A 72,089-nucleotide genomic window follows, 5' to 3' on the forward strand; every position below is an offset into this window, starting at 1 on the left:
CTTTGGTGAGACCACAGCTGGAGAACTGTGTACCTAAGGATGGATATAATTGCCTTAGAGGGAATGTCACAAAGGTACACCAGACTGATTCCTGACATGAGAGGACTGTCCCATGAGGAAAGATCAAGTAGGATGGACCAATTCTCTGAGTGAGTAGTGATCCCATTGATATATATATATATATATATATATATATGAATCTGAGAGGGACTGACAGGGCAAATGTTGAAAGGTCCTTTCCACTGGCTGGACTGCCTGGTTGAGAGGTTAGCCATTAGGACAGAGAATTTTGCTCACCCATTGGTTGTGATTCCTTGCAATTCTCTACCCCAAAGAGCAGTGGATGCTCAGTCACTAAGTATATTCAAGATAGAGATCGAAAGATTTTTGGTCATTAAGGAAATCAAGGGATATAGGAATGGGGAGGGAAAATGGGAGTTCAGAATCGTTACAGCACAGAAGGAGGCTATTCAGCCCATCATATCTGTGCCAGTTCCCCAAATGAGCAATTGACCTCATGCCATTGCCCTATCTTCTCCCTGCAACCCTACACATTCATCCTTTGCGGATAATAATCCAATTACCTCTTGAATGCCTCAAATTGTGTTGAGATCAAAGATCAGCCACGATCTGATTGAATGGTGGAACAGGCCAGAGGGCTTTATGGTATTTTCCTTCCCTTATTTCTTATGTTATGTTACAGAGATAGGCTTTTAGTCTGATTTACACTTGAAACATTTAACTTGCTTTTTCTATTTTTAGATATCTATGAACTTCTTTCCATCATTTTCTGGTGTTTTTTATTCCTTTCAGGACATTTACAGGTATAATGGTTAAGTGTTATGGTACACAATCAGCCAGGAGTCACAATTTCAAATCTCTCAAGTTACAATTGAAGTCAGGTCCGGTTATTTGTGGGCTAGCCCCAGGAGAAATTACCACAAAGGCTACTGGATTGTCATAAACACAATGTAAAATTGCAGTTCCCTCGCCTCAGTACCCAATAACAGGAGTCACCTGGATCTTATGAGCTTCCGCTTTACAGGCGCCGAGTGTCGGGTTATCAATCAGAGTTTCAAGTTGCCACCTCTCATACAAGCCCCAGGTTGTAGCCATGGTCACATTAATCAAAGAATGCAAAACACTCTGACAAAAGGACTGTATTCCCTCTGGTAGGAACCCTGTAAATGTGCTTGATGTTTTTCTTTTAAAAGTTGTTCTCTGCTTTTCAAGTAGTATCCAATTCCCTTTTGAAAGTTAACAACCTGCTGTGTAAAAAAAAATCCTCATTTCCCCCTGGACTTTTCTCAATTAAATTAAATCAATATCTTCTGCTTACCAACTCCCCCACCACCACCCCACCCCCACCCCCACCACTAGTGGAAACAATTGCTCCTCCTTACTCTGTCAAAATCCTAATGTTGAACACTTCTCTGCTAAATGTATACTTAGACGTCACAGGCCCAGGGGAAGAGATCCCTGCTTGTTTAGATTATTATCCAAGGCCTTGACATCCTTCCTAAAGTATGATACCCAGAATTGGAGAAAACACTAACAAAGGCCTAACCAGTGATTTATAAAAGTTTTAACTTAACTTCCTTACTTTTATGCTTCTTCATTATTTATAAAAGCCAAGTATCCCATATGTTGTCCCAATAAGCCCACAGCTTGTTCCAATCATTACTGTACTGTCCTAATGTATCATTGTTAATGGGACAGTTTCAATGATTTTCAACATCCAATCAATCTTATTGTGCAATTTATTTTTTTTCCAAGCAGCTTATCCACATTCCTTCTTTTTTAAAGTTATAATTAATACTCAGATTCAATATGAAAATCATTATATTCATCCATGTTGAAGGTCATTTGTCAATCATCCCTTTAAGTACCATGCTTTATAAAATTCTTCTGAATATAATTACCTCTTCAACTCTATTAGCTCTCCCATACAATTTTGAATTATCTGCAAATTTAGACATCCTACTTGATATTCCTACTCACAGCTTATTAGTGAATGAAATATGGCCCCAGAACCATTCTCCCTATTATTCTACAGCCGCCGGACTCCACTTGAATCACCCCTGTAATAGTCTCTGTTTTTTACTTTCAGGCCCAATTCTCTGTCCAATTTGCTGCATCTCCCACTATACCACCAGTCAGTAATTGGTCTCTTATGGTGGAATATGATCAGTAGCTCTGAACATCTAAATAAACACTGTCATCTGTATTCCCGACATATACGGCAGATGTGATACTCTTGAAATATTTTTTTTAAAAATTCCTTCACATAAGTTGCTTCCATGTTAACCCATAGCTCTAAGTGTTGATTCCATTTTTCACCCAATTTTTTTCCACTGGCTTCTTGATTGAAGCTGGAGTAATGCTCCAGGAAGGAGTAGACAGCTCTCCTGGGCACCTTAGTGACCACTTATCAAGGGTAACATTGACAATGTACTCGACCACATGGATGGTTTACATTGAAGACCTGGCATCTTGCAGTGCTGCTCACCATACCTTGCCAGTAGCTGTCATAACTATGGCCTTGAACTTCTATGCTTCTGGTTCCTTCTAAGGAACCGAGTCCAAGTACAAAGCTCTGGACTTTGGTGGCATCTCAAAAACAGCTGCACACCACTGCGTTTCAATGATCAATGATGCCCTCTTTGCCAGAGCTGGACAGCACATTCATTTGACCATGGTTTTGGCTGCAGAGAGACAGGGCATTTGAATAAAAGACATAGGAGCAGAAGTAGTCCATTCGGCCCGAGTCTGCTCCGCCATTCAATGAGATCATGGCTGATCTGATAATCCTCAACTCCACTTTCCTGTCTATTCCCCATAACCCTTGATACCCTTACTGATTAAAAATCTATCTATCTCAGCCTTGAATGTACTTAATGGCTCAGCTTCTACAGCCCTCTACAGTAAAGAATTCCACAGGGAAGAAATTCCTCCTCATCTCTGTCTTAAATGGGTGACCCCTTACTCTGAGATTATGCCCTCTGGTCCTAGACTCTCCCACAAGGGGAAACAACCTCTCAGCATCTACCCTGTCAAGCCCCCTAAGAATCTTATATGTTTCAATAAGGTTGCCTCTCATTCTTCTAAACACCAATGAGTACAGGCCCAATCTACTCAACCTCCCCTCATAAGAAAACCCCTGCATACTCGAGATCAACCTAGTGAACATTCTTGGGGCTGCCTCCAATACCAGTATATCTTTCCTTAGATAAGGGGACCAAAATTGTTCACAGTCTTCTGGGTGTGGTCTAACTAGTGCCTTGTATAATTCTAGCAAGACTTTCCTATTTTAATACTCCATTCCCTTTGAAATAAGGGCAAACACTCAATTCGCCTTCCCTATAACCTGTTGATCTTGTATGTTAGCTTTTAGGGATTCATGCACAAAGACTCCCAAATCCCTCTGTGCTGCAGCCTTCTTCAGTCTTTATCTATTTAAATAATGTTCGGCTCCTCTATTCTTCCTGCCAAAGTGTATAACCTCACATTTTCCCACATTATACTCCATCTGCCAAGTTTTTGCCCACTCACTTAACTTGCCTTTATCTCTCTGTAGATTCCTTGTCATCCTCACCACTTGCTTTCATCAGGATTCCCTGGGGTTCAGGTATCATTGATTGCCACTAAAGCACTCAAACTGGCAACTGAGATCCCTAGAGCTCCTTAAAGCTTGCATTTAATTAGCAAGAGCTTGTGCTTTCATCCTTGGCAGCTGCCTTGACTCCTTCATCTTCTGCCAGTCCAGGCTGCCACAGAACTTCACCACAAACCCCAAAGTACGAAGTTGGATCCTCGGAGGCTAGAGATATCCCTCAAGAAATGGCTGCTCACACTCCCTCTACAGGAGCCCCAGACAGGGGCACAGAGGCAATAAAACAAATGTCACCTGCTGAGTAGGAGAATCACAGAGCAGGTCATCGGGCTTCTGAAGATGTGATTCCACTGCGTGGTCGGATGGTGCCCTCCAGTACCCTTCTGCCAGAATCACAGTCATTGTGATGGTCTGCTGCACTTGCCCTTGCATGGTCTTTCAGAGTGACGTGGGCCTCAAGGAGAATGAGGCCTTGGAAGGAGACAACTCATCGAGTGAGGTGCAAGAGGAGTTGAGAGAGGAGGAGGCGGAGGGAAATAATGCTGAACGGAGAGGTACCCTTGCTGCATGAGGTGGCCTCGTCCCACCACCCTCTGGAAAGGGGACCTCCCTCCTCCTCCTCCTCCTCCTCACAACCTCAGCATTAGATCCAGATCAGCATCAATGAAGCAAGGGGCTGCTTTGTTCCCAGTACCAGGTCTCTGGCTACCCTGTGATGTCTCACTTCCTGTGGTGCAGTGGAAGGCTTGGGCACAAACCACAGATCTCTCCCTCAAAGGACAAGCAACAACCTCAGTTAGGCCTGGTCTAAATGAGTTCCACACTTCATCAGGCTCACCTCCGTTCCTATCCCCACTGGCTCTAAGTGGCCAGGAAACCCGTCCCCATACCACTGAAAGGCTTCCCCACACAAAAATCTGAACTTTAATCAGTTTCCCCAATGCATTTGATACTTATGCAAGGAAAATGACATAGGTCTCCTCCAACAAAAACAAAAATAGCTAGAAAAACTCAGCAGGTCTGCCAGCATCTATGGAGGGGAAGACTTCCTCTTCCTCTCCACAGATGCTGCCAGACCTGTTGAGTTTTTCCAGCTACTTTTTGTTTTTGTCTCAGGTTTCCAGCATCTGCAGTAGTTTGCTTTTATCTTGGCCTCCTCCAGGCTTCTTTGTCTCAAGAACAGCTGCCATCCACCTTAATGTGGTTCAGATAGTAGCACTTGCACCTAGGAGTTAGAAGGCTATGAGTTCCAAGCCCACTCCAGGAGTTGAGCACAAAAAAAAAGCAAGGCTGACACTCCAGTGCAGCACTGAGGGAGTACTGCCCTATTGGAGGTGCCATCTTTTGGTTAAGACATTTAACCGAGACCCCATTTGCCCTCTCAGCTGGACATAAGAGATACTATTGGCACCATTTTTAAAAGGAGCAGCTGAGTTACCCCGGTTATCCTGGCCAATATTAATCCCTCAATCAATCAACACAAAGCAAAAAGGTTATCTAGTCATTATCATTGTTTTTACGGGAACTTGCTATGCGCAAATTATTAAAAATACAGCAACCAATGACCACGTTTCAAAAGTACATCAGTGGCTATAAAATGCATTGGGATGTCCTGTGGTCAAGAAAGGTGCCATATGAATGCAATTATATAAAAACAAAGTACTTAGGATGCTGGAAATCTGAAACAAAAACAAAAACAAAAATTGTTGGAAAAACTCAGGTCTGACAGCATCTGTGGAGAGAAAGACAGAGTTAAAGTTTCACGTCCATTTGGCTCTTCTTCAGATATCAATGCAATTATTTTTCCTAAATGTCTCAACTACAAAACTCTTCACTAGGCTCAGTCCTCCCCCTAGTGCAGTGCTTCAGAAGAATGCATTTTACCAAATACCACCCAAAACAGCTTCTCTCCCCTTCCCATCCCAGCATATACACTGCACTTATCTTTAAATTAATCATGGTGCTTCTGCAAGGTGTTAGGAGATAGAGATAGGTTAAGTAAGTTTTAATTGGTATTTTTGGGCATTAAGAATGAGTTTTAGCTTTAATGTTGAAGTTTCATTTGTATTTCTGTATGTGTCTGCTAAGAAAGGTCAAGTTGAGCTTTAGTTTCACTTCAAAAGGGGACTGCATTTCTAATGAGAGTTGACAACTAAGAGAAGATAAGCAAATACAAGAGTACAACAACTGGGCTGTTGCTGAGCAACAGGGGTCCAGAGAGGCAGGTCCCTCCCACAGGCACACACATAAGAAATTAGAAACTGCAGTTTGATCTGGAAGCTGTTTGAGTTCAGTTGATTTTTGAAGACAGCTGCCAGGCAGAAACAGCCCAGAAGGGGCAACTAGCCGGTTCCAAGCTAAAATTGGTTGAAAGTAGCTTCCAGGGAGCGACTGGAGCAAAGGGGACAGATAGCAGGTTCCAAGCTAAAGAAGAAAGTCCCCAAGAATCCAGGGGAGTGGAAAAGGAGACAGTCCCAAGCAGATCTTCCAGTCAAAGGAAGGACAGGACCCTGGAAAAGGTCCTGTTCTGTGGAAGTGAAAGTAAGGAGCAAAGAGAAAAGCTCCAAGCTTGAAGAGATAAAGGCTTGTGAGAAGCCTAACGGTCCAAAGAGACATTTGAAGGTCTGTAACTCTTTGCTATGGGCATGTGAAGCAGTGGTGTACTGTTGACAGCTAAGTCAGTTTGAGAGAGTGTGTGGAAGAAAGCTTGAAGCATGTAGTGCCCCAGGGGACAGGGACATCAGAAGGAGAGTTCGAAACCCTGGAGATGAGACCTTGCGGAAGGCATCTGAGAGAAAGCGTCGGTTTGGGAGAAGGTTCCAAGGCAAGTTCTTAGAGAATGGAGATTGGAAACCTCGTGTGAAAGACAGAGTTTAGTGAGACTGGGTGGCTCATGGTATAACAAGTGTCCAGGGGGTGTTGAGGAGAGATCTACGGCATCTGTCTAGGATGGTTGGTTTCAGAGTGGGACGTGTCTGACCACAGGTTGCCTTCTGGCTTACATGGACTGCACTTATGATAAACATTAGAGTATAAGATAGCTTTTGTAACTTGTGTTATCCTTACAAATCTGTATATTTCTGTAAAGATATGGTTGTGGGTGAAGGAGTATTGTAATATAGGTCATATTTTCTTGTTAAATAAATGTTTTATTCTTTTGTTAAAAGTTTATTAGCTGACTCCAGTGACACTGTTCAGTAGCTAGTCTCCACGTATCTAAATAAAAAAATAAAAGTTAGGATCTATCAAGCTGGGTTCAAGCCTGGGATCAGGTTTGTACAGTGATAACCTAGGCTGGGATCATAAAGGTTTAAAGTCAGTTCAAAGGTACAGCTATCAGTTTCTGAATTTAACGTATCTAACTTTTTCATATTCCATCCACTTATAAAATATAAGTTTGCTCACAACTAACTGGAGGAGGAGGCTCCAAAAGTATCTCCATCCTCAAAGATGGGGGATCCCAGCACGTCAGTACAAAAGACAAAGCTGAAGAGTTTCCAGCCATCTTCAACCAGAAATGCCGAGTGGATGATCCACTTCGGCCATCTCCTAAAGCCCAAAGCATCACAGATGCCAGTCTTCAGCAATTTGATTCATTCATTGGTTCATTGTCACTACAGGCTTAGTGGGGCTGTTGGTATCATGTTGCTTCTTCCCTGGCTTTCTTCAAGCCTCCCTCAGTCCACATCTCAATGTTATCCACCCATCTGCTTTCTCTTCTTCCTCTTCTGTTTTTACCCTTAATTTCTCTTTCAATTGTCTCCAGGACAAGGTTGTTGGGTCTTTGTTTTCAATTTCTGTACCTGGCTACCTCTCTCTCTAACTGTGCTTAACAACTCTTTTGATTTTTGAACTTCCATTTGATCTCGCGCATTCATTGGTCCTTCTGTCCATCCCGCAGATTCTGAACATCCTCCACTATATCCATACTTCAAAATCTGTTATTCTTCTCTCATCCTCTTTCTTCAGAGTCCAACTCTTGCATCCGTAGGGTGCAACATCCTACACTAGTGACTGTACTAGATGTTTCTTTAGCTTCATGAAGACGCTTGTAGACTTCCTGACACTACTTATATCATTCATCACACTTCTTGCCATAGCTAATGTAACCTGGATTTGATTCACCCCACATGATATCAATAAACAGCTGAAGGCATTGGATACTGCAAAGACCATGGGCCCTGACAACATCATGACAATTGTACAGAAGACTTGTGCTCAAGAACTAGATGCGCCCCTAGCCGAGCTGCTCCATTTCAGCTATAACACTGGCATCTACCCAATAATATAGAAAATTGCCCAGGTATGCCCTGTACACAAAAAGCAGGACAAATCCAACCCGGCCAATTCCCACTCCATCAGCCTCCTCTTGATCATCACCAAAGTGATGGACGGTGTTAACAGTGCTATCAAGCGGCACTTACACAGCAATAATCTGCTCACTGATGCTCAGTTTTGGTTCTGCCAGGGTCCTGGTCTCATTAAAGCATGGATAAAAGAGCTGAACCCCAGAGGTGAGGTGACAATGACGACCATCAAGGTAGCATTTGACCGAGTATAGCATCAAGGAGCCTTGGCAAAATTGAAGTCATTGGAAATCAGGGGGAAAACTCCCCACTGGTTGGAGGCATATCTAGCATGAAGGAAGATGGTTGTGGCTGTGGGACGTCAATCATTTCAGTTCCAGGACATCACTGCAGGAGTTCCTCAGGTTAGTGCCCTCAGCCCAACCATCTTCAGCTGCTTCATCAATGGCCTTTCTTCCATCATAAAGGTAAGAGAGAGGGGATGTTCACTGATAATTTCACAATGTTCAGCACCATTTGTGACTCATCAGATAGTGAAGCAGTCCATGCCAGTATGCAGCAAGATCTGGACAACATTCAGGCTTAGGCTGATAAGCAGCAAGTAACATTTGCACCGCACAGGTGCCAAGCAGTGATCATCTCTAATAAAAAAGAATCCTCACCACCTCCCTTTGACATTCAGTGGCGTTACCATTGCTGAATCCCCCACTATCATCATCCTGGAGGTTACCACCGACCAGAAACTGAACTGGACCAGCCATGTAAATAGTATGGCTTTAACACCAGGTCAGAAGCTGAGAATTCTGGGGTGAGTAACTCAGCTCCTGTCTCCTCAAAGCTTGTCCACAGTCTACAAGGCACAAGTCAGGAGCATGATGGAATATTCTTCACTTGCCTGGATGAAGGCAGTTGCAGCAACACAGAAATCGCAACACAATCCAGGACAAAGCAGCCCACTTGATTGGCACCCCATCCACCAACTTCAACATTCACTCTCTCCCCCATTGACACACAATGGCTACAGTCCATACAATATACAAGATGTGCTGCAGTAACTCACCAAGGCTTCTTCAAAAGCACCTCTAAACCCGCAACCTCTTCCACATAGAAAGATAAGGGCAGCAGATGCATGGGAACACCACCACCTGCAAGTTCCCCTCCAAGCTACGCCAGACGGAATCGTCCCAGATTTGCACTAAGTGCGCTAGCGGGCGGTAAAACAATGTTTTACTCGCCGGTTGCAATGGTGGGTTTTCACGCTGTATCATCCGAAACCCGACGTACTGCTTTTGCATTCCCGGGAAACATGCCATTTCCATGTTGGGCGGGCTTTCATTCACCCGCCACACCATCACCTCACCGCTTCATCGCACTGGGCGCAATATTGGGATGGGCAATAAATGCTGGCCCAGCCAGTGAAGCCCACATCCCGTGAATGATTAAAAACAAATTTAAGTCCAGCCACATGCACACGTCTCAGTGCTTCCAGCCCACGGCCACTGCAGGGAAGATGTCCATGAAGGCAAAAAGGCTGCAGCCCCCAGGTTTAATGACGCGTCCCATGGAGGCCCACTGTGACATTTTCTACCCCTGCTCTGGCCGCAGGAGGGGCAGTGGCATCACCAATCCAGCATAGTAGGTGGTGGCAGCGGTGGTCGGTGCCAATGCTACACAGAAGAGGTGGGTCGTCCTATGTAGAAAGAGGATGAATGATCTCACCGGTGCAGCCAGGGTATGGCAGCCATCTCATCACTCTAACTAAACTCACACACTCAAGCCCATCAGAGATTCACTGGCATCTTACTCACTGCCAGCTCAAGGGGCATCATCACCCATTCTCATACACATACCTTCTCATGTCCATCTGGCCTCATCTCCTCTGGGGACTGTCTCCTCAGCCCTCACCATCTTGAGGCCACTTGCACAGATCAACATGTGCCCCCCACATACACCTGGGGATACCCTCCTTCCCCAGTACAGCTCTCACCCTGCAGCCTCTTCCCTAGCCTGAGGCCACTTCTCCCCCCTTCCCCAAGCAAGTCCTAGCCCTGCAGCCATTGAAAAGCCACCCAGAAGTGGTTGATCTGGTAGGTAGAGACCTGCCCGTGAGCCCCTCTAAAAGTGATGTGATGCTGTCTGTGAAGCCTGGCACTGAGGCAAGTGCTGACTGAAGCAAGGTATGCCAGGTGCACGTCGCTTATGTGCTGTTGTAAAACATGTCGGTGTGTTTTCCTGCTGCTGACGCGGCAGGATGATCCAGCAGGGCTGGGGGTGGGTGGTTGGGGGTGGTGGGGGTGCGGGGGAGTGGGGGATAAGTCTAGCGGGCTGGCCCTATAATCATATGCTGATGTATTACAATGAGGTTCCCAACATTCGATGGCGGAAAACACAGCCAAAAATCTAAACCGATTTTGACCTTCTCGCCATATTGTCCGCTCACACCACCAAACACCCCCAACGCCAATGGGCACGGAAAATCCCGGCCGCCATCGTGACCCGGAACTATATCACCATTCTTCCACCACCGTCACAAGATCAAAATCCTGGAACTCCCCCCCCTAACAGCACTATGGATGTACTGTCCCCAGATGGACTGCAGCAGTTCAAGGCAGCAGCTCACCCACCACCACCTTCTCGAGGGTAATTAAAAATAGGCCTAATATTGGCCTAACCAGTGATGCCCACCTCACATGAAAGAAAAAAAATCACATCTTTACTCACCTCATCGTCTTCCCTGCTCCTTTCAATTAATCTCAGTGACTACCGACTATAACCTTTACCTAACTGGTTTTGCCATTAATTAAGGACAGTAAAATGCTGGGGATGGTTGCAGGCTAATAAATAATCACCAGCAAACAGTTAACAGAAAAAAAGCAGAAACAACCTTACTTGCTCGGATAAAAGTTACCAGAGGTTTAATCATCTATTACAAGATGACAGATTAATTGAATTATGCTTAACGCTACTCTGCTCCTCCTAACCTTCTAGTGCATCCCTTTACAAGCATAACAATCAACTGAAACCCTGGATTAACTTTCTTCTAGAGAACTTAAAAAATAATTTTGTCTTTGAAAGTAAACACCAGAAACATTCTTTCCATAAGAGCAGATAACATTGCAGGCTTCCTAACTGTGGTCAAACTCCTTTGCCTCCTGATAAAATAATGGAATTGGAAATTTAAGATAAACCTTGATTGCATTTCCTGATGTGAAATTTACTCTCACATCCGGTTGTTCCGTTTGAAGTACTATCTACACTAGCAAGCTCCTTTTTTAAATGGTTTAGAGGAATTTTGGAATTTTCTCCTCCTTCAGGCTCCATGCCCTAAGAAGGCATTGGTAACCTTGGGCTTCCATTAGATTGGTCCATGATTATTGCTTGACAAAGTTTTGCAGTGGTTTGCTGTTACCTTCTGCAGTATGGCTGACCAGGAAACCCTCATGCTCTTATTGCCTGCCATCTGATGCACTGGAAGGATTTATGGACTGATGATCAACCTGTTTGGATGTTATAAACGCAACTTCCGTGACCATCCAAGTCCCGGAGTTGGACTTAAACCTGAAGCTTCTGGTCCAGGGGCAGGGAAGCCACCTCCCTATAAGAACTTAGTTCCTACACAATATTTAACATAAATATTTCAGACGCTAATACAGTATGCCATACAATAAGGTGGTAATTGACAGTAAATTTCTTCACTGCAAACAAATTGGAGTTGCAATATGTAACCAGTAGTGCTATACAGAACCTGTTCCCAGCTGTTACCTGTGTGATTTACACATCAAACAAAGGACTAGAGAAAATTCTGAAATCACAGAGGCATCGAATGAGCTGTAGCATATGTCCACTGTAAAGTCACAAACTGATAATTTATTCCAGGTGAGTGATACTAATTTGTTTACTTGTCAAGCAAAGCTGGGTTGGTAGCACTCTTGTGTCTGAGTCAAAAGATGGTGAGTTTTTCACTCCAGGATTTGAGCACAAAAAAAAATCAATATTGACACTGACAACACTGCAGTACTGAAGGAGTGCTGCTCTGTTGGAAGTGCCATCTATCACGTGAGACTTTAAACTGAGGCCTCGACTGTCCTCTCCAGTGGAAATAAAAGATTCCGTGCCACTATTTTGGAGAAGAGCAGGGAAATTTTACCCCAGTCGCCTGGTCAATACTTAGCCCTCAAACGCCATCACAAACAAAAATGGATTACTTGATCATTATCACATTGTGTAAACCTGTTGTGCAAAAATTGGCCGCCACGTTTCCTACATTACAACAGTGAATATACTTCAAAAGTACTTCCTTGGCTTTAAAGCACTTTGGGACATCCTGTGGTCATTAAAGATGCTGCATTAATGCAAGCCTGCCTTGTTTATTCCCCTCGCAAGGCTGGTGCCCCAATGCTAGCTACTTGTTATTTGCCACAGTGTCCATTTCTCCAGTGCATAATTGCTGCACAAATTATATTTCATCCTCTTTGTATATTATTTCATTCAGAAGGCAAGGCAATGGGGTCAAATTCCACAGTGCTGGACCCCAGCAAAGCCCAAATTACAGGATAAAGAATTATATAAATTAATTACAAGGTGACTATTGACGCCACTGGAACAGTGAGTTGGAGGTGGGACAAGGCTTATAACAAGACTTGCAGCAGAAGTCCATTTAAACAGAGTGTCTAAGAACCACAGCAAACTTGCAGCCAAAATTGCAGCAAAGTTTCCCAATACCAGTAGGACTAATTCTCCAGCAAAATGCAGTAAGAGGAGAATTGTTACCTAATATAAATTTGGTCTGTAAAATCAATCCCAGTCACTTACAGCAGTGTGTGCTTGGCAGGGGAGTTGATCAATAACATCCAATTTGACCAGGACTTGTAGGGCTGAACTTTACGAGGAGTGTCACAATCCCAACATTGGGGTGAAAAGTGGGTCCCGAGCCCACGCTTGCCAGCAGCGGGACCCATTCAGCAATTTTACCTTCGATGACCTCCTAATTGGTCGCTTTGAGCCTCTTGTCCAATAAAGGTCAGCGGACAGGCTTCTGATGCTACTGGTCCTCTGAAACTGCAGCAGGTCCACTGGGAGAAGCGCTAAGGAATGCAAGAGCCCTCAAACCAACAGGACACAAGTTTAAAAAAAATTAAATGATGGGCCCGAGTGTCATGGGGGAAACCCCTCTGGGGAAATTGTCCAGGCCAGGGTTTGGCACGGCAGGTGGGGGGGGGGGGGGTGCCCTCCCCTACTGTCAATGTAGTGTATTGAAAATTGTGTTGTGCATTTTGTCCACTTGAAGTTACCATACACACACCTGCCAGCAGAGCGAGTCTGCTCGGAAGAGATGATAAAGGTTCCACGTTTAACAGCTCGTGCAGTTCTAAATGTAAATGTCTCTGGCTGAATATATAAGTGTTTCCGTTCCAAGAATGTCACAGTCACACCATAAATTGGCCCCTCATCAGGATTTTAATTTAGAAAATTGGCTGTCAGTCTGTCTGGAACAGACAGCCTCTCCACCCAATCATCAATAAAATGCCCCAAAAGCAGGGCCATGTTGGGAAGCTGATCTAACACAGTTCCCCATGGATTTACCATACCCCACTTCCTAAGGGCCTGTGAAAATCCTGGCTGTAGTGTCACTAAATGCAGCCAATTCAATATTGGTTAAGTTGCATTGAGTCTTAAAAGCCTGGTGATATTATAAGATGCAGTGAAGACTGAGGGAGATAAAGTGAGCTCCAGGTGATGTGTGTAGGAGTTAGTTCAATAAGTCTTCATTCTGATACATTGGGGATAACGCAGAAGGGTTTATTGGGAGATTAGGAGAAACAAGAACGAAAATCACCTCAGGTTATATAAAGCCAGAAGTATCTTAGACGTTAGGAGGTGGTTCTTTTCCCAGAGAACAGTGACCCTATGGAACAGGCTTCCAGTTATTTACCAAACCCCTTCAAACAAGAGCTGGACCAATTTCCGGCGAGATCACATCTTAGAAAAAGTAGGTAATGTATAACATTAATCAGGACGCATCGGTTTTCCAAACCAGCTTTGATTGCCTAAAGGGGTTGCAGAAGAATTTTACAGCTTTTTGTTTCACAAACTGACGTGTGCTTTTATCTGGTTTGTTACTGGAATGTTCCGGTGATAAGGGATTTTAGCTACAAGGTTTAAGCTCAAGAAGCTGGTGTGTTCTTTCTTGAAACAAAGAGTTTGAGGAGAGATTTGATAGAAATGTACAAGGTTATGACAGGCTTCTTTAAGGTCGATACAGAAAAGCTGTTCCCATTAGCTGATGGTTCAAGGAGTATGGGACACAGGTTTAAGGTGTTTGGCATGAGATGCAGGGTGAGTGTGAGGAAGAACTTTTTTTTTTCTGCAGCAAGTGGTAATGATCTGGAACTTGCTGCTCATGATGGCGGTGGAAGCCGAGACAATCAATGATTTCAAAAGGAAACTGGATGGGCACTTGAGGGAAATAAATTTGTAGGGATACGGAGACAGAACAGAGAAATGGAATTGACTGAATAGCTCCATGGAGAGCTGGTTATGGACTCAATGGGCCGAGTGGCCTCCTTCTGTGCCAGAAATGACTATGACTTCTCCCAGGAGATCACTGACTTTTGGGTTAGCTGGGGAATGTATGAACTGAGACACACTGTGTGCGACAGGCTCATTGGGCCAGAGAGTCCTTTCCTGCCCATTATTGTCATATGTTTGCAAGAAGGGAAACAGCATTTATACAGCACCATACAATGCCTCTCAGGGCAACCCAATACACTTCACTTATCTTAAATCGCTTTTGTAATGTAGTGAGCAATATATCAGTAAACACGGCAGTAATGTTTTGCGCTCAATAAGACTCCATAACCAGAACAAGTTGAATAGCCATTGGTGGTCTGAATCGTACAGGGCACTTCCTGTACTACTTTTCTTCTTTGAATTGAGATTTAGGATTATTCACATTTATCATCACTAGAATAACAACAGGGATGAGGGAATTAGTGACGTGAAATGACTGAAGCTGGAATCGTTTTCCTTAGAAGAGGTTAGGGGGAGATTTAATAGAGATGTTCAAAATTATGAGCAGTTTTGATAGAATTGTAGGGAAAAACTATTTCCACTGGCAGGAGGGCCGGTAACCAAGGACAAAGATTTAAGACAGGTGGCAAAAGAACCAACGGGGGAAGATGAGAATTTTTTAAAAAAAATTTGAGTTATGATGACCAGGAATGCGCTGCCTGCAAGGATAGTGGAAGCAGATTCAATAATAACATTGAAAGGCATTTTGTTATCCACTTGAAAAAGAAAACAAATAGCTGGGCAATGGGGAGAGAGCAGTAGAGTGGAACTACTTCCTTAACTCTGTCAAAGACAAGCACAATGGGCTGGATGATCTCTTTCTGTGCCATAAGATTCCACAGTCTGAATGGGCAGGTGGCAACTGGCTTCACAACTCATCCAAAGAATGGAACCCACAACCATGCATTAGTGCTATATTGAAGTGTCAGCCTAGATTATGTGCTCAAGTCCTGGAGTGAAGCTTGAACTCACAATGCGCTGACCCAGAGCCAAGAGTGTAACCAATTGAGCTAGGATGGCTTGCAGGATCACTGACCACAGCAATACCAATAAGACAGAGCAACAAGATAAATTGCCATGGGGAGAGAATGGATGCTACAATTGTGAGTAGGATTGTCTATAAGGTGAAAAGCTTCCTCTTGTAATGGAAGTCACAGGAGATATTGAAACAGTGAGTATGATCTTTATCCCATGGCAGAGGCTGATCAAATAACTATGCTTTGTTTTGCAGGTTGAGTTACCACAAAGCCTCTCTCTTTCATGCTGAATAAACATACTTGAATTGTGAGTTAGAAAGTGATTTCTTTTGTTTGTCTTTTTAAAAAAGACAACATTGTTATCACTCTTGATACTGGATATTGAATTTAAGAGCACTTTGAGTTGAACATGAATTGACAAGAAGCCTCAATTAGTTCTATCAGAAAATGAGTAACTAATGATCTTGTTGAACATTAGATTACCAATGTGAATAAAAAAAAACTCAAGATTAAACATTTTATCATAAGGGTCACTAGAATTTAGTCATGATTGCTCAACATGCCTGTTGCTACATGCAAGGAAAACGGCATTTTGAAGTGCAAAAGGACAGCTCATCATAATTGGTCCAGGCTGTTTCACATTCTAGATGTTTTATCCTTGACTTTTGAGCAACTGGATTGTGGAGCGCATCGGTCAATCACTTACATCCACGGTGAAGAGGCAGCTATGATTTTGAGGCACTGGTCTCATTAATATCGGGTCAACTAGTTCCGTGCCTTGCTGCAACTTGCTGGATTGAGGCCTACTTATATCTGTCTGTTGGCAACCTAAGTATGGAAGTGAGGGAAGAGGGATTAGAGATTGTAGACGATAGGGCTTTCCAGGATGGCAGCAGCACAGATTAATTTGACAGGCTCCTGAGGAACACACTTACTAAGAAAGCAGCTTGGCTGTGTTTCTTTCACTCCATCACCTACACACATGCTCTTTGAGTTTCTGAACTAAAATTACCTCAAGTCAACTAGGACCCCCTATTTTCATGTTAAAAAGGCCCACTGCCAGGGACAGGTGGACATTTTATCACCCAGTGATAAGCCTCTTCAAAATGTCACCAGAGTCTTTGTTGTTAACTTGGCAGCAATTCCCTTTCTGAGCCAATTATCCACCTGTTAAAGTAAGGCAATAGAAGTAAATAAATAGAAACAGAAAACACTGGGGGGAAAAAAATCAGCCAGTCTGGTAGCATCTGTGGAAAGAGGAACAGAGTTAACGTTATTAATCCAATATAAATCTTCTTCGGGACTAGAAGTAAATATTGGTTATTTCCCCCTAACTCTTTCTCTACTCCATCTCACGCACACATACATATGCGCAAGCAGTGCACAAATGTTTTAAATTTCTTACTAAACAGCACAAAGCTGAACGGGATAGATCCTGAAGCTGTGCGATAGTAGAAAATAGAAAACAACCGATAATGAGTCAGCATCCTGTTTTGCATCACTCCCAATCTTTATTTCTGTTGAAGTCAAGCATGAGAATTGCAAAATGGGCTGCAGTTTTACTTCATTGAACAAAATTAGGGGTCCAGGATTTTATGGACCCTCCCACCCGGCAGGATATTACAGTCCCACCGAACTGAATGGAGGTTTAAATGGCTCACCGCACCCGCCAGGGGTAGACATGCTGCTGAGGGGCTGTAAAATCCTCGCCATGAGCTACCCAGATGAGCTTGCATGGATTGGCACTTTCAGAACGTTGTCATTAACCTATTTGAAATAAAACTGAAAATGGAATGTAAAGGGGTTTATGGAATGTCGACAGATATTGACAGAAGTCCCGTGGGGGTTTCAGTGTGGACCTGTACAATAGTTACCCAAAAGCTAGAAGTGGTTTTAATTCTTCTAACTTTTTCTGGGGTTACTATTGATTTAACACAGTTGAACCAATCCGAGTTTGCATTTAAATTGCATTTTCAGATAGTCCCCAGTGGAGGGCAATTGCCCATCAGAAGTTTGCACCTCCCGGGCAATTGCTGTGCAATCCTTATCTGGGAACTTGCAGCTTGTGGGGTTTAGCGGGGTCGGGGGGGGGAGGGTTCCCAAAGCATCTTTGGGGTACCCTCTAGTTACACTGCCCTGGGGCTCAGAAGTTATGGCCTAGCAGGGCTGTGAGCAGTTGGCAACTACCACTAAGAGTTTGCTGAAAATTTTATTTAGTTTTCCCACTTGTGCAGAAATTAATTTTCTCTCTGAATCACTCATTTTTCCATCTCTCATCACTCTATATCTCCAAGATTTCTGCTCTTTATCCTGTACTGTTGAGGTCCCAAGCCTGTTGCTGAATTACCTACATGACTTCCCCCATGAGGGCTTCAAAACCTCCCCCTACCCACACCTCTCCATCTCAAGCGCATGTTCATTTCTCCACATGTCCCTTGGTTGCAAAGAGAAATCTTGCATTTATAAAGCACTTCATAATCAGTGAATTGCTAGCCAGTATAACTTATCTCTTTGAGAAGATTCACATTGGTTCAGTACAACTCAACTCAGCGCAATTCTCCTTCATTAAAACAGTTTGTTCCATTCCATTTGACTGGCTGTTGAAGCTTGTTCAGTGTGAATAATTGGTTCTTGGATTCAAAATCAATGTCCGCCATATACATAATCACACACATATATATATATATTTGAAATATGTGGTTTAACATGCATGCTTCTCTAACGCTGAAGCAAAATTACCCGAAGACAATAGGGCGCCTATTTCCACATTAAATGGGGAATATGTCAGAGACAGGTGGACACTTTGGACACCCAGAGACAGGCCCATTTCATAAAGTCTCTTTGTGATCATTATGTTTCCAGTCCAATGAGAAAGGGGGCATTGCTGGACCTGGTTCTTAGGAATGAGGTGGACAGAGTAGGTCAAGTGTCAGTAAGGGTACAGTTAGCAGACAGTGATCACAATATCATAAGTTTTAGCTGGAAAAGAACAAGGAACAATCCAGACTAAGGGCGGGATTTCACAGAATTGTTATGGCGCAGAAGGGGGCGTTCAGCCCATCATGTCTGCGCCAGTTATCCAAATAAGCATCATGACATAGTGCCATCCTCCTGCCTTTTCCCTGTACCCTTGCACATTGGATGATTACTTGAATAGAAACAATGTTCTCTTGAATGCCTCAGTTGAATCTGCCTCCACCAGGTGCTTTCAGTCTCCCTCCTTGGGACCAGAAATACCCCCCCCCCCCCCCCCCCCCCCCCCCCCCACCACCACCCCCCCCCCACCTGACGTCAACAGACCTTTTGCTGGTCCGCCAAATTTTCCCTCCCACCCACAACAATTCACGCACTCAGCAGGACTGGAAAATCCCACCCTAAGAATATTTATCTGCAGGAAAGCCAACTTCAGTGGGGCAAGAATGGATCTAACCTGGATTAGCGGGCAAAACTATAAGTGAACAAAGGGCTGCTTTTAAAGAAGAGATAGTTCACGTTCAGCCATGGTGTATTGCCACAAAGAGGAAAGGTAGGGCAAATAAATTCAAAATTACTGCACTTTAAACAGATGGACCGAAGATGCTTATCAAATAATGGGTATTGAAGTTTTAATTGTAGACCCACTACCCACTCCCTCACCAAGAGTTCCTGGTCTTAAGAATAAAATTAAAGTTAAGTTGAAGTTGAAGTTGAACTGCCAAGAAACAAATATTGTATACACAACAGGAAACTTCCAGGCTCAACCTTATGTCTCCATTAGTTAGCGCTGCATGTGGCACATCATAATGAGCTTCGATACTAAAGAGAAAGCAGATGGAGTTTTCTCTCCTGACCCCAGTCCTAGTGAGTGACCCCTGCTGGTGAAGACAAATGAACAGATGTTTAATGGAGATAGCATCAGGATTTGCAGCAACGACCCCACAGTTGAATAGTCTACCAGGCACTTGCTGTCTGTGCTCACATGAGTAATCCCACTTGGGTAAGGTGCCAGGAAGCAGCAGGTCCAAAGGTTCCCTTTTACAGTGAGGATTCAACTCTTGGGGGCAGGATGGGCTAGGCAGAAAATCTGGTGTAAAAAAAAAACAAGCCTGGGAGAACTTCACTCAGATCTGGACAAATTCATAGAAGTCGACACTGTTGGATCTGAGAGGCAACATCAGTAACTTCCACACAAGTCCTTTGACTCTACATGCTTCACAGGATAAAGATGTGTTCACTTTGATTGGCTAAAAGCTAAAGCTAGAAGATAAAAATATCAAGGGTGACTCTAAATCATGTCAAATACAATCTATCTCCCCATATGTAAACCAACGTAATTCAAAGAGTTTTGAGTGACACTAACCTTGGAAAAGCTGTGATAGCCACACATTGCCCAGGCAGTGGCATAGTGTGCGTGCTGTTTCACTGGAAAACATTCATGCCACTAATTGCACCACAGGTTAGCAAGCCCATAAAAATGCAAACTAAGCACTAGATTTTATTTCTAGAGGGATGGAATTGAAAAGTAGGGAAGGGAGAGATGGATTGCAGCGGTTCAGAGGACACATCCCTTCTCAAGGGCAATGAGGGACAGATTAAAAAAATGCTGGTCTTGCTAGTGGTGGACAGATACCATGAGGGAATTTTAATAAAAGCTATGCTAAACCTGTATCGAGCCTTGGTTAGACCAAACTTACGAGTGCTACCTGCATTTCTGGTCAGCATATTGTACAAAGGATATAGAGGCACTGGAGAGGGTGCAGAGATAATTTATAAGGATGATACCAGGAATGTATGGATGTACCCATATCAGGCAAGGAGTGACAGGCCAAACTCTTCGGTCTTGAAAAAAGACTGAGGAGTGATCTAATCGAGGTCTTTCAAAATCACAAAGTTTTAATAGAGCGGACACCGAGAGAATGGCTAGAATTTTCCCTGAATTGTACTAAGTGCAGTGGCAGGCATGAAAGAAGATGTTATCCCGACAACCGCAATGGCGGATTTTTGCAATGTATCGCCCGCTTCCTGGCACATTCCGCTTCATTAACAATGCGTGCATAGGAAACACTTCAGATTGCTGGCGGATGGACTCGGACTTACCCGCCACGCCGTGACCTCAGCGCTTCCTCACTCCAGGTGCCATATTTAAAGTGCATTAGAGCGCAGCCTACTTCATGTCAAGAGACCAGGGCTGCTCCAGGTGACAGATTATCCCAAAAGCAAAGAAGATGGCAGCCCCCTAAATTGAGTGATGACTGTCTGGGGCGCCTGCCAGACACTGTGGAATCCTGCCCCAAACTTCTCTACCCCCTGCTCTGGGCAAAGGCCTGTCAACCAGCTCGCCAATCCAGCATAGGTGGTGGTGGTGGGGGTTAGCACCAGCACTCTCCAAAAAGAGGACAGCCACCCAGCGCCACAAGAGAGAGTGAATAATCTCCTCCATTCCACCAGGGTAAATCAATCATTCTCATCACTCTCAACTCACACACACTCAAACCCATCATACATCAACAGGGTTTGCACTCACTGCCAGCCAAAGGGACATCACCACCCACTCTCTCACAAACAACCACATCACCCCCCCCCCGCCCATCGTATCCTCATGCCACCCATGACACCCACTCTCACTCCACACATGCCAGGCATCCTTCTCATGTGGCTTGGCAGGCACCTTACTTACACTGTCTCCATCAGTCTCCACTCAGGATAAGCTAGCCCACAACAAGAGGGAGATGGCCCAGACTCGGGGAGGCATGCCCTAGCTGAAGGTCCTCATGGCCTTTGAAAATAGAGCCATCCAGCTGGCTGGTGAGGATGTGGACCGTTTCTATGCAGATGGTGAGGTTGGCGGTGCTCAACCAATTGAGGATCTTGCACTGCAACATCTATCAGTTAACCATACTGTGAGTGATGTGTCCTGTTTCACAGTCCCCTGCCATGCACTAATTATCTCTCTTTTCTTTGGCAGGCACATCCGGGAAGTAGCCAATGGTGGCTACGACCAAATCCTTGACTTCAGCCCCGAGGACAACGCGGAAGAGGAATCCCCAAACACTGACATTGAAGGCTTGTCACAGTGCTCGCCCACACCCTCCACCAGCACAGAGACAACACCTCGGTGGGACCTAGTCCTAGACTAGCCACAGGGTCACTATCTGGTGTGCACACTGCACTGCCTGACCCGCAACAGGTAGCGGCAGGGAAATCCAAGGGTGCTGACACTCTGAGCACAGCTGGGGGGCCAGGAACCTGCTCAGTCTGAGTCAGACAAAGAGCCTCTGGACTCGGTCATACGTCAGTTGCTGGAGCTGCAAAGAGAAGCTCGGGAACACTCCTCAATCCGTCCGCCTTCAGTCTGAGACGATAGCGCTGGCGTGCCAATGCACTAAGGTTAACACTGGTAGCATGGTGGCCGCTATGGGGACCTTGGTCCAGGGCACTGGTCCTGCACTGCTGCAAGAGCTGCACTCCATTGCCTAGGCACTTTTAGGCAACCATCAGTGTCAACACGAGAGGGTGCAGGGCATCTCCAGCTCATTCCAGTTGCACTTTCCTCTCAAGAAGTCAGTCAGGGGCCCTCAAGCACCCATAGGGAGGAGGGTCAGCAGGTGCATGGCCTGGGGTCATCCACCCAGGTGACCCCGGGAGTGTCCAGCCCCTCTTCCTATGACCCCCGCAGCTGCAGCTTCGCAGACCAAAGAAGGACATCGCTGCTACACTGCAGTACGCTGAAAGCAGCCCGTAGCCCTTCAGATCTTGGCCCTTCAGAGGACGCCCGCCAAGGTCATCGCAAATAGGACATCACAGCAGGCCGTCTCCACCTCCGCTGTGGATGTCGAGGGAGTACCAAGACACAGCAGCTAGTTAGGAAGATGACTCTCATATGCCCTCTGAACTACAGCACTTAGGAATGGGTAATAAATGCTGGCCTGGCCAGCGATGCCTACCTCCCATGAATGAATAATAATAAACTGCACAACCTGGACACGGATGTTAATTACTTGTGCATAATGTTCATGATTGTAAATAAACTCCCAAGAATATCTCCTTGTCTATGGCTCCTTGTTATGATGAGCAGTGTTCATTTGCTCAGATGTGAAACCTTGGATTCTGCACAACATAAAAGCAGGTGTCTCAGCCCAGTGCCTCTTCCCTTTGCAGTGTGAAACCTTCAGAGCCAAAGTGATCGTTCAGCTTCACACTCACTGGGTACATCAATGATTCCTGCACCTTGATAATACTTGTCATTGCTGCCAGAATATCGTGGTCAGGTGTCACAGAGTTCCACCATTCTTTGCGTGCTCTCAGTACATTTCAGGAGGGGCTGGACCCCCACCTCTTCAGCATCTGTGCCTGGTGACACCTGAAGGGGACAGGTGATGAAGGCTGCCAGAGGATCAGGTGCACTTAAAGTTCCATGGCTGCGTCACCATGATATGACCCTGATCACAAAGCGTTAGTGAGCTGCCCTCGGCCAGACAGGAGTCAGACGTTCCCAGATGCAATGCGGAGATCTATGGAGTGACCTCACTGCATGTTGTCATCACCATCCTGGAATTTTGCAACCATTAGGGCCTCCTGCCACATCTACATTACATGGCCATGTTCACTAGCGCTGCCATCAGCTGGACAGCTGTCAGATGTCCACAGATGCAATGAGAAGATCTATGGAGTGCCCTCACTGCATCTTGTCAACATCCTTCACAATTCTTTACTGTTATTAGGGCCTCACAAGCACACCTGCCTCGTCTGGCAAGTGCGATGACCTCATCGTCTGCATCCTTGCCTTCCAGGGCCTCGTCACCCTTGACAGAGGAGATGTGCAGCTCTTCTATCTCCTCCTCAGCCAGATCCTCTCCCCTTTGCAATGCCAGGCTGTGTAGTGCGCAGCAAGCGACAATGATGTGTGACACCCTCTGGGGATTGTACTGCAGTGCTCCACTAGACCTGTCAAGTCACCAGAACCTCATTTTCAAGATACCAAATGTGTGCTCCACCAAAATCTAGGTTGTGGCATGTGCCATATCTCTGCTGCAGTCTGAGGCTGCCGCACGGGCATCATCTGCCACATCCTCTGTGGGTAGACCTTGTCCCCGAGCAAGCAACCCTGCAGCCTCTGTGGACCCTGGAAGAAGTCAGGGATCTGAGACCTGCTAAGGATATAGGAGTCATAGGTGATTCTGGGGTTTTGTGGGCAAGCTTGCATGGTGCACTTGTTGTGGTTGCAGACCAGCTGAACATTCAGCGAGCGGAAGCCCTTGAAGTTAACTGCTTGTTGTCACGGATCTACATGAGTGCAGTCAATGGCACCCAGTACCTGTGGAAAACTAGAAATCTCCACAAATCCCAGCGCTCTTGCTTCCTGGCTTGCCTGATCCCAATCAAAATGCGCAAAGTCCTGTGCCTTCACGGAGATGGCGCCTGTGACCTCCTGGGTGCATTTGTGGGTGAAGGCTTGCGAGATCCCACACAGTTCATCTGTGGAGCCATGGAAGGAGCCACTTGTGTAAAATGTGAGCACGGTGGTCACTTTCACTGCCACTGGCAGTGGATGCCCTCCATCCCCTTGGTGTCAAATTCTGCAGAAGGTGGCAAATGTGACTGACCAGTTCCCTCGGCATGCAGAGTCTTCGGTGACACTGGTTCTCACTCATCTGCAGGAATGACAAAAGCCATCAATAAACCCAGGGTCCAGCAAGGCGCCTACAAGCGATGGCTCACTGTGGAATTTCAGCTGTGTTTGGAGGAGGCCCTGCCACCTTTGATCCCGAGGGTGGTGCTCCTCCCTTTGCCAAGCCAGGCACCTCGGTCACAATCTTCTCCTTCCCTACTCCCTGTAAGTCATGAAGCATACCAGTCTGTCAGCCGTCTCCATGATTTTGGCATTCTCCTACTGCGGTATCAAAGAAAAAAGCAAGGGTTAGCATATGTCTCCTAAGGACCTCTCTTGGTTGAATCCCTGGCTCCAGCTGCATCTCAAGGCCCCTCCCCCATGCAGAGTACACTGGCCACCACTTGGATGGCCAGAGTGTAGTGCGTTTCATGGCTGTCCAAAGCCCCACCCGTCTCCACCTCACTCCGCTTGACTAATTGGCAACAGCTTCGGCCACTCAACTCCATGCTGTGCTCTCATCTCAGGCACAGGTATTCTTCTGACCTGCACTGCAAGGCTGCGATGTTAGCTTGAATCATGAGAGTTACATGTCCAAACCTGAATAAATAGATTGCAAGGGGCTCAGAGCACCTCCATCAATGGCTGTTCCATGCCCAACTTTCGCAAGAGGCTTCTACAACTTGCAGAATCATCCAATACTTCTGCAGCCCCCTAAAACGTACATTAGTTTGCAGTCTGCACCCGAGGGGTGAAAAGTTCTGGAGCATTTGGTGCCACATTCATGCCTTTGCATTGCTTGAGTGGGCCCGAAATGCTTCAGAGGCCCGAATCCAATCGCGTCAATGGAGCTGCAGCTGAATGGTCTCAGCTGCGGAAGAATGCTCACCTTTGACAAGACTTTCCAAGTGCTTCCCTTGCCCTCCCCCCACCGCCCTCCACCTCACACCCCAACATGTGCTTGTGTACTTTCATCAGTGAGAGCTGCCTTGCACAGGCCTGGCCCCACCCACACTGGAGCTCTTACCCCGGCATTGCACTGAAAGCCAGTGGGGGAAAAGCAACTTGCCTGTAACCCCCACCACCCCACCCAGTCATTGAATGCACAGCCCCTCTTCCCTGATGTCCTACGGGTGTTCCTTGCAATCATTTAGTAAGGTTGTGTGCACTCACCTCCGAGTTCCCCTCAGCGTCCAGTTCACCAGGTGTACACCTTTTAAGCCTGATCATAAATCACGCGGTTCTGAAGTCACACCGACGTGGGAATTAAATTTGACGCGGAAGGATCATTCCGGTGTGCGGGCACAATAATAAAATGCAAATGCATTAACATTAAGTTCCCAATGTTTGATGGAGGGAAACGTGTCCCACCGCTGATGGTGGGAGGGGACAATCACACACCCTGGATTTATCTCACCGGGAAACATGACTAGGGCCATCTCGTGATATTTTCAGGTCACGCAACCAAACACACCCACCGCAAACAGGGGCGGAAAATTCCGACAAATGTTTTTTCTTGTGGGGGCGTGGGGGAGTGTAACTATAGAGGCCATCAATATAAACTAGTCATCAAATTATCCAATAGAGAATTCAGAAGAAACCTATTTTCCTTTAGTGTAGTGAGAATGTGGAACCTGCTACCACATGAAGTGGTTGAAGTGAATAGTATAGATGCATTTAAGAGGAAGCTAGACTAGCATTTGAGGGAGAAGTAAATATATGGTTACAATGGTAGATTTAGATGAGAAATTGGGACAAGGCTCGAGTGCAGTACAAATACTGGCATGGACTGGTTGGGCTGAATGGCCTGTTTCTGTGCTGGATAGCCTGTGCTGTATAATCCCGTCTTATTCAATTAAACCAACTTGTGGCACTGAATCTGTTGATATTGTTCATTATGATGCTGAGGGACTACTTAAATTGAATGTCATCAACATGGAAGGAAAATTGAGAAGCATTCGGAATATGGAATAAAAGCAGCCACTCAACACTACCAAATCTTTCTGCTTCGGTTTTAAACCATCGATTGTGATTTGAACTGCTCCCGTCAACTGGGTGAGATAAATCTTCCAGAAAGTTTTTTTTATCTGGAATTTAGGGAGAGACAACATTCAGTGCAGAGAATCTTGTCTCAACAAGGACTACGTTATGTATTTTTTTTTAAGTTGCACCAGGTTTGGAATACAAATTTTGATTGATCTCACGGGCAGTTGTCAATGCTGGCAAATAAGGACTGTAATCTTAAATAAATGTAAGAGCAACGGAGCACTGATGTTCAGTATCTGCAGATCTCCAACACAACACGAATATCCAATAAAAGCACTCCAGAATACCGCTTTTCCTTTCTAATCCCCTTGTCCTAGATCTCCATCAATCGAAGTTATCACACCCTGGCAGAAAGATTTCTGTCAGCAGTATTCTTTTTTCAAACATTGGTTAGTGCAAGAGAGCAGATACGCCTTTGGGCTCGATCTTACCGTGACTTTGGGGCCCTGCATCGGGACCAAATTTAATTCTTGAGCACCCACAGGGCTGGCTGAGCAATTTTATTGGATGCAGCCTCTTAGTTGGCCGCCTCTGGACTCACTGTTCAACTTAGGATAGTGGGTTGGCTCCTGATGCTGCCAGCCCAGTCCCAGATCCGAAGCCTCAGCTTCAGTGCTACCGGGCAGGGTGGGCACCAAGGCAGGCAATCTCAGGGGCACCTCCAGGTCAGTAAATTAAAAATAAAAAAGTCAAGGAGCTGAGGGTCAGAGGGGGAAGCACCTTCAGGGGAAAAAGAGGTGGCAGGGTGAGGAACATTGGGACCATCTTCCCTGCCTGCAGCCCCCTCTTTAGGTCATTGAGCTTCTGGCTCTAATGGCCACCCAGGCTGCCAGAGGGAGGCCAACTTCATGAACCTGGCAGCCCCCCTACAGGGTGGGGAATGACAACACAACTAGCAAAATGGCGACAGCCCCACTTAACAGTCCCACACCCCCACCCATCTTCTGCCCACCACTGGGAAGCTTCCCCAGTGTTGGGATGCTATCCTGATGGCCCTTCACTATTTTACCGACTCTGCCCGGTACTCACATCCAGTGACCAGTAAATTACAGCCTCCTATGTCAGCTTGGCTCTCTTTGGAGCAGTCTTCCTTGTGAACCATTTTGTGGATCCCATCCCTGCTTTAGGTTAACACAATGGTCATGTTACTGGACTAGCAATTGCAGGATAGTAATCTGGAAATGAGATCAAGTCCCACCATAGCAGCTGGGAATTTTAAATTCAGCCAATTAATTTTTTAAAACAGCATTATCAGTGGTGGCCACCAAATTACTGTATTATTGCAAAAGCTTAACTGGCTCAGGAATCCCTTCCAGGGAAGGAAATGAATTTATTTATTCATGGGATGTCAGCATCACTGGCAAGACCAAAACTGACTGCCCATTCCTAGACGCCCTTGAACTAAATGGCTTGCTAGGCCATTTCAGAGTCAACCACAAACCACATGACTATGGGGCTGGAGTCCCATGTGGGCCAGACCAGGCAAGGACAGCAGATTTCCTTCCCTAAAGGGCATTAAGAGAACCAGATGATTTTTACGACAATTGATGACAGTTTCAAGGTCTCACTTAATAAGACTCGCTTTCAACTCCAGATTTTATTAATTAAATTTGAATTCTATGGTGGGATTTGAACCAGTGTCCCCAGAGCATTAGCTTGGGCGACTGGATTATTAGCCCAGTGACATTACCGCTCCGCCATCACCCCTTTTAAATGTGTGACCTTTACCTGCTCTGCCCCATATGTAACACCAGGCCAACAGCCATGTGTTTGCCTCTTAACCACCCTCTGAAATAAATTAGCAATCCACTCAGTGATATCAAAACAGCTAAGAATGGTGGTTCATTACCACCTTCTCAAGAGCAATTAGGGATGGGAAATAAATGTTGGCCTAGCCAGTGACACCCACATTCTATGAATGAATGAATGAATGAGTTGAAAAAAAAGGACTTCCCATGATTACAGCAGAATTACAGATGAGACGGTCAGGCCCCCATCTCAGTTTGTCCATCAAGAATGCTCTTAAAGTCCCCTCATTGAAGCATTTAAGAACATGGCAACTTTAGAAACAGGTAGTAGGCCATTTGCTCCCTCAGTCCAATTCTGCCATTAAATTAGGTCATGTCAACCTAGACCCTCAACTTTATTTTTCTGCCTTTGCTCCAATACCCTCCTTTGATATCCTAACCCAACAAAACTCAGTCCTGAAAACTCCAAATTGTCCGATGGCTCCAATTTGTGGTTAATGATTCCCAGGTTTTTTTTTACTTCCACCGGAAGCCCATTTATACGTTGACCATTCTTTGCATGAATAATTGTTTCCCGTTTGTCATCCTAAACTTGGCCTTTACTAGTTTGCATCTCTTTGTCCTACTCTGAGAATTTAATAAATTTCCATATGTCCACATTTTGAAATTCTAGATACTATGATTGGCTCTCAGAAAGTTAAGATATGTCTGGGGAGCTCAGTCCTCTGATTTGCACATCCTGCGCTATGTGGGAAATCCTAGATGCTCCTGGCGGTCTGGATGACCATGCTTACAAGAGATGCCTCCAACTGGAGCAACTCAAGCCCTGGGTTTTGCAGCTTGAGCGGCAGCTAGGGGCACTACGAAAGGGTTTTTAAAAATATATAAAGAGCATGAGAATAACTAGGGAAAGAGTAGGGCCAATTAGGGACCGTAGAGGTATTGTGTGTGTGGACCCAGAAGATGTGGGTACAGTCCTCAATGGATACTTTGTGTCGGTCTCCACAATGGAAATGGACGACACAGGTATAGACATCAGGATGGAGGGCTGTGAAATATTAGAGGAAATTAACATAAAGAGGCACTAGCTGGTTTAGAGCCTCAAAACTGGATAAATCTGCAGGCCCTGATGTATCCCAGGCAGTTGAGGGAGGCAGGGGAAGAGATATCAGGGGCCCTGGTACAGGTGAGGTGTCAGAGGACTGGAAGACCACTAACATTGTCCCATTCTTAAAAAAGGGAGGAAGGGATAGACCAAGAAATTACAAGCCAGTCAGTCTAACCTCAGCGGTGGGGAAGTTACGAGAAAGAATTCTGAGACACAGAGTATATCCGCACTTGGAAAGACACGGATTAATCAGGGATAGTCAGCATGGATTTGTTAAGGGAAGGTCGCGTTTGACAAATTTAATCTTTTTTTTGAGGCAGTAACCAAGAGGGTTCATGAGGGCAATGCGTTTGATGTGGTCTACATGGATTTTAACAAGGCTCTTGACAAGGCAAATTGGTCAAGGAAGTAAGAGCCCATGGGGTCCAAGGCAAAGTGGCACATTGGATCCAAAATTGACTGAGAGCAGGAAGAAGGGTGATGGTAGAGAGATGTTTGTGACTGTAAGCCTGCTTCCAGTGGGGTTCCACAGGGCTCAGTGTTGGGGCCCTTGTTGTTTGTGGAGTACACAAATAATTGGATTTAAATGTAGGGGGTATGATCAAGAAGTAACATGAAAATTGGTAAGGGGGTAAATAGTGAGGAGGATAACCATAAACTGCAGGAGGATATCAATGGAATGGTCAGGTGGGTAGAGCAAGTGGAATTCAACTCTGAAAAGTGTGAGGTAATGCACTTGGGGAGGGCGGAAGAGTTCAAGATTCTCCAGTTTTACCTCAAAATTGTGGCTCCTCTACAGTGCCTGCACAGCTTGAAGGTCTTTCACGTCCTTTAGTGACCAGTAACAAAGAAAGTCCATGATTGCTTAGCCAGAACACTGTCACTACTTATTTCTTACATTTGCTATTCCCTGTTCTGCTCTTCTGGCTGAACACTTCAACATTCTTTTGCCTTTGTTGATTGCTGTTCTCCATTGATTTGACATTTTGAACAAGAAGCCCTTACCATCGGAAAATCTATTGACCGGAGCCTTTCAAGCTCCAACTGAAGCCCAGCATCCATAGCGTTTGGGAGAAGAAAGTTCTAGATTTCCACAATCCTTTTGTGTGAAAACATGCTTCTTGATCTTGCTCCTCAATGGCCTTTTTTTTTTAAACTTTAAGATTTTATTCCCTTCTTCTGGGAATCGCCTACCAGACAAATTAGTTCCTCCCAGATGGACATTAAAGAACTAATGGAGCTATTCAAAGGACAGCTGAAGTTCTCCTGATGTCCTGGCCAATATTCCTCCCCTAAACAACATTATCAAAATGCTGAGCTGTCCGTTCGTACTATTGCTATTCTGGAACTTACAGTAACTGTTTTGTGCACTGCATTTTCCTAAAAGCCAACATTAACTGCACTTTAAAATAACTCACCTTAGGATGTTTCCAGTAAGCACTATGTAAATTTATGCCCTTCCTTCCTCTCAATAGCTTCTGGTCTTTTTTCATTCCCAGCTTGTGTTTCTTGAAAACTCCCACAATACCACCAACTTTTAAATCAATATGAAGTTCTGTTTCTAAAGAGTTTTAAGTTTTGAGCAAAGGGCCCAAGTTGAGAAACTTTTTGCAATAATTATCCTGGTAATACCAGATTGGAACTAGTTTATTTCTGTTTTCTACTTTCATATGAGTATCTTATATTATTAAGCTTCACTGTGATCTTCCAGAAATTGTTCAAAAAAAAAGACCCAATTTTGCTGCACACCAACTCTGTGCAGAGCGACTGCACAAGTTTATTTTATTTCCCATCTTAATTTGGCCACTGACAATCCACAGCATATGTTCACAAGACTGACCCATCATGCAGGTTCCTTCTATCGGCCACTTACGACCCATTCTACGCTATGCCCTACCCAACAAATCTCCTGATGAAATTAAGTTTCTCACTGGATAGTGAAGGCACCACAGAGTCTGTGTTTATCTTCTTAAATTAAACTTTGCACATTTGAAGGTGTTTTGCTGTAACAGAGAAAACATCAACCTGGAATTAATGATTTACTGGCATTATAAGTAATGCAACAAATGTTGGGAATACAGAATTTTTCTTGCGCATTCAATTTAAGGCATCCACCTTGAGGTGTGGTGCAGCTCTTGCAGTTATTTTCAATGCCCTAAATTCCTGGAAGCAATCCTTTCCCGTTCCTCCTGGGGAATGTGCCGTAATTCAGAGGAAGCATGAAAACTATTAGAATTTACAGCCCTCCCATGTCAAGCTTTCAACTGACACCAATACTTTTTTAATCAGATTGACGTTTTCCCACTGATTGAACATTAAACATTTCCGACAAAGCCTAGCAGCATTTTACATCAGAAGCCATCGCTTCAGGACAAATGAGTGCAAAGCTTTCCCTGCTGTGCTTGAACCTCTTGACGGGCATCAGATTTAATCAAAAAAATCCAAGTTTCTTTTGGCCTTATTTCAAAGCTTCATTACAGTTGTACTATTTTTAAAAGGGGAACTATCTCTGCAAATAAATTTGCTTCTTTTAAATTAGTTTCTTTTTCTGTGATTTGCAGGACATGGACTACAGCTAAATCAGCAGTGCGTTACTGAGGCACAAACGCTGAAAGTTATGCCGCTTGCTCCACCTGCAACATGAAAACGATCAAGCAAGTGTTATGGTTACATCATATACCCTGTAAAGCTTATTGACAGATGGGCATTTTACTTCTTAAAAGAAAAACATGGGTTATGGGCACGTACCTTCTCTCTAGAGAGTCAGGTGATTTTTTATGGTTTCTGTACAGACAGTGACAGACATGTCTGAACATATCTCTGAGAAGATACTTAAAATGCAAATTGCCTTCCCCTGTACTGATTGACTACCCCCTCACCATTTCAAAGGACAATATTTGAAATGACAATGGCTGCCAGACTGGCTGGCCCATGAAGATTTCAAATAAAACATTTCAGGAATGTTGCTGGGATATCACTCATTCCCCATTGTCTGTCAATTATATCTGCCATCAACCCATTGTGTGGGCATTGGAAAAACAGCGATACTGGCGTCAGATGACTTAAACTGCCTGGAGATTGCCAATGTTTTATTAATCTACAGAGCAGCCCAGCTGGTCAGTCTGGAATACAAAGATTAGAGGGAAGCCATCTTTTGTCCAGCGCAAGGGCGGACCCTGCCTCAAAAGCCATCTTAGGCAGAGTATTGGGGCTTATTTGTTTTACCTGCAAGATAATATTTCTTCAGTATAGAAGCTCAACCACAACTTAAAATGAAAAGACAAAAAAAAACTTCCAATCTTGTTTGTGGCAGTGAAACGAGAGAATCCTTCAGGCCTGTATCTTTTCAACCATCGTCTTAAGGACTATATAAGGAAGTGACCTGCTTCCTTTTTTTTCTAAAGAGCCTTCAAGTTATTTAAGTGTATGGTACATCTTTAGAAATCACCTGTGCATGTATGTGAACACACGTCTGCGTGTGTGTGTGTGTGTGTGTGTATCTAGCATGTGAGGGGAGAGTGATACTGCAATTAGATTTCATTGAGAGGAATAAGCGTTGATTTTTTTTTATTTCAACTTACAAGAAAGCCCATTTCACGTCTGTTTGTTGAGGTCACAGCATTCAAGGTGTTAAAACACTCTCTCTAAAAATATATCTTGTTGCAGTTAGCTGAGAGGTCAGAAAAGGGGGGTGGGGTTCGGAAATTATCCCATATCCCTCCCCATCCATTACTCAAGGAGAAAACGTTACCATTTGCTACCTATCGAGACTGACTTGAATCCTCCCCCCTTTCTAATTTTTTTCTGACCAGACCAGTTACCCGTACCAGCCTGAAATAAGCTTCAGCAAGCTATTTAGCCAAGGGATGAGTCACGGAAGAGCATGGTCCTGACTCATTGTCTCTCCTCAGCCTAAAGAGAGCATGGAACGACTGTGGCCCTCTAATCACCACCTAACCCGAGAGCAGAGAACTCAATATGGACCAGTAATCAGGCCAGGTACCTCCCTAGCCAACATGGGCCGGACTTAGCTACTGAGTCCTTGTGTGGATGCTGCTGACCTTGTTCTAAATCAATACAAAACATTAGGACATTATGATAATCACCTACATAAAAATTCCAGTAATGGTCGATAGAGTACAGTTCAATCTCAAGCAAAAGTCATTTAGTAGCGGACCCTTGAAATTATTTGCCAGATTAATTCACAAAGTGGTAACACCTTCTGAATGTGGTTTAGTATGAAGGTGCTCAGCAATATTCAGCCTCATTGGCTGTGACCTTCACACAATTATTATTACAGTCTCCATTGAGTCTTTGGTAATTATTGCTCTGTCAACCCACAGTGGAGATGGCATTGAAACGGAACTGAACTGGGCTGACCTGGATTACTTAAAGGAATTGCCTTTCTACATAATGTGCATTCTTGGGGCCTTCATTGGACAGATATTAACTGTTTTTAATGTAGATAAAGAGAAAACAAGTGAGCATGCAATGAATGTTTGATTAATAATTATTGCATTAGGTAATTTGGGGCTATTTGCAGTCACAAACACAATTTTAATTAGGAATAAAATGATTTCAACTGGTTTTAAAATGAATTTTCCTTTAAAGAGCCTAGAGGAGTAAAATCTATCCCTGTGGCAGCAATGCAGAGTGCTATGGAATGGGGAAGAGCTTGGTTGATCCTGGTGCGTCACTGAATTGTTCATCCCAATTGTTTTACTTAGAATGCTGAGCAAGGAAGAGGGATCAGGAAACATCACCACCAAAAGCTGTCCAAGAGGAGGTCTGGGAGCACAACACCAGCAGTTATGGTCAAAGAAGTGTATGCCCTCAGGAAATCAAAAGAAATTAATTGACAAGCAAGCAAGAAAAATCACAACAATGATTTATCATCTTTTTTTTAACCCTCGCATATGGAGTTTGCTGTTCACAAGAGTTTATTGAGAAGTAGCAAAAAAAAAAAGCATGGAAAGAACATTTTACAGGAAATCGTTATTTTTAAAAAAAATGTATTTCACAGATATAATGCCTTTCATGACCATTGGATGTCCCAAAGCACTTTACATCCAATGACGTACTTTTGAAGAGTAGTCACTGTTGTAGCATAGCAAACACGGCAGCCAATTTGCACACAGCAAACTCCCACAAACAGCAATGTGATAATAATCCTGTTTTTTGACATGCTAGTTGCTCTTCCTCAAAATAGTGCTGAGGGGTCTTTTACATTCATCCAAGAGGGCAAACAGGGCTTCGGTTTAACTTATTTGAAAGATAGCACCTCTTAGCAGTGCAGCACGCCTGCTACAATGGAACACCAGCCTGGGCTGTTGTGCTCAAGCTCTGGAGTGGGACTTGAATCTACAACCTTCTAATTCAGAGGGAAGAGCAATACCAGTTGAGCCACAGTTGACACTTATGGTGGCACTACACAATTTCTTGCATTGGTGAAAGAAAATGTAATGACATGAAAGACAAAAAGGTGGTGCTAAATGCAACAGCGTTGATATCAGGCAGATTACACTCTTAATTCAAACCACAATAATATTATGGAAACTATATCAAAGCCATATAGAACATACACAAATACACACAGATTTAATGCAGCATCTTCTCTGCAGTTGGAAAATTAATCAGTGATTTTGAGTGCTGTTTGTTCAACACGAGTTGGTTCAGAACAAACATTTATAATGTTGATGTTTATACGTAAAGACATGGAACAAACAGATCGACATGTCGGAGCAGGCAAATTGATTGGCCGGAGTATGTTCAAATTTAAAAGATACGAAGGGCGTTCAACCTATTTCATTACATTTCTTATAAGAAAGAAACAAAAGCTTCAGTATCTTCATTGATAAAAATATACAAATCATTAGTCAGGTCAACATTAGACTATTGTGGGCAGGTTTGAGTGCCTTACGTTAGGAAAGATGTCAAGACCATGGAGAGTGCAAAAAAAAAAAAAAATCACTTAAGGTGATGCCTTATGGTGCTGGCTTTAGTTATACAGACACTTTGAATTAGAAAAAAGGTTGCAAGGCAATCAAAACTATATGAGGTCCAATGAAGCAAATCAGGGAAAAAAAATTCCCATGGCCAGTGTGCCAGAGTGTAATTTTTGAAATCTTCACTAAAAAACACAAAAGGGAAAAAATTAGGAGTATTTCTTTTTTGAAAAAGAGGGAGGCGATGGCATAATGGTATTGTCACTGGACTAGTAATCCAGAGACGTGGGTTCGAATCCCACCATGGCAGATGGTGGAATTTGAATTCAATAAAAAACCTGGAATTAGAAGTCGATTGTTGTAAATCTGGTTCACTCACTAATGTCCTTTAGCGAAGGAAATCTGTCGTCCTTACCTGGTCTGGCCTACATGTGACTCCAGACCCCCACAGCAGCAATGTGGTCGACTCTGAAATGGCCTAGCATGCTACTCAGTTGTAACAAACCACTCCAAGGACACAAAAAAGGAATGAAACTGGATGGACCACCCTGCATCGACCTAGGCACCAGAAACAACAACTGCAATCACAGACTTGTTGACCCTGCAAAGTCCTCCTTGCCAACATCTGGGGCTAGTGCCAAGCTTGGGAGAACTGTCTTACAGACTAGTCAAGCAACAGCCTGACATAGTCATCCTTACAGAATCATACCTTACAGATAAAGTCCCAGACACCACCGTCATCATCCCTGGGTATGGCCTGTTCCACCTGCAGGACAGGCCCAGCCGAGGTGATGGCAGTGGTATACAGTCGGCAGGGAATTGCCCTGGGAGTCCTCAACATTGACATGAGACCCCATGAAGTCTCATGGCATCAGGTCAAACATAGGCAAGGAAACCTCCTGCTGATTACCAACTACTGCCCTCCCTCAGCTGATGAATCAGTGCTCCTCCATGTTGAATATCACTTGAGGAAGCACAGAGGGTGGCAAGGGGGCCCAGAATGAAGTCAGACACCCACATCCACCACCAAGAGTGGCTCTGTAGCACTACTACAGGCTGAGTCCTAGATGACATAGCTGCTAGACTGGGTCTGCGGCAGGTGGTGAGGGAACCAACAAGAGGGAAAAACATACTCGACTTCATCCTCACCAACCTGCCTGCTGCAGATGTATCTGCCCATGACAGTATCGGTAGGAGTGACCACTGCACAGTCATTGTGGAGATGAAGCCCTGCCTTCACACTGAGGATACCCTCCATCGTGTTGTGTGGCACTACCACCGTGCTAAATGAGATAGATTTCGAACAGATCTAGCAACTCAGAACTGGGCATCCATGAGGCACTGTGGGCCATCAGCAGCAGCAGAATTATACTCCAACACAAACTGTAACCTCATGGCCTGGCATATCTCCCACTCTACCATTACCATCAAGACAGGGGATCAACCTTGGTTCAATGAAGAGTGTAGGAGGGCATGGCAGGACCAGCACCATGCATACAGAAAAATGAGGTGTCAACCTGGTGGAGCAATAAAAGAGAACCACTTGCATGCCAAGCAGCAAGTGATAGGCACAGCTGGGTGATCCCACAACCAACGGATCAGATCTAAGCTCTGCAGTCCTGCCACATCCAGTCGTGAATGATGATGGACAATTAAACAACTCACTGGAGGAGGAGGCTCCACAAGTATCCCCATCTTCAATGATGCAGCAGCCCAGCACAGCTGTGAAAAAGATAAGGCTGAAGCATTTGCAACAATCTTCAGCCAGAAGTGATGAGTGGATGATCCATCTCGGACTCTTCCAGAGGTCCCCATCATCATAGATGCCAGTTTTCAGCCAATTCAATTCACTCCATGTGATATCAAGAAACAGCTAAAGGCACTGGATACTGCAAAGGCTCTGGGCCCTGGCAATAGTACGGAAGACTTGTGCTCCAGAGCTTGCTGCACCCCTAGCCAAGCTGTTCCAGTATAGCTACAACACTGGCGTCTACCCAGCTATGTGGAAAATTGTCCTGTACACAAAAAGCCGGGCAAATGCAACCCAGCCAATTACTGCTCCATCAGTCTACACTCGATCATCAGTAAAATAATGGAAGATGTCATCAACAGTGCTAATAAGCGGCACTTACTTAGCAATAGCCAGCTCACTGAAGCCCATTTTGGGTTCCGCAAGGGCCATTCAATTCCTGACCTCGTTACAGCCTTGGTTCAAACATGGACAAAAGAACTGAACTCCCGAGGTAAGGTGAAAGTGACTGTCCTTGACATCAAGGCAGCATTTGACTGAGTGTGATCAAGGAGCCCTAGCAAAACTGGAATCAGGGGGAAAACTCTCCGCTGGTTGGAGTCATACCTAGCACAAAGGAAGATGGCTGTGGTTGTTGGAGATCAGTCATCTCAGCTCCAGGACATCACTGCAGGCGTTCCTCAGGGTAGTGTCCTAGGCCCAAAGGTCTTCAGCTGCTTCGTCAATGACCTTCCTTCCATCATAAGGTCAGAAGTGGGGATGTTCGCTGATGATTGCACAATAGCACTATTCGTGACTCCTCAGATACTGAAGCAGTCCATGTCCAAATGCAGCAAGACCTGGACAATATCCAGGCTTGGGCTGACAAGTGGAAGGTAACATTCATGCCACACAAGTGTTAGGCAATGACCATCTCCAACAAGGGAGAATCCAACCATCGCCCCTTGATGTTCAACAGCATTACCATCACTGAATTCCCCACTAGCAACATCCTGGGGGTTACCATTGACTAGAAACTGAACTGGACTAGCCATATAAATACTGTGGCTATAAGAGCAGGTCAGATGCTAGGAAACGTGCGATGAATAACTTGCCTCCTGACTCCCCAAAGCCTGTCCACCATCCACAAGCCACAAGTCAAGATTGTGATGGAATACTCTCCAATTGCTTGTATGAGTGCAGCTCTTACAACATTGAAGCTGGACATCATCCAGGATAAAGCAGTCCGCTTGATTGGCACCACATCCACAAACATTCAGTCTCTCCACCACCGTCAGTGGCAGCAGCGTGTACCATCTACAAGATGCACTGCAGGAATTCACCAAGGTTCCTTAGACAGAACCTTCCTAACCTATGACCATTACCACCTAGAAGGACAAAGGCAGCAGATAGGGAACATCACCGCCTGGAAGTTCCCCTCCAAGACCCTCACCATCCTGATGTGGAAATATATCGCCATTCCTTCACTGTCGCTGGGTAAAAATCCTGGAACTCCCTTCCTAACAGCACTATTGGTGTAACTATGCAGTCCACATGGACTGCAGAAGTTCAAGAAGGCAGCTCACTACCAGCTTCTCAAGGGTAATTAGGGATGGGCAATAAATGCTGGCTCAGCCATTGAAGCATACATCCTGTGAATGAATGAAAGAAAACATGGGATATCTCACCAAAAACAGTGCTGGATGTTATACCCAATAGCTTTTCAAAAGGCTGTGGAGAAGTAATTTGTTGGTTCCTACAACACAGGAAGAAACCTACCACTATATATTTTCAAAAAAAAAAATATCCTTATTGCTGCCTATTTTTAGAACTGGTCTTTTTGCACTCAAGAAAATTAAGATGGCTGCTACAAGTCACCTGATCACAGGGATGATCCTCTCACTGGGAGCTATCCCCAGGAGTTACGTGGACAAATAATTCTTTCCTCAGTTTCTGGAATGTCACACATGCCTAGAGAATGACTAACAGACTCACATCAAACCTGGGACTGTTTTGACCAATTGCAAAGAGAACTACAGGAATGTCATTTGCATTTGATAAGCCAATCTTGTTAGTGGAGTCAGCGGGTCTGTGGAGACAATGGCTTCCCAAACACCATGCCCTCAGCATAAATGGAACCCCTTTCAACAACTAATGACTGAGACATTATCAGTCCTGAAACCAAAGCCAATTTCAGATGATGGATAAACATCCTTTGAAGTCATTGCACAGAAGGTAGGTCACATGGCCCAAGCCTCTGGCTTTCTGGTCAGTTTAATATTACATCTTTGATTTTCACAGCCAATCTGCTGTTTAACATCCCACTGGTAAGAGATAAAGAAGCAGGCTCCTCCAGGCAGAACAACCTATCGAATCTGACCCTGCTGGAAGATCTTGTACCATTGCCTACAGAGCTGACTCAGTCTCCACATGCCTACCTCACCTTGTGACATTAGCCCAAATGGAAAAGCAAATCTTACAATGCCAGTATTCAGCCAGCTGAACACGAAAGCTCACTTGAAAGAATTCCCCATTGGATTCGGACTTTGGACTCTGGAACTCATGTGAACCAATATTCATTTTTCTTCCATTGTAAAACTCCTTTTATTTATCCCTCCCTTTACTGTGTGGATGTATGGAGAGGGACGTTGTGGACACTACTTATCATGGGTTTTGAACGTGTGAAAACAAACTAACCTTCTGAGTTAATCCTAACTCAAGGTTGCTGTGGATTAGTTGTAAAACCCCATCACAAAATCCAAGGGGTTTGGGAAACACATCACTGTTTAATCTTTAAAAACTAATTCAAAACACCTTCTGCTTATGGGAAAGTGGTGAGAGGAAATCAGTGCAGTTTGAACAGTCTGTCCTGCCTGTAACAATTTGAGAAAGGAAAATGTAAAACGATATTAGGAATAGGCAACTAGGAGGCATGCAAGTAACATGGATGTGTTCAAAACAAACAAAACAAATTTAATTCAGTATTCGCTCTGTAGTGGGGAAATCAATGATTTGGAATGCTGTTTGTTCAACACTCCTTTGCATTTCTGCTAGGGTGACAGGTGGGTAGCAGGGCAGGTGAGCTGAATCGGGAGGGGTTTTCAAGTTGGGGGCTAGTCAGGTATGGTCGGGGGTGGGACGGGGGAGTAGTCGAGTGGTGGGAAGTAGTCAGGTCTGGTCAGAGGGTAGGGGGTGTTGGTTAGGGGGTCAAAGTTCAGGAGTGGGGTGGGGGGGTTGTGGTCAGAATCCTGGAACTCGCTCCATAACAGCACATGGACTGTAAAGGTTCAAAGCGGCAGCTCACCACCACCACTTTCAAGGGCAATTAGGGATGGGCAATAAACACTGGCCCAGCCAGCAATGTCCCCTGAATGAAAAAATTTTTACATACTGTAAACCCACAGGTCAAAGTGCAGAACCAAAGGTAATGGCCCAGATCTCCTGCGAAGCAGCAATCACCATTGGATTGCTGCTCCAATAGTACTTTTCTGCACCCTAACACGGCTCTGTATTTCTGGCCAGGTCTCCTAAGCCCGGCCTTCCGGACATGAAGCGTACAGTTCATCGGAGAAGTCCATCACAGCCGAGTAGCTTTAGGGAAAGACAGCGCATGCCTCCTTTTATGGCACTAGCTAGTTAGTGAATGGATTAATTGGTGAACGGATGAATGAGTGAATAGGTAGAGTGGTAGGGCAACAGCGGGTAGGGTCGGGGAGGGGAAGTCAAATCGGAGGCCAGTCAGGTCAGGTGGGGGGTTGGTAGCCTGGTGGCGGGAAGCAGTCAGGTCAGGTCAGAGGGTTATTCGGGTGGGTGGGGGGCATCAGTGTGAGTGATTGGGGGTGTCAGTTATGTAGGATTTTTCTGCCTAACATTTCCTTGGTATCTATCCAGGTAAGTATTGTGCAACTGTCCGAAATCTCTGACTCTATTTCAGAGTAGGAGATGTTTGTGGAGGGTCCTGGGGAACAGAGGAATTTCCGATCGGTAGTGCAAGCTTCCCGGGTAATTCACTTGGGGGTCAGCGTGTCTGGACTTCTGCGGTGTTCCGCACACATAATGGGTTGTATATCCGGACTCCGACTGTCTGGAGGCAGAAAGATCTGAGCCATTGTCTCTAACGTTAATGTCCCTGCTCAGGGAAATATGTTAACAAATTGACATGGGAGGGGAGATGAACTGATTGGGCAAAAGCAGAAGAGGTAACACAGCATGGTAGAGGATATGCTCCACTTCTATGCAATCCAATTCTGTGTTTCAGCATAGTGAGACAGGACCTACCCTTTCAGAACACTTTGCTATTGATTACTCAAGGAACCAAGCATTGGGAAAAGTCAAGGGGTGTCGACAAGTCAAATTTGCCTGCATAAATTGTTTTACAGGTTTGGAATTTAATAGAACAGACTGTAAAATCCAATACATAATTTACACCTCCGGCCAGACTCTCAGAGCCTGCAAATCCAAGGGTGGGGGTGTGCAGCACCAACTGTTGTGATTGTTTTGCAACCTAGTACTTCAGACTTTTATGCAATGCAAAAATCGACCTTCACCATTTCATTAACAAACATCAATAAAGAAACCAACGTCATCAACTTCGTGTGCGCTTTATGCAACTCAATCCTCATGTCTTTGTAGGTATGCAGTGCACTGTGAAGATGAAATTTAAGTAGTAAACTCTGGCCACAAAACTGCAAACAGATAAAGATATTTTAGGATGGTGTCGGTTACAGAACATGTCTGTTAAAGAAATCTTCATAGTCTTCTGAATGTCAACAGCAAGTCTTTATTAACTACTTTATTCTACTGTATATTTGTAAAAAGTTACAAAGGCATGAAGCTATCTTATGTCCTAACACACCTCTAATCAACACCATACTGACCCTAACTCTAGATCATGTGCTTTCTTTCATCACAGTGTGGCCATACTGTACTCAGTCTCACATTTACCCTGTATGTGCCAGACCCTTCTACTAAACCTCTGCCAAGTCTTTATCCCATGGATATAGAATTATTTAGTTTACTTCAGGTCTTACATTGTTACATGTCTTGTGCATTTACCTTGTTGTCACAGCCTTAATGTTATTCCAGCATTATTGCTATTATGGTATTAGCATTAACAACTTTCTCAATACCCCAATTCCCCCTTTCAAGTCATTGAAGTTAGAGGCTCAGACAGTCTGGAGGCCTTATAACCTTTCCATATCCCATTCACCATTGTCGGAGGAGTGGTAGGCTCTGTTTGGTCTGCTTCTTGCTGTTGGCTGGGAGGTTGGACTGGCATTTGGGTATGCTTTCATTCTTTTCTTCGATTGCTTAGTGCTGAACCACGCATGGTCAGTTTGGCTGTTGCGTTGACCCATGGTTGCTGTTACTCTTGGTTGTTTATTGTGAGGTGGACGAAGATGGTATTCAACTCCTTGGCTCTGCTTTTTCTAGTGGGCCATCTGGATGCCCTCTGTGGCTGAGGAAGAGCATTCCTGTTGCAAGAAAATGATTGAGTGCTGTGCTCATCTCTGTTTTTTGATGCTGATGGCAGTAGACTGCTACCCTGCTGCAGCATCCCTGGCTGGGAGCTGTAGTATATGTGCACATGGTGGTTGCTATGTTGACCAGCTGTACCATCATCGTATTTGGAGTTAGGGGCTTCTTAGACTGATCGTTCTCTTGACCACTTCCACTGGAGGTGTCATGGTATTCTTGTGGATGGTAGGTTGGTCTGACCATGAGGGACTTTTAGGATCCGGAATGATAATGGACAAACCTACTCCACAAAGAGAGATGACAGATTGAAGGAGAAATCCAAGAATGAATACTCTTTAGTGTTTGAGCAATTGGGATTGTGCTGTTCTAGCCGGCTAACAACAGTGGCAGTCTTTACATCCTCTGCCTTCTGGAGGAGATCCAGGACTATGCAGGCAATCCTGCTCAGAAGAGAGAAAGGCTGGTTACAGATCCTGTAGAGATTGTTGATGAAGGAATCGACAGGTTCTCCGGGTATTTGGACTCTTATTGAATTTAGCTCTTTCTAATATTTTGTTGGATCTCAAGTTGAAATAAACATTAAAGGATTTGAAAATTCTCAAATTTGGCAGTTGACTCATCAATATCTTGTCATGCAATTATGTTGTCTGCAATTGGCCCTGTTGAATAAAGAAGTGTGTTTACTTGTTGCGCTTCAGATTTTCACTAATGATACCTGTAGCAATGCTGTATCTTAATAATCGCTTCCTCTAAATACCCCAATTCTGTAACTGGTCTGGGCCTTGGGTGAATCCCAGTGGAGTTGGAAGCACACAATTGTGATCCATGCTGGAAATTTTAAAAGTGTGGTGGATACAGCCTTAGGAGCTCTCAGGCTTCCAAGACGGTGTCGCCGTTCACTGCAGAACAATGGATTTCCCTTGCTTGCCAGTTTTGGTCTGCTTCACAAAATGGTGGCGGCATGCTTCAGGACGAATAATGTCCAACAACGGCTCCTTGGGTCGACGGTCTGCCAACTTGATTTAATCAATGATGTAACCTTGCGAGTAGCGAGGCATTTGAATGAACTGCAGGCTATCTGTATAAGGATTCAGATGGTCACGAGGTTCCTGAGTTAAGTTAATTATTAATTTGTTTTTTCTGTTCAACCCAGAGGCCAAAGGTTGAGCGTCTGAGTCAGTAAACCAGGATTAGCAACGGGTTTCATTCAAAACAATGCTTCTGACTGAATTAGAGAAAAGGGCTTCTCAGGACTGGTTGCAGCCTGAATAAAGATTTAGCTCATCCTTGCAGGCGATGAGCTCTGCGTGCTGAAGCTGGACTTCCAAGGGAAATTGTATGAGGTCTTCTGCTGCAGTAAAACGTCTTCCCTTAGCTTCCCGGCTCTTCTCCCTGGAACATTTTCTGGTGAATTTTCTCAGCGTCTGTAGCTTCATTTGGGAGACTCTTTCAGTTCAGAACCCGTTGAAGATATCCTTTTCCTTCATCTTTCAGAATTTCCGTGAGGATGGGGGCTTTTAATCTGGAGCTGGCACGATGTTGGGATCATGTTGGTTAGAGTACATGTCTGTTAAAGAAATCTTCGTAGTCTTCTGTGTATTAACAGCAAGTCTTTATTAACTACTTGTCACTATTTACAAACATACAGTAAAGGGTACAGGAATGGAGCTATCCCCATCATAGGCTTTAACATGTGTCTGGTCAACACGACCTCGACCTAGAGTCAATGTGATGTGTCTTCTTACATCACTGTGCGGCCATACTATACTCAGTCTGACATTAACCCTGTATATGCCAGACACTTCTACTACAGATAAACCACGAAAATCATTCTGTAAGGTCTCTATGAGAATGCTGAGCCCACATAACTGGAAATCTAACACTTCTCAATCAAAAAAATCCTCACAGTGTCTTTCCATCACTCTTACTAACACAAAAACTTGCTACACAGCAACAAAAGGATTCTTTGATGATACCAAAAACTGAATACTTTAGAAGACTCTAGATAATAACAAGATGAGTGATGTAAAAACGCAACTGCGTGAGTTATAAAAATACGAAATATTATTAGTTATTTTGAGTAGTGTTCTTTGAAAACAGGGAACCCAGTCAAGTCAAGAACAACCTTCATTGCCCAGGATGGGCAGATTTTCCAGCCCCCTCAGCAGCAGGTATCATCGCGGCTGGGATGTGACGGCTGCCCTCCAAATGTCCCCATCCCACCTGTGGCAACGCCTGCCATTGGCGGGGCTAGAAGATCCCACCCCATGTCTAATACAAGTGTATCGGAAAAGTAGAGAAAGCAAACGAATCATACGCGAGGCACGCTTTGCCTTTGTAGTTTGTAGCAACCACTGGAGAACAGGAGAATTGTACTTACGTAGCAGCCGAAGCTAGAGCAGGACTTTGCAGCCAATTATGAACTTTTTGAAGTGTAATCACATGTTGTAATTCAGCAAGGAATGTCACAACTTGTCCTATGAGTTGAATTAGCCCAAAGTACTTTCCATCAATTAATTACTTTTGAAATATAGTTGGTGCTGTGCATCGGGGTGTGGGGGGGGGGGGAGGGGGCAGTGGTGAAAGTAGCCATTTAGCATGAAGCATGATACCACAAACATATCAATGAGTTGATCGACCAATTAATGTGTTTTGTTTTTAATTTTTTTTAAATGTATCCATTCATGGGATGTGGGCATCGCTGACTAGGCCAGTACTTATTGCCATCCCTAACTGCCCTTGAAAAGGTGGTGGTGAGCGTCCCTCTTGAACTGCTGCAGTCCATGTGTATCAGGTACACCCACAGTGCTGTTAGGAAAGGAGTTCCAAGATTTTGACCCAACAACAGTGAGGAACAGCTAATATAGTTCCAAGTTAGGATGATATGTGGAGGTCGTGGGTTTGGAAGGTGCTGTTGGAATTAGGCTTGGTGAGTTGCTGCAATGCAACTTGTAGATGGTACACACTGCTGCCACTGTGCATCAGTGATGGATGGAGTGAGTGTTTAAGGTGGTCAAAGGGATGCTAATCAAGCGGGCGCTTTGTTTGTTCTGGATGGTGTTGAGCTTCTTGAGTGCTGTTTGAAGTTGCAGTTTTAAGCAAATGGACAGTATGCCGTCACACTCCTGCCTTGTAGATTGTGGACAGGCTTTGGGGAGTCAGGAGATGTGTTACTCTCCACAGAATTCCCAGATTGTGACCTGCTCTTGTAGCCACGGTATTTATATGGCTAGTCCAATTCAGTTTCAAGTCAAGGGCAACTCCCAGAATGTTGATAGTGGGGATTCAGTGATGGTAATGCTGTTGAATGTCAAGGGGAGAAGGCTAGATTCTCTCTTGTTGGACATGGTCATTGCCTGGCACTTGTGTGGTGTGAAGTTTACTTGCCACTTATCAGCCCAAAACTGAATGTTGTCCAGACCTTGCTGCATACAGACATAGAAACATAGAATATAGGAGGAGGAGTAGGTCATTCAGTCCTGTGAGCCTGCTCCACCAATCAATATGATCATGGCTGATATTCTACCTCAATGTCATAATCCACCTCTATCCCCATACTCCTTGATGCCTTTAGAGTCTAGAAATCTACTTCCTTCTTCAACATATTCAGTGACTTGACCTCCACAGCCTTCTGTGGTAGAGAATTCCACAGTTCACCACCTCTGAGTGAAGAGGTTTCTCCTGATCTCAGTCATAAATGGCCTACCCCGTATCCTGAGATTGTGACCTCTTGTTCTAGACTCTCCAGCCACAGGAAACATCATCCCTGCATCCAGTCTGTCCATCCTGGTTAGAATTTTATACGTTTCAATGAGATCCCCTCATTCTTCTAAACCTCAGTGAATACAGGTCCAGTCAACTCAATCTCTCCTCATATGAGAATTGTGCCATCCCAGGAATCAGCCTGTGAACCTCGGCTGCACTCCCTCTATGGCAAGTATATCGTTTTTTAGGTGAGATCATCAAAACTGCACACAATACTCCAGGTGTGGTCTCACCAAGGCCCTATAAAGCGGCAGTAAGACAGCCTTGTTCCTGTACTCAATATTCTTGCAATGAAGGCCAACATACTATTTGCCTTCTTAACTGCTTGCTGCACCTGCATGCTTGTTTTCAGTGATGGTGTACCTAGGTCCCTTTGTATATCAATATTTCCCAATCTATCACCATTTAAATAATACTCTGCCATCCTGTTTTACCTACCAAAGTGGATAACTTCACACTTATCCACATTATGCCACATCTGCTATGTATTTCCCCACTCACTCAACTTGGAGGCTTGAAGCCTTTAAACACCCCCCTTACCACTCACATTCCCACCAAGTTTCATGTCGTCAGCAAACTTGAAAAGATTACATTTGGTGCCCTCACCTAAATCATTGATATATATTGTGAATAGCTGGGGCCCAAGCACTGATCCCTGTGGTACCCCACTAGTCACTGCCTGCTATTCTGAAAAAGACTCATTCATTCCTACTCTGTTTCCTGCCCGCTAACCAATCCTCAATCCATACCAATGTATTACCCTCAATCCTGTGTGCTTTAATTTTACACACTAACCTCTTACGTGGGACATTATCAAAAGCTTTCTGAAAATCCAAATACACAACATCCACTGGTTCTCTCTTATCTATTCTGCTAATTACGTCCTCAAAAACCTCCAGGAGGTTTGTCAAACATGATTTCCCTTTCATAAATCCATGTTGACATTGTCTAATCCCACTGATCTTTTCTAAGTGTCCTGTTATCACATCCTTTGTAATAGACTCCAGCATTTTCCCTCCTACTGATGTTATTTTAACCAGTCTGTAATTCACTGTTTTCTTCTTTCTTCCTTTTTAAATAGTGGGGTTACATTTACCAGCCTCCAATCTGCTGGGACTGTTCCAGAATCTACAGAATTGGGAAGATGACAACCAACACATCCACTATTTCCATGGCCATCTCCTTTAGTACCCTGGGCTATAGATTATCAGGCCCTAAGGATTTATCAGCTTTCAGCCCTGTTAATTTCTCCAACACTACTTTTTTATTGCCTTCAATTCCTCCTTCTTGCTCAACCCTTGGTTCCCTAGCATTTCTGGGAAGTTATTTGTGTCTTCCTCTGTGAAGACAGAATTAAAATAGTTGTTTAATTTCTCTGTTATTTTCTTGTTCTCTACTATAAATTCTCCTGTTTCGGGCTGTAAGGGACCTACATTTGTTTTCACTAATCTTTTCCTTTACTTATCCTCATAGAAGCTTTTACAGTCCACTCTTATGTTCCTTGCAAGTTTACTCTCATACTCTATTGTTCTCCTCTTAATCAATCTCTTGGTCCTCCTTTGCCAAATTCTAAACTGCTCCCAATCCTCAGGCTTGTTACTTTTCTAAAACAACTTCATATGACTCCTCTTTTGATCTAATACTATCCTTAATTTTTTTTTGTTAGCCATGGCTGGGCCACTTTGCCTGTTGTGTTTTTGTGTCAGAAAGGAATGTATAACTGTTGCAATGAATACATTTGTCCCTTAAATATTAGTCATTGTCTATTCACTGTCACGCCTTTTAATGAAGTTCCCCAATCTATCTTAGCCAACTCATACCTCATTCCTTCGTAGCTTCCTTTGTTTAGATTTAGAATCATAGTTTTGGACCTGACTACTTCACTCTCCATCTTAATTAAGAATTCTATCTTGTTATGGTTACTGTCCCTTAAAGGACTCCACGGAAGATTAATTAACCCCTTCTCACTGCACAATATCAATTCTGGGATAGCTTATCCCCAACCTGGTTACTCGACATATTGGTCTAAAAAACCATCACATACACGGTCCAGGAATTCATCCGCCACAGTGTTGTTACTAATTTGGTTTGCCCAATCTATATCTAGATCCAAATTTAAACAAATCTAAATTAATCTAAATCTAAACAGTCTACAAAGGTATGAGGCGTGAGTTGCTAAGATATATTGGAGAACTTCATTAAAAGGCACGATGATGAATTTATGAATTATGAATGGCTATTATTTAAGGATTGAATGTATGCAGATACAGATTGCTTCAGTATCTGAAGAGTCACGAATGGCACAGAACATTATGCAACCATTGGCAAACATCCCACTTCTGTCCTTATGATGGGGAGGAAAGTCATTTCTTCCAATGACGTTGGCTGAGGATAGGAAGGAAGGAATAAAAGGAGAATAAGGAATAGGACACTTGGAAGAAATTCCAGTTCTTCTTGACCTCATCCCAGCAGATCTTTTGTATCCGTCTAAAGCAGGGGCCAGATACAGAGGGCCTAGTTTCACAACACCTCATTTGAAGGATAGTACTTCCAACAGGGTAGCATAGCCTCAGCTATGCATTGTCAGCCTATGTCCGAGACTCCTGGGAGAGAACTTGAGCCCACAACTACTTAACTCAGAGGAAAAAGGTACCGAGATAAACTGACACTCTCAAAACACAACTCTCACTCCTAAATATGTGGCTAAAATCTAAAACAGAAAGAAAGAGGCAGAAAATATTTTAAAACCTGGAGGAAACTCTAGTTTGTAATATATGTAACAAACCAAACCCATCTCAGCCAGGAAAACGTAATAATATTCTACTTTAGACAATACAGTGGAAATAGAAGATGAAACCAAGATTAAAACAAATGCAGAGCAATTATTTACGATTAAAGTTCAAACTGAATGAGATCAAAACATTTGTTTCTGCTCCAATGGGATCCTGTTTTCTACAGTTACTGCTGCTTTTCTCATAATAATGTTATATAAAAACAGTGCAGAAAGCCCAGTGACATATTAATGGATTTTAATGACACAATGAAAATCATACTTACATCTCTATAGTGCATTTTAACTTCCTCTTCAGTACATATACAGAATTATAGTTACCGACATAGCTGAATAATACTACATGATGCATCTGCTGAGAAACTGCTTTTAACTTATTCCATTTACCCTGTGAAAGATACCAACAAATCTGTGTTTTTTAATACAGATTCTTTTGCTAATGACCCAGGAAATTCTATTTTCCCTTCACACTCAAGTGATTTTATGCAATAAATAACAAGATGTGAATGCTCATCAAGTAAAATGAGGAAGGGTTTGATTTCCACAGTTTATCAATTAGCTTGCTGCACAAAACAACTTGCACAGGGATTTGCCCTATTCAGTAACAACTGCAATCGAAGAAGCTCGTAAAAACACTGGTTCTCAGTACTTTAATGCAGGTGCTAACACGCAGAGATTAATTTTACAGATTAAAATTTCTACACAAGTATATGTACTTTAGGGGGGGTGGCCCTTACGAAAAATAAGAACTTTTTTTTTTCTCCAAATGAAATTCTCTATTGACAGGTCAAAAACCAAGACATTGTATTTTGAAAAGAATCACAATGAATTGCAGCCATCTATTGTGCAGAATAGTTCAAGCTTTCAAAGAGACCCTCATTATCCCTAGGATATCAATTTCATTAGTCATTTACAGTAAATACCACATTTAACATTCACCCCTTGTGAACTGCTGATCCATTAGGAAGCAGCACAGACATGGTTGAGTCAGTCACAGGCAGAGAGCCATACTTTGTAGATCACTCATATTAGCAATATCCAGCATCAATAACAATTAAAAAATGATTTGTCTCATTTGATGTACTCCAATTGGATGTCCTATAGCCATCGTGAATAGAAAACACATGCTATTAGGTTACAACATAGCAGCCAGTTTTATTGTTAAAGCTAGTACATTACGATAGATACTTCAAACCTTCCTGGAACCAGCAATTATTTATTTCCCAAAACAAGAAATTGTACAACCACACAGTCATTATTGGGAAAGATAACCATCTAGAAATCTAAACTGTATGAAAAGAATCAGCAACTCGAGACGGTGACAGTCCTCAGATCAGCCAAATGCCAAAGGCCATCACCACTGACAAATGACATTTCAGCAGTCACAGATGATTCATTTCTAACAAGCCATTTGGAACAGCATCGCCGAGGTCAAAGACAATTAAAATCCTCACCTGTAAACTGATATCTAAATCGCCCAATCACGAGATGTTGGGCTAAAGGGTATAAGGATGGGAGCAACATGTAAATGATTTGCATCCACATTCAATTTTCAGAGTTTCATAGGGAAGGTGAATTTTTAAAAATGTAAATAAAAACCAATTGTGTAGCTAATTGTCAGTTACAATGATAGAGACATGTCCACACTCTGACATTCAGACAATTACTTCAGTTATGCATTGGAATGCAGAGTCATATAAACTTTAGAAGAATGCTAGTTGACCTATAAGCAGCCAATTACCTTTAAACTGACATAATATTTGATTTTTTTTCCTTAAATGGAATTTGTTTCTTCTCGGACTTTTGACCTAAGTAGGACAAGGATCCATTGTTTCCCCTCATACAGCTACTTGAAAGAAAGACTGACTTGTCTTTACACCATGTCAGTGCCTCCTACTGCTAATTAAGTACTTTAAAAATGTGGTCACAGTTGTAGGAAATGCAACAACCAATTTGTACACAGCAAAATCCCACAAACAGCGATGTGATAATGACCAGAAAATCTGTTCTTGTTATGTTGGCTGAGGATTAAATATTGGCCATAAAACTAGAGGAACTTCTCTGCTCTTTGTCCGAATAGTGTCTTGGGATACTTTACCCGAGACAGCAGACTAGGCCCTCGGTTTAACATCTCATTCTAAAGATGGCAACTCTGACAGTTCAACACTACAGAGAATAGGCCACATTCTCCCAGAAATCATACTCAACAGATGTTTAAATGAATACATGTAGCAGATTCTGTAACTGTGGCTAAGACTTTAGTCTCTATCACAGTCGCTTCCATAGACACATAGCTAAGAAGTGGAATTCACTGTCTGACACATCGTTGCTAAGAACTCAGATCATGAGCACAAATATTGAGGTCACAATACATGGAGCAATTTTGCACCTCAATTGAGGGAATAGTTTGAATCCCATCACATTTAACCATTTATTCTGGCTTTAAGCATCTTATTGCTCAAGCCACAACGCTACCCAACTAATAACTGTATGAAGGAGGGATGAAAATTCTGAATTGGACGTAAATGTGGGGAAGTAGATTTTGAATGGAGAGCCTGTCCTACTGTGCAAAAGGCAAAACACTTACCAGTTCCTATCTTGCACCTTGTATATACAGAGTGCCCTAGTTTTTCTAGCTAAGGTGGAGACAATTGTTAATGTGCACTATGGAGTAGTGGCTATATATTGATGGACATTGGTAGAACTATTGCCCCCAAACTGTAAAATGGGAGGAAGAAACTAGAACAGTGATACTGTTCAATAACATGTAGAGACATGCAGCCTAGAGATTCGATTTGGCTAGTTTCTGGTGCAGCATGATTGGTGAACAAAATTAGGCCTAGGTCCTCACTAGCATTGTTTCTGCCAAGCTCAAGACACCAATCAGATATTGAGAGGCAGCTCAGCAGAACCCAGAGTACCAATTCTGTCTGGCTGCCTTACTGGTTAACAGCTCATGGCAGCGCTGTAAACCCAGGGAGCACTCCTCCTCCTTCTGGCCTATAAAGGCAAAGCTTTAAAAAAAAAAGAGCTTACCCTTTTTTGGGATCGGCCTCGTGCGGTCCCGTTAAGTTTGGGACACAGCCAGTTAGGCCACAGAACGAGCCTTCTCCTGGCTGTTGTCGAATTTCCAGAAATTCTGAAACAAGCATTAATCATGAACATATACCTTAATGCCAGTTTTAGGGGGCAGCAGGAAAGTCTGGATATCACAACGCAATAGGTCAGCGGACATCTTCCAAGCACCCTTGGAGTAGGGCAGACAGCACCCAGAAATCAGTGCTTTTTGCCTTCATTTTGTGGATGAAAAATAGGCGCATTAGGTTCCATTTGCTGCACACCATTTTATGAGCATAAAGCCAAATAATAAAGAGTACTAGAAATTGCCTGATCGTAACAGTGGGTGGAATTTTACCCCGACAGGATTTTACTGTCCCGCCAAAGTCAATGGTTTTTTGAATGGCTCGCCACATTTTATGGTCCCGCTCCCACCATGATGGGGCCAGAATATTCTGCCCTGTGTTTAGAAGCATAAAACAAACCAAAGATTGCTGTTGTGCTGGGAGCTGTGTAGTGCTGCAAGGGATTGAATTGTAGAAGGGTCAATGTTTACCACGCAGAACTAGAACCAGCAGACTCTCATGCTGTAAATAATACGCCTGCCAGAAACATTTTGGGAATTCAGCACGGGTCGTTTTTCATTGTGCAACCTCCTGCACTTTAGCAAACAGAAAGCTGCAATTTGGTGGGGTGCTGCTGAGGTCACGTGGGTGCCAACAGAAGGTCCAGGAGGGTTGATCCTGCCACACCCCAATCCATGTGACCCTCGATCACATGAACACTGTAACTTTGCATTTCTTTCAGCAGTGCAACCAAGCATGAAATGAACAAATGAGACTGCTCAACTGAAATCGACGATCGGTGGAATACAGGAACGTGTCAGGTGGGAATTGAGAGTTCAGGCCGCCTAGGTGTGCAGGCTCAAATCTTGCAAGCAAAACTGACACTTTCACCCAGGATCGAGGCTCGAGTTGAGGCTACAGCAGGTGACAGAGCGCTGTGACGGCCTGCTCCATGAGGCGAAGACGCCTCATGTATTTGCTTCTTGGCAACAGTCACATAGGAGAAATGCTGCCTGTTTAACCACTATGGGTATGGTCTCCAGCACAATGCCCTCCTCCTTTTCCTGCCTTTTGCTGTAGTCTCTCCTGTTGTGTGCTGTCCTCCTTGTTGCTCCCCCTTGACTTCCAGTCCAGAAAGCAGAGGTATGAGATCAATGGCTACAGTCAGTTGGTTAAAAAAAAGTGCAGCACCAGCAGGATGATCTTCCCAGCAGTTAAAACTAAATGCCCATCAGAAAACAGGTCAAAAAGAGTCCAGAAGTTAACCAGAAGCCTGGGATGACAAACCAGCAACTAACCTTGAGTACTGCGTAATCTCCTTAAATAGCACTAGTGATGGGTCCTTCCTGCCATGAGCACTATGAGTTGCTCAGCAAGTTTAGCTCCTGGCAATGATAGGCACTGGGCCATGCCAAAATTGGAAACGAGTCATCCAACATGTGTAGAAACCTTGGGCTGAATCCTTTGAGCAGGAAAGAAGCTCTGCTGCCAGGGCCGAAAGCAGAACCCAACTCCGCGGAGACGGGACCCAACATTTTACCAACAGCAGCCAATTAAGAGGCCCTCAGACAGACCATTGTCCAATTGAGGACACGAGCCCGCCTCAGAGAGATGCTGCTCCGAATAAAGGACAGGCACTCCATCAGCACTGTCGTTAGAGGGGGCCACAGTGAAGGCTGCAAGATGAAAGAGGGCACCACCAAGATGAGACACACTTGGAGCCAAGGTAAGTTTTGTTTTTAACTGTGCCAGGGCCAGGTAGGCACACCCATTGGTAGGGCTGTAGCTGCAGGTTGTCCATTACCTTTAGAGGAAACCTCGGTTCTATGGAATGGCCATAAAGGAGGGCTGCGAACCGGGAAAACGATGGGAGGCCAACAGAGTACACCCGGTGCTCTCCCCCGATGTGAAGGCCCCTCCCACACTCGTAAAATCCAACTCCTTATTCCTCTTCAGGTTTGTGCCCAAAGGCAGGTCCCTGACGAAAACTAGCAGGCGATTCCTACTATTATTTTATGCTTCTACACTGATTAGTGCCTGAAATACGGGTGTGGCATAATTGAAATTCTAGGCCAATAGTCCTTCCCAAGTGAGAGATTATCACAGTGAAATTATGAAAAGCAGAGCATTTATCGTCAGGACTGGCTACATGTAGTGTACAAGGATCATCCAGGCATTCAGGCCCTTGCAATCCTCTCTTCTTACAAATAAACACACATACAAATTAGGAACAGGAGTAGGCCACTCAACCCCTCAAGACTGCTCCGTCATTCAATAAGATCATGTCTGATTTGATTATAACCTCCTCTCCACATTCCTGCCTACCCCGATAACCTTTCACCTCCTTGTTTGTTAAACATCTATCTAGCTCTGCCTTAAAAATATTCAAAGACTCCGCTTCACTGCCTTTTGAAGAAGGGAGTTTCAAAGACTCACGACCCTCAGAGAAAAAAAAAATTCTCCTCATCTCCATCTCAAAAGAGCAACCCCTTTTTTTTTAAAACCGTGACCCCTAGTTCTAGATTCCTTCACAAGAAGAAACATCCTCCCCACATCCACCCCTGTCAAGACCCCTCAGGATCTTAAAAGGTTTCAACCAAGTCGTCTCTTACTTCTGTCTTCAAAATTCGGAATCCTCCTGCTCTCCTCAGCAGTTCTTCCTCCACTTCACCAAAAACAGAGCAGGATACATTATCAGGGGTGGAACATTGCACTAGGATCCATGGAGTGTTTTGCTAATTGGTCAAACAGGAAGGCTGGGAACTGTAAATAAGGGTCATTTCTCCAAGCAATGCCCCAGAGACTAATCACTGGCTCTGGGAGACTCCCAGACAATCCAAGAGTGTCGGCAAACCATATGAACTTGAGCACATGGGGGGAATCACAGACAGAGGCGAAGAGTTAAGCACAAGATGCAAAAACTACTGAAGACACTCTCTGGATGGCATCGCTGGCAAGGCCAGCATTTATTGCCCATTACTTAAAGAAGGTGGCAAACAATATGAACTTGAACATTTGGGGGAAACACTTACATCGCCCTTAAAGAAGATGGTTATGAGCTGCTGCAGTCCATTTGGTGTAGGTACATCTGCAGTGCATTGAGGAAGGGAGTTCTTGGATTTTGATCCAGCAGTGATGAAGGAATGGTGTCTTAATTCCAAGTCAGGATGGTATGTGATTTGGTGGGAAACTTGGAGGCAGCAGTTTTCCTTGTCTTCCCAGGTGATAGAGGTCACAGGATGCAGGCAAGGACTGTTTCATTATCTGAGTTGCAGTGGATGGAGCTGAACACTGTGCAATCATCAGTGAATACCCCCATATCTGATCTTATGATGGAGATTGGTCTGTATGAGAAAATGAACAATACACTCTTGGCACATTAAGAAAAAAGTGTTTCAGATAGTAATCTCAAGTGAGGTAATGGAGACAACAACCCCAAAATAACTGAAGAAACAGACGGATGTGGTAACAGTGGGACTCGTTTCTTTCAAGATGGATGAGCTACCTGGGACAATTAGCCTTTTCTCATTCACTGCAATTTTGTGAATATTATAAAACTAATCAAGTGTGGCTGATCCAATGGCAACATGGTACCTTAAATGTCTCCAGCAATTCTGATGGGTGATTATTATTAAAGAAAATATATGAATGGCTGAATTAGTGGAAGCTTTTGTTTTAAAATCCAATCTCTATTCCTGGCTTAATGCCAGTGACTGGCTGGCCCAGCAGCAGCACTCCCTAAAGGGCTTCACGCACATTTGAGTGGTCTCCTTTCAGCTTTCAGTTTTAATTAATGATTCTTTTCTCAGTAATTTTATTTTGCTTACTAAATGATTCCTATCTTACTTCACAGAAAGTTTTCACTGAAGGCAATTTTTATAATCACTATAGATGATCATTACAGATATAGATTTTGACTGTCTTCTATGTCGAAGGGTGTTGGGAAGGATGCTCATCATCCCAACCAAGTAGTGATCCTTAAAAAAAAAAATCACATGGTGGTATATTCAAAAATATCCAGACAACAGTGGCTCAATGAAGGAACCCAGCAACTCAATCTGCAATTAGCCAGTGTCCAGAGCTATATGCAAGCCACTCTGTATGTCTCACTCATTTACACCATAGACACTTTACTATGTGTTTGTACACCATCAATGTAATGCATGATCAATGTGTTTGTAACCATAGAGCACGTGAAAAAATGTAGGAACACACTTCTATTAATAGAATGTGCGTTAAGATGAAATAGATCCAGAAAATGCTAGAATTGCTCAAATGGGACAAGCAGCAGCTGAATGAGAAAGGACGGATTCATGTTACATCCAACAACTGTGCCCGCCAAGGTGTCAGTTTTGGCTCAGTTTGTAGCACTTTCACATCTCAGTCAGAGGTTGTGGGTCCAAAGTCCCGGTCAAGGATTTAAAGACCTAAACCAAGGCTGACTCTTCACTGTAGTGCTGAAGAAGCTGCTTTCCTGGATAAGTCATTAATCCAACGTCCACCTGCAAACTATCTCGGTGCAATTTAAACAAGGGCAAGGGAGTTTTTCTGGTGTACTGAGCAACATCCAGCCCTCAATCACCATTGTCTGACCACTTATCTTAGTGGTTTTGTAGAACCTTGCTGTGTGCAAATTGACAACAACTGTATTTACAATAACAACTAACACGTCAAAAATTAATTCACTGGTTTCTAAGGACTTTTGAGATGTCCTGAGATCATGAAACATGCTAACAGGTTCCTTTTTTCACCTTGCTGTAATGAAGGATCTCCACCTATAGTCCTGATCGGTCTTTACCATTTGCAGATGTGAGGATTTACTGCACATATCCCAGAAGGAAAAAACAGTTCAATATTCACAAATCCCAATAAAAATCAGTAATACTGGAGTTCCATTTTAAGGCATACAAGACCAAGATTTACTGGTGCCCTTCATTTCCAAGTTTTACTGGCTTTTACTTCTGGGATTTCAATATTTTTTTGTTTTACGAACAGTATCAACCTCGCCATAAATGGTATCATCTCACACAAGATGAACTGCCAAACTTACTTGGTGCTTCATAAGAACTAAAAGAGTGCTGATGTATATATAATCACTTAAGGATATAAGCCTCACTTTAATTATTATCGATTTTGCTAAAAAGAGCTATAATTTAAGTTCATCTTCCTTTTAATCAATTTTCAGGTCATGGTGTCCCTTTCCCCTTTACAATCCCTGGAGATGTGCAACTCCAATAAATGTCTACTTGTTTGCAATTGACTCTCAGAACCCAGTACTTTCTACTCCAAAATCAATCAAAATTATCATATTAATAACCAACTTCTCACATAAAAACAATGCCAACTTCAAGTGAAATTACAGTTGATTTCCCTATCTGAGAACTTCCCTAGATCTTACTCTTTCTGAAGACTCATCACTTTGAAGAGCAAGTTTACATTGCTATTATGGGAAAAAAAACAAGCAATGTCAAGACCATTTAGCAATCAATGGAAATTTCAATGTAGAATACTAAAGCCAGTTCTTAAGGAATAAGCAATTTAAAATAAAGGATATTTTTTTTTAAATCAAGGAGTTCTGGTGGATTTTTTTTTTAAATCCACTTTATTTTTTGTGTTAGAAAATGATTATAATCTTCCAATCATATGAGCCAAAATTCAAGTTGTTGCTCATTGCTACTGGGAAAAAAGGACTTTTGTTGCAAAGGGTTTCTTGCAAAATAAATGGTGTTCCTCTTTCCAAGTGATAAACACAGAATACTAAATTATGTCAAATATTCAAATTCCAGGGGCCCTACTTTCATTAGGAGTTTGCAAAGTTTTTTGTTCGATTCAATAAGGATCTTTTTTTACAACAGGAAAATTCATTTGACTCAAATTTTATCCCTCTCTTGATGGGCTGACACCATCTATCCACCTTCTCATCATAACCACTCTATTGTCTCTGTTGTAGCTCAGTGGTAGCACTTTTGCCTCTGGTCAGAAGATTGTGGGCTAAAGCCCCACTCAAGACATTTTAAGCTCAAAATCCCAAAGGTGTGACCTTTCTCATCACACATTAAACCGGGGCCCCATCTCCCCTCTCAGATATATGTAAAAGATCTCGTGGTGCTGTACTAAAGTAAAGCAGGGGAGCTCAACTAGAGTTTCCTGATCAATATTTGAAACAGATTATCTGGTCATTATCAGATTGTTGCTTGTGGAACATTGCTGCAGGAGTTCCGCAAGGTAGAGTCTTTGGTCCAGCCACCTTCAGCTACTTTATCAACGACAGTCCCTCCGTCATAAGTTCAGAAGTGGGAATGTTTGCCGATGCCCAGTGTTTAATTTCATTTGCAATTCCTCAGATACTGAAGCAGTCCATGCCCGCACACAGCAACACCTGGACAACATTCAGGTTTAGGCTGCTAACTGGCATCTCCAACACGAAAGAGTCTAAACTACCTTCCATTGAGATTCAAAGGCATTAACATCATTGGGTTGCCACATCATTGACTAGAAACTTAACTGAACCAGCCACATAAAAACTGTGGCTAACAGAGTAGGTCAGAGGCTGGGCATTTACAGGGGAGGTGATGGCATAGTGATATTGTCACTGGACTAGTCATCCAGAGACCCAGATTAATGGTCTGGGAACCCGGGTTCAAATCTCGCTGCAGATGATGGAATTAAAAGTCTAACGATGGCCATGAAACCTTTGTAAATTGTTGTAAAAACTCATCTGGTTCACTGATGTCCTTTATCTGCTGTCCCCTCTCAGATGTGACTCTGGGCAATAAATGCGGCCTATTTCCTGAGTGATTGACTCACTTCCTGACTCCCCAAAGGCTTTCCATCATCAATAAGGCACAAGTTAGGATGGAACACTCGCCACCTCCCTGAATGAATGCAGTTCCAGAAAAACCCAAGAAACTTGTCACCATCCAAGACAAAGCAGCGCACTTGATTGGCACCCCATGCAACATTTTAATCATTCACTCCCTCCACACCAGTGCACTGCGGCTGCAGTATGCACTATCTACAAGATGCATTGCAACTCACAAGGCCTCTTTGCCTGTTCCTCCAAAACACACAGCCTCTATCATCTGGAAGAACAAGGGCAGCAGGCACATGGGAATACCACCTCCTGCAAGTCTCACAAATACATAACTGTTCCTTGCCATTGGGTCAAAATCCTGGAAATCCCTCTTAACTCTATGGGAGTGCCTTCACCACATAGACTGCAGCAGTTCAAAAAAGGCAACTCACCACCACCTTCTTTAGGGTAATTAAGGACAGGAAATAAACGCTGGGCTTGTAAATGACAGCCACATCCCATAAATGAATGAAAAAAATCTTACTTTGTGCAAATTGGCTGTCCCATTTCCTACATTTATGACAGTGGCTACATATTAAAAGTAAACCATAGGATGCCCTAAAGCGCATTACAGCCAAAGTCATGAAAGGTGCTATATATGAGTGCAAATCCTTTGCTCTTCATTCTTTACTCTCTTCAGAAAGTTATCTAATTGGCAATTGGATTGAATATGGTTGACTCTTAAACGTCCTCTGAAATAGCCTAGCAAGCCACGTAGTTGTATCAAACAACTAAAATGTCTCGAAGGAATGAAACCAGACTGACCAGCCTGGATCGACCTTGGCACCGAAAAAGGGCAAAAGCCCTGCCGACCCTGTAAAGCCCTCTTTACCAACATCTGGGCCTTGTGCCAAAATTGGGGGAGCTGTCTCACAGACTAGTCAAGCATCAGCCTGACATAGTCAGATGCATGGAATTATACCTTACAGATAACGTCCCAGATGCCACCATCACCATCCCTGAGCATGTCCTATCTCACCAGCAGGACAGACCCAGCAGAGGTGGTGGCAGTGGTATACAGTCAGGAGGGAGCTATCCTAGGAATCCTCAATATGGACTTCAGACCCCATGAAGTCTCATGGCCACAGGTCAAACATGGGCATGGAAACTTCCTGATTACCATGTGCTGCGTCCGCCACCCCATCCCACCCCCCCCACCCCCACCCACCCCTCCACCCCTTCAACTGATGAATCAGTACTCCTTCAAGTTAAACAGCACTTGAAGGATGCACCAAGGGTGGCCAGGATGTAGAATGTACTCTGGATGTCCGTCACCAAGAGTGGCTCAGTATCACCATTACTGACCGAGCTGGCTAAATCATAAATGGCATAGCTGCTAGACTGGGTCTGCAGCAGGTGGTGGGGGAACCAACAAGAAAAAGCATACTTAGCCTCATAATCACCAACCTGCCTGCCACAGATACATCTGTCCATGACAGTATCTATAGGAATGACCAACGCACAGTCCTTGTGCAGACGAAGTCCCGTCTTCACATTGAGAATGCCCTCCATCATGTTGTGTGGCACTACCACCATGCTAAATGGGTAGATTTCAAACAGATCTAGCAACTCAACATTGGGCATCCAGGAGGTGCTGTGGGCCATCATCAGCAGCATAATTGTACTCAACCACAATCACTAGCCTCAAACATGGACAAAGAACTGAACTCTAGAGATGAGGTGGGGGTGACTGCCCTTGACATCAGGGCTGCATTTGACCGAGTGTGGCATCAAAGAGCCCTAGCAAAACTGAAGTCAATGGGAATTGGGGTGGGGGGGTGGTGGAGGGGGAGAATTCTCCACTGGTTGGAGTCATATCTAGTACAAAGGAAGATGGTTGTGGTTGTTGGAGGTCAGTCATCTCAGCTCCAGGACATCACTGCAGGAGTTCCTCAGGGTAGAGTCCTCGGCTCAACCACCTTCAGCTGCTTCATCAATGAGCAATCATCAGCGAGCATCCCCAATTCTGACCTTACGATGGAAGGAGATGTCAATGTTCAGCACCATTCGCGACTCTCCAGAAACTGAAGCAGCCCATGTTCAAATGCAGCAAGACCTAGACAATATCCAGGCTTGGGCTGACAAATGGCAAGTAACATTTACACCACACAAGTGCCAGGCAATAACCATCTCCAACAGGAAAGAATCTAACCATCGCCCCCTTGACATTCAATGGCATTACCATCACTGAATCCCCCACTATCAACATCGTGGGGGTTACCATTAACCAGAAACTGAACTGGACTAGCTATATAAATGCTGTGGCTACAAGAGCAGATCAGAGGCTGGGAATTCTGTGGTGAGTAGCTCATCTCCTGACTCCCCAAATGCTGCCCACAATCTACAACACACAAGTCAGGAGTGTGATAGAATACTCCCCACTTGCCTGGATGAGCACAGTTCCAATAACACTCAAGAAGCTTGACACCATTGAGGACAAAGCAGCCCATTTGATTAGCACCACATCCCACAAACATTCACTCCCTCCACCACTGATGTACAGTAGCAACAGTGTGTACCATCTACAAGATACACTGCAGGAACTCACCAAGGCTCCTTAGACAGCACCCTCCAAACCCATGACCACTATCATCTAGAAGGACAAGGGCAGCAGACACATGAGAACACCATCACCTGCAAGTTTCCCTCCAAGCCACACACCATCCTGACTTGGAAATATATACCCATTCCTTCACTGTCACTGGGTCAAAATCCTGGAACTCTCTTCCTAACAGCACAATGGGTGTACCTACACCACATGGGTTGCAGCAGTTCAAGGCAGCAGCTCACCACCACCTTCAAGGGCAGTTAGGAATGGGCAATAAACGCTGGCCTAGCCAGCGAAGCCCACATCCCGTGAATCAATTTTTAAAAATTGTATTGTCTTTCCCAGTAACCTCTCCCAGTAATTGTTACCTAACACGTGAACAAACTGCAACAGTAAGGCACATCTGAGCATTTTATAATCATTAGCAAAGTTTCCAATAGGAACCCACCTCCTGTAAAACAGTCCTTAGTAACTCTGAATGAGAAGAGCAGCCATGCACCATCGTTATTGTACACCATCAATCACAAGTTAATTTGATTGATATAACTGCCGTTAGGTGTCATTGGTTTACATGGCAACTTGCAGGATATAAAGAGAGGACACAAGATGAGGAATTGATGGGACACCAATTATCTTGGACTTGTGAAATGTAATAATTCAAAAGCAACAATGTCATGAGGGAGTTCTACAGTCTGTCAAATTATTTGTTGTTAATCAATCCAATTCCAGCTCTGTTTATATTGCAACGATAGTTTCTCCACTATCAATTACTTTTTTATTCCATAAATATGTGTTTTTATTTTAACTATTAGTAGTGTCACATCCCAAATTATGAACTTTCAGTCAATACTTCTAAAGCCAGACACTTGCACAAGCTATTAAAATGGCCACTGAAAATCAGACAGTCTTAAGCCTCAAGCAAATACCTAATTAAAAATGGACCCTCAAAGCCATCTGGGGAATGCACACATCCCTCTGTTTAAGGGCGGACCAACTGTAAAGGATCATAGAATTTCAGCCAATATGACTCTCTGTTTCACCCTGGACAAAAGGGGACATTGACACTCCGTGTGTAGGATGGATCCTATCAACCTACCATTGTATTATGATGGTTTACCTCATCCAAACTAGGCTGGGTAAATCTCAATAGGTCAAATGACAAGGCAGGATGATTCGAACCAACATACACACCACCTTTTTGTTTGGAAAAAAGCTTTTGTGAAAATCACAAGAAGAGGGAACCATTTTTGCAGTCTGCTCTTAAGTCAGCAAGAGTTCCACCAGAATGTTATTAAATTAGCTGCAAGTCATCCAAGCAGCCAAAGTAATAAACATAAATACCTTGAAAGTGCAATATCCCAGCAGAGAGCAGGTCCTACCCCGCCCAACACTAGCTCCCAAAACTTGTTCTAACTTCAAGTTTACCGAGGAAGCAACCTCCTCGAAATTCAGCTACGAGAAACTTCTGAGCCTGCTGAGAATCTTTCATTTTATAAATATCTCTCTTCAACTTCAAAGCATCAAAGCCATTCAAGAAACTATAGGCCTGCCTTGAGGAAGCCTAAATCAGTGACAATTATAATCTGTAACAGTATATTATCTTAATTTGTATCTAATCTATGTGTGTGAGACGTTGCATTTAATTCGTAATAAGTGTGTATGAATAAATAAACTTTATTTTTAAACTCACAAAAGCTTGCTGCTGGAATTGTTTAATTTTGATACACACCCCTTACACTCAAAACATACTGATCACGGGTGATAAAGGAAACACATAAGTTCTGTCTGTGACAGCAGGAGTCGGGTAAGATGACAGTTATATGTTTCGCTGTAATACGTGAAGGAATAGTTTAACCTGCAAAAAAACACATGTAAACACTGTTGCAATACTGACCAGATACAGATACAAAGCAAAGAGTAAATCATTGGTGCTACCAGAATTTAATAACTCTGGTCACATATTACAAAGTGCAGAAGGACTATAGACTACAGGTCATGAGTCTTTGGAACTCTCTTCCTGAAAATGTGGTGGCAGCAGAATCCTTGAATATTTTTAAGGCAGAGGTGGAGAGACTTGTGGTAAGCAAGGGGGTGATAGGTTAGCTGGTATATGCAGAATGCAGATTGGAGGTTACTATCAGATCAGCCATGATCTTATTAAATGGCGGAACAGGCTCGAGGGGCCGAATGGCCCACTCCTGCTCTTTGTTCGTATGTCCATATGACCAGGCTTCAAAAATCACTCAGACTAAGGGGAGTGTCTTCAGTAAGAGCACCAGTTTTGTGAATGGCCTGTGACACCACAGAATCCATTCTGACATCAACATACTGACAGCGCTAAGATGCTACACGAAATGAGTTTCTGGGCAAGCACTTTTCAACAACGGAGCCCCAGCATGCACCATCTCACAGGCAAGGTTGAACAGAAACTGTGCAAACCACTGGGGACCCATGCACACAGACAACAGAAGCCAGAAGATTATTAAAATAAAGCTGAAACTGGGAACATATAGCAGGTCAGTCACCATCTGTGCAGGTTCCTGCACCCAACACAATCCTTTGTCCCAACCACAGATGCTAATTTACCAACTGTACATTTCCAGCCACTTCTTTTTACTAATTTCCAACATCTGCAGCTATTTGTTTTCTAATAAATATAAAGCAAATGTGTTCCCCACCACCAACCCCTGCCCACCCCCTACCCCTCGTTATGAAGCAGCATGAATTAAATTCATTTATCAATGCCTCAGGGTCAGGAAGTGGCTGTGCTGTTTGTGAAACTTATTACAAATGTTAATTAAAAATTAGAAAGCAAAGGTTTTTTCATTAACTAATAAGAGCCGATGCAAATGGAAACGGTTTCCCAATACCTCTCTCATTTGTGAAGATTAAAACTATGTTGGCAGGTTAATGTACCTGATTTAGAATGGCCATTCTCCACAGTTTAGCACTGTAATTAGTTTAAGTCAATGACAGGCTCTATCCAGTAATGAATACTGTTCCAATATCCGTAAGCACAAAAGAGAACATTACAGGGGACTGGGAAGGAAACCAGAATTATTCTTCAATTTTGAACTATTAGGCAGGATTTTCCCCACAGGTTCAGGACCTCAGCATTGGGAACAAATGGACGTCCCAAGCCCACACTTGCCGGGAGCCGGTCCGCAAAGCTGTTTTCTCTCCCTCCCTCACTTTTCCAGAACTGTTTCATCCAATTCAGGGTCACGGGGAGTCGGAGCCAGTCCCGAAAGGCAATGGGTGCTAGGCGGGTATACCCAGGATGGGATGCCAGTCCATCACAGGACACACACTCACATGCACACAGATGCTACACACTGGGGGGCAATTCACTGTAACCAATTCACCTAACCATCATGTCTTTGGACAGTGGGAGGAAACCTGAGCACCTGACAGACACTGGGAGAACATGCAAATTGTACACGGACAGGCTCCCGAGATCAGAATCAAACCCAGGTCCTTGGAGCTGTGGGGCAGCAGCACTAACTACCCTCGACCTATTTTCCACCATTTGTTGCCCATCCCAAATTGCCCTTGAGCTGAGTGGTTTGCTAGGCCATTTCAGAGGGCAGTTAAGAGTCAACCACATTCCCGTTGGTTTGGAGTCACATCTAGGCCAGACCAGGGAAGGATGGCAGATTTCCTCCCGTAGCAGATCATTAGTGAACCACACAACAGTCAATGATGGTTGTCATGGCTTCTCACTCTTGATCCTTTTTGTATTCTTTGAATTTAAGCTTCACCAGCTGCTGCAGTGGGATCTGAACCTGTGCCTCCAGAGCATTAGCCAGGCCCTCTGGATTACGAGGTCAGTGACATGACCATTACACCACTGTCTTCCCCCAAGACCAGAAGAGAAAAGCCTTAGGTGGCAGCATTTGGGCCTCAATTGCGGCCTTTGCTACTGGAGGCCCCATCTCTGGGGTAAGGAGCTTCCAACCCTGATGGTACCACCACCCCCAACTCCCCCCACCCCAGCCCTGCCACAAAGAGGTTACCTCCATGGAGTTGGTACCCTCTGTTTGAGGCAGCAGGGGGAAAAATAGGCATGCTCCACTGGCAGCAAAATGCTGGCGAGCCCTTGGAATTGCACCCTACCTGTGCAAGTCGGATGCCCACCTCATTTCAGCCACCCTGGGTGACAGCGAGAATGCACATGGCCCGTCTCCATGCTATTTTCCCCACCCTCACCCCCCAGCTCCAAGCTCACTAACACGGAGCCAGGAAAATTTGACCCGCTTGTCACAACACCAGACAATGGCAGTCTGCTGCTCTTATTGCAAGACTAAAGAGGGACACATTTCAAGGTAAAATGCTAAAAATAAAAGGTCAAAGGCGTTAAGCTCTTAGCATTACAGTGGAATCGTAGACCAAGTGATGTGATCCCAAGAGTGTTACGCACTGCCAGTCCTGCTTCAGGAACCTGCATCTTGGGTATTTCTAAGTTATAAATCAATGCAAAGCACATATGATTAAATATGATATACCAAAATACAAACAAAACAACATCTGCCATTCTTACGCTTTCATTAACTGGCCGAGATGTGATTTAACCCAATTTAATTTAAATTGAAAAATTATTTTGATCCCACTGTTGTAATCTACCTGCTCAGATCACTTCTTCTGTGTCAGCTCATGAATCCCAACACCATTAATCATTTAACAGTAAGCTCTTGACATTTACCACAGATAGGTCTGTTACTGACCTAGTCAGGTTTTTGAAATTGCTGTCAGTTGAAATCATTAACTCTTCTTTTCAAGACCATCATGTGTCAAAATGAAGTATTAAAATAAACAGTTATTAAATTACTATTTAAAAGGAGTTAACCAGTGCCAATTTAAAAACACAACTCAGCCAATGAAAACTGTGGTAAGATTTGCAATAGATTCAAACTTAATGTTCAAAAATTGCATTCACAGAGTTTTTCATATGTCATGACAACGGATCCTAGCCCCAAATTACTTATGGATATATTCAACTTTTAAGTCAGGCATGTGTTTTTTAAAAAAAGGACATACAAGCAAAAGCTGGCTGGGAATGAAAGGTAACCACTTGCTGGAAAAGTCCTATGTGGATTACTTGACCAACTCGTTCAGAGAGAATGGAATGTCACACCTACAGCCTATTTCAAACAGGGGCACTTCAAAAAGGAAAAGATACAATTCAGTTTGCATTGTAATCACCTGTGGTTGCAGAGATAATGGAAAATTATTACCATCTCAGCCAAAACCACCTCCTGTTGATTTATATCCAAGACTGCGAACATGAACGAAGTTGAAAAGAAAACAGATATGAGCAAAAGGTGTTTGTTTTTTCACTTCCAGGAATACACAAGGAAAGGGGTTTAAAAAAAGCCAACTACAACCCTAGTTTGGTGTGTTAGCCTGGTGTGCCTGTGCTGTGAAGGTCGCAGTTGAAGAACACCAACTGGGCATCCCTGTGCTCGCAGGTTTAAAAAAAAACTCTTATTGCTGGAAGCAAGTCACAAGACAGTAAAGCCGCAGTCAAAAAGGAAACAGGACAATTCCTTTCAGGTAACCTGCAAAACCAAGAATCTCCAAACCAACTGCTCAACTGTCAAAGTCAGCACTACTGGAATCACCCAACTTAACGGCCGCAAAGTTTCACCATTTGCTCCTCACAGAGGAGCCAAAGGACTGATTGGTATATCTTTTTAACTTTTATTTTTGAACTCACGTTCTCATTTCTAATCTGTGTGTGTGTGTGCATTGCATTTTTATTATTTTTTTCCTCACATTTAGCAACCAATAAAATCACCCTCTCTTTGACTCAAGACACCCTGATTAAATTGGTTCCTTTTAAAAAATAAATACATTTGGACTGGGAAAAGGTACCCACAACGGAAGGGATCCTTTTTAAATTAACCATGTTGCGACCAACTGAGTGGGTTGAATAAAGAAAGGGAGCCAGCTCAATCCTGCTCACTGCGTGTTTAACAATTTGGGGTACCTCATCCGGGATCATGATACATTGTGGGAACCTCACCCGGGTACCAGTCGTAACACATAATTAACAAGTGCAGTGTATCCTTTTCCAGTGCATACATGATCTTATTGAATGGCAAGCAGGCTCAAGGGGCCAAATAGCCTACTCCTGCTTCTACTTCTTATGTTCGTATGTATGCTCATATGTTCACGTTTAGAACGTCCCACTCACCTGTCATCCTCTCCTTGCCAGCCTCCATTGACTCCCGATCCCTGAGTGAATAGACTTCAAAATCCTTGTCTTCAAATCTCTCCATGGTCTCCCTTCTCTCTACTTTGTAGCATCCTTCTGTCCTATGTCCCTTCCCTAATCTCAAATCTTCCTACTCTGGTCTATTCCACATTCCCTTCCACACTCCCCTCTATCATTTTTGATACAGCCTTCAGTCAACTCAACCCAAAGCTCTGGACTTCCCTTCCAAAACCTTTCAACTGGACATCAGTCTCTCCTCCTTTTGGAAAAAAAACCTTCCTGGTTGCCACTTCTTGCTCAATGTTAGCAACCGTGTCTGAGTCAGTTGGTTCTCAGACGGGCTTAAATGCAAACAGACATTTCAGAGTGGTACTGAGGGAGTGCTCCACTGTTGGAGATGCTGAATTTCAGATGGAACTTTAAAGGAGGCCCTATCTGCCCTCTCAGGTAGGCAATGATAATGTTGGCATCATTTGAGGAAGAGCAGGTTAGTTCTGGTGCCCTGCCCAGCATTTATCCCTCAACTAAAGCTGCCAGGCACAGATTATTTAGCGATTTATTTCACGGCAGTTTCTGGGAATTTGCCATGTGTAAATTATTTGCCTCATTTACCTACAAAATACGATGACGACAGTTCAACAGCAATTTATTTGAAATGAAACATTTTTGCCACCCCCTTGAGAACGTGAAAGATGTTCCACAAATTTAAGCTCTTAAAACCCAAATCCTTAGATCATCTTTGGCCAAATACCTTAGACGGTAAAGAGACTTCAAAGTGAACAAGATGGGGCCTTAAGCCAAAATGCAAGTCCAGCCCACAGTTAGGACAAGAAGCCATCTTCACCATCAGGAGCAATAGCTCAGAGGCTCATTAAGGGCTCATTTGCCAGTTTAAATGCCTGTGACTGCTCGTTAAGAGACTCATTAAGAGTACCACATTTTGGTGGCTAACATAGAATCTTAGAAACTTACAGCATAGAAGTCGGCCATTCAGCCCATATGTCAGCATCAGCCTATTCCCACTTTCTATTTCGGTCCATGACCAAGTGCATATCCAAGTACTTTTTAAATGTCATGAGGGTTTCTGCCTCCACTATCCTTTCAGGCAGTGAGTTCCAGATCCCCATCACCCTCTGGGTGGAAAAATATTGCCCCCAGAATCCACGCTAAACCTCTTACCCAAAATCTATGTCCCCTGGTTGTAAACCCCTCAACCAAGGGAAATAGGGCATTCTTATCGACTCTCTCTAGACCCCTTAATTTTATAGACTTCAATAAGGTCTCCCCTCAGCCTCTTCTGTTCCAACGAGCAGATTTTACATGCCCCCACTGGCAAGTTTGTAGGTGAGGGAGGGTTGGGTGGGCATAAAATTCTTCCGATGGCCCTCCCACTGAGTTCTTACCCAACCTGGGCTCTCCGTAATTTTACTGTGTAAGTGTGAGGCCTAGGTTGCCATCCCCACTCACACCTCCACCGCCAACCCTTGTCCCAGTTGAGGAGTTCAGGGGTGAGGGAACCCGAAAAGGGACACTGCTCAGCCAGGAAGAGGAGGGGGGCCCTCCAACGGCTCCTTTTAACATTGGGCCCTCTCCCATAAGGTCTGGGCTCTGCAGGTGCTCCCTCTCCACCAACGCCCCTACCCATCTCTGCCCACACAAATCCTCCAAGCTGCACCTCCTCACCCCAAGACCTCTAAAACCTACCTGGTCCTGGACTCCTGGGACTTAGACCTGTCCACTGCAGCTTCTAGCACTGCTGGGACCAGAGAGCTGCTGACCATAGCAATTGGTTGGTAGCTCTCGGAGACGGGACTTATGTCTGAGTGAGGGGCGGAAGTTCAGCCTCCAGCTCCTAGGAGCATTAAATGGCTGGAGGGTAACCAGCATCGGCGGCGATGTGTTATGTTGCCCCACTCTTCAGATGGTGGGAAGGCAAACTCTGCCATCCAAAAGCCCTGGCCAAAGGAAACAACCCTAGCCTTTCAAATCCTTCTTCATAACTAAAAATTCTCCAGTTCAGGCAACATTCTCTTAAGTCACCCCTGTAGCCCAATCACATCTTAGCTACACTGCCATGACCAAAACTGCCCAGCTGTGCCCAACTAGTGTTTATTCAGTTCCCACATAATCTCCTAGCACTAATGTTCTCAACAAATGCCCTCTCCAACAGCAACTGGCTGTCTGTGTGTAAATACAGCATTGTCAATTTCAAGCGGTGGTTAAAAGGTCGCTCTCCATTTCATATTCATTGCTGCTGGAGCTGTAAAGTAGACTGCTAAAACATGTCAGGAGGCCTTCTTCATCAAGGCTTTGTCAGCACTCGAGCAACATTTATTATAAGACTTCTCCTGAGAACTTCACCTAAAAAGACTGGGTGCTGTGTTATTCTACCAGGATAAAGGAAATGCTTGGACTTGGGCTCCTTGCTTGGGGTCCCCCTTAGACTGAATGATGAAAGTCGATGATGCCAAGCTGAGCTGTACTAGTCGCTGGAGGGGGACAGAAGGATGGCATGGTGCACTGCCCCTACTGCAGATTACAGGACAGCCCTCATGATCTGGACTTCTTCCACCAGGACCAGTGGTGCATCGGAGAGCCTGTGTGCCCTCTCTTTGGCTCTTTGGACCCTGAGCCATCCTCCTGCCAATGTGTGCCAGTCAGAACACTTTACAACTTCAGTGGAAGTGAGTGCGATCAGATAAAAAAGATCAAGCCAATATCTATTTATTGGAAATTCTGAGCCTAGTGAGTAAATCCACATTTATTTTTCATTTACTTTTTTTGCATGCAAGTACAATAGTGACTTTCGAAACTTACAGGATCGTGGGGAAAGCATGTATGTGTGTGGGGCTGGGTATATTGGAACTACTTGGATAGTTTTTTTCAGAACCAGCAAAGGCAGGATGGACCGAATGGCCTTCTCCTGTGCTGTATGATCCTATGACAACATTTAAGAAATTGGAAATAAAGCTTGTGATTAATTAGTAATATGAGAAGTTTAACTGAGAAACATTGTGGTTTTATTTTGTTGCTGCAAAGGGACTAATATTACATGAAGCAAACACCAACTAAATCACCTGTCATTTTCATTTGGAGTCTTTTAAAAATTGATTTTTAAAAATGTGTAATTCGCTTTCTACTCACAGACAAGCAAAATGCAGCCTTAAGATACTAACACACTATCAAAATCAATTGGTTACCGGTACCTATTTAAACAATGACAGGCAGGCAGGTGTAGGTCACACTGTCAACGCAATAATATTCATTGATCATGGGAAACAGTGCCCTGCATGTGTGCAGATCCTGGTAAAACTGCCCTGTCATTCACCCAAACTGTTGGTGGGTATACGGTGTTAAAAACATTGACCTTGCATAACCTCCATTAATGGTAGGCAACTGATAATTTTCCAAGTCCCCGAAGTTATTACCGGTTCAAAATTAATTATATGGAAAATTTTGTAGAGAAATTCTAAAGCTGTTGCACAGCAAATTAGTTTAATGTTAATTTGTTTACAGAAATAATGTCACTTTAATTAGTGCTCCAGGAATTTTAGTGCAGGAAATTGTAAATTAATTGCTGTTGAGATATAAACACAAATTCTGAATGCAGTCCAGAAATGCATGCATAATGAGGCTAGGCTATAAAGCACTTCATCAACTTTTACCTGTACGTACAAGGATGATAAAGTTTCCTTTTAATTGAAGTTATTGACTGTAAAATTTGTGCAGTAACATTTTTTATGAAATGCACCTCAGGAACCCTCTCCACCATCATTATCCACTTATCAACAATCCATAAAATCTGCAAGGAAACCACATTTAATTTAGTAGTTTTAATTACTAGCCCCCGAACTCAAAGCAGAAGAAAAAACGTACTATTGATTAACAAATGGTAGAATACTGTTAACCCAATGCTTTGAAAAACTTGAGTTTGTTTAAAGCCTCAATGGAAGATTAACCATTCAACATTGTTTTCTGTTCTGATAAGATGGAACCTGTAAAGAAAGAGGGCTAAAGGGGTCCCCCACACGTTTCCTATCAATCCAGGCTATGATTTGAAATTAGCCAGTGGAAGAAATAAGTTGTATAAATGTTACTTGCAAAGCTCATTCTCTCAAATCATCATATTTTTTAAAAGATCCTTGCTATTTTCATGTGTCTCCCTGTTGTCCAGAGTTTCAGAATGTCAGTGAAGTAATGAATAGAAGTAATCATGGAAGGTAAATTATATGAATATAGCAAAGCACAGCATTGGATAAAGTGGTTATGGTCAACGAGTATCATTCCTTGCTATCTCACATTTCTATCAATTTTTCTCCATGTAAATATGCAGCTCTTGAACTCATCGCTAACATCAGCCTCCATAGCCTCTCGAGGCAGTCCATTCCATACATTCACACTCCTCTGCATTAAGTAACTAAATGGGATCTTCCTTTTCACCCTCCTCCTTTTAAGTTTACAGCAAAGACAAACAAGTGGAAATGAAAAGACGAAATTGGAAGACAAATTATGGCTTGAATGTTCACTTCAGGATCAGAAACAGTTTCTTTTGTTGGAATGTAATGTGACATGAGAGTAGATCTTCAAGGTTAAATGCAAATTACAACAGGAAACACCAACAAAGGATCTCAAAGCCAGGTAGAATTTTATTTTATCCAGTGATGCTGGAAAGACTGTTATTATTA

This window comes from Carcharodon carcharias, chromosome 12 (assembly GCF_017639515.1).
Source record: "Carcharodon carcharias isolate sCarCar2 chromosome 12, sCarCar2.pri, whole genome shotgun sequence".
Lineage (NCBI taxonomy): Eukaryota > Metazoa > Chordata > Chondrichthyes > Lamniformes > Lamnidae > Carcharodon > Carcharodon carcharias.